Source organism: Quercus lobata, chromosome 4 (genome assembly GCF_001633185.2).
Source record: "Quercus lobata isolate SW786 chromosome 4, ValleyOak3.0 Primary Assembly, whole genome shotgun sequence".
In the NCBI taxonomy this organism is placed as follows: domain Eukaryota; kingdom Viridiplantae; phylum Streptophyta; class Magnoliopsida; order Fagales; family Fagaceae; genus Quercus; species Quercus lobata.
The window spans coordinates 81,130,798-81,181,978 of NC_044907.1; the positions used below are offsets into that span (position 1 = coordinate 81,130,798).

Consider the following 51,181-nt stretch of genomic DNA (forward strand, 5'->3'; position numbering starts at 1 on the left):
AATTTTATGGAAGCTAGTCATAATGTTGGAGATGATATTAAATGGGTTAACTTTATAAATTGGAGTTTATGCCTTGTGAATCAATTTGTTGAGAAACTATGGAAGTGGAAGATATTATTATTGATGAGGTTAAATACTAGGCTTGCCTAATTAAGTGATTAATTGGCAATTCCTAAATTGTGGCTAGATGCAATTTCAAGCTCTATACTTATTGTGATAAATTTACTTGATATTGTTTAGGTTCTAGCTAATCTCCTTGGAGTTTGGAGAATTAGGATTTTGTAGTTGCGAGGTAAGTAGTTTTTTAATGGAATTTTTGGAAAAATAAACATGTTGCATAAATGATGTTTTGGGTTAGACACACTTTTGGAAACTATCTATGGAAACTATATTTTCCTAAAAACTATTGTGTCGTAACCTTAATATATATATATATATATATATATATGGAAATGCATCATATTTGGTATTGTATTTGGGGAAATGCATACATTGTTGATATGGAAAAATGAGCATCTTTTATTTAATCTTTGATAAGGAAATCTTAGATTTTATAGTATATTAGAAAATTTAAAGATGCTTATCTTGTCTTGTTATGTGAGAAATTGTTAGAAAATCTTTTGACAAGAATGAAATTGAAAACCTTACAAACTTTGTGGAAGTTAGATTATTTAAGGTTTTTCTGAAACCACCTGGTTATGAAACTACCTGGTTATAAACAATGCATTTGAAAGGAAATGTATACCTGTGAGATTTATGTGGTTTTGACACCATGCCATGTGTAATTTCCCGGTGATCACCTGATTTGGTTTCTGTAGTCCTTGTGACAACATAATCAAATCTAGGTTAGTGTCCCTTCATTTTGGATGACGCATTCTTCCCTACTGTCCATGGGGAGAAGAAGTTCCTTGATTGTGTGTGGGTGAGGCTACTGCCCATAGGGCCAAGAGACCACATGCAAAAGAGGTCCTATTTGATGTGCTCTCTCTGCTGCCCATGGGGGGAGAGAAAAACCTTGAGGGTATGGGTAAGGCTGCTGTCCATGGGACCAAGAGTTTGCATACTAGAGAGGACAATGTCATGCCAGTTGTGAATGGGTGGATCCCCTAACCGGTCTATGTGGTAGTATGGTATATTTGTGATAAATTACCATATGTTAGATTTTATGACTTTGGAAATTATATTGTTAGTGCTCACAAATTATCGATCTAGTTGTTTTTTTAAGGGAGCTAGTAGTAGTTAATTTATTAGAAGTTGGGCTCTTGAGGTTTGTTAGCCCAAGAATTTTGTTAGGATTGCATATTTTAGAGAACATTGGGACTTTTTGTTTAAATCATTTGGAGTTTTTGTAATATATTTATGTATCATGTGGAGACACAAAATTTTTAGTTATTGTTTGTAAATATGTTATAGAGCTCTGACTTGTAATGTGGAGATTTTAGTATAGTTATATATTCTTATCCGATGTAAAAAGAAAGGAGCTTAAAGAGAGATCTCTTACAATTTTGAATTGTCAAAAATAAAAAGGAGAAATCTACTGGTACCTTTGAGATGATTTCTCATACTATGGACCCTTTTGGGTTTGGGGTGTGACAATAACTATTGCTATTCATAAGTTTGATTGTTACATATGAAAAGTTTGTAAAAGATGATGAATAAGGAAACTTTATATTTTTGGAAATATATTAATTTTAAAACCTATTATATATACTAAGGGCACGTTTGGTACACTGAATATGGATTACAACAGGAATGGTAATCTTTATTACCAAGAATAAAAGTTGTAATGGAATAACTAAACCTATTCATTAGTTTAGTTGTGAGTTGTAATATTAGAATAAAACTTATGATCTATTTTAGGAAATATCTCACTCATACAATTATATTTCCTAGAAAACAATATATTTTAAATTTTAGAGAGATGAGTTATTTTTTGATGATTTTTTATTTCCATAATTGTTAGGTGGATATGGAAAATTTATTTATTTGGAAATATATTAATGTTAGAAATTATTATATCTACTAAGGAATAGTTATTACAACCCTTTTAGAAAGGAATAGTTATTCTTCATTTTAAAGAATAGCTATTTATAATGAATGACTATTCTCTGTAATAAAAATATAACCAAACTATTGAATAACTAAATCATAAGAATAACTATTACATTACAGTATTTATTACAGTCTACCAAACGTGTCCTAAGGAATAGCTATTACATCTATATTAAAGAAGAATATCTATTCTTCAATTTAAAGAATAGTCATTCCAATATAATAACTAATTCATGTAATAAAGATACAACCAAATGACCGAATTACTATTACACATGAATAACTATTCCATTATAGGAGCTATTACTGCATACCAAACGTACTCTTAGACTCCTTCCCTTTTAATAAGCCTAGTCCAACTAGTAACTATCAAACTCAAAAACTTAATAAAAACAAAACTTTAAAATAAAAAATAAAAAATCCTAGTTAGCCTAATATTATAGTAATATCATCAGATGTTTTAAATAATAAAGATGTAGTATTTGGAATAACAAATACTAAAAACAAAACATTATTGTACAAGACATTTTAAATGCATATTAAACAAAAATTCTACTTCAGAAGGCTTGATTAGTACTTCAGAAGGCTCGCCTTTTAGGATTTTCAAGAACCTTTCTGTTTCCAAGTTTGTCAATAGAATTGTTGGGCAAAAATTCATATTGAGGGATCTATATTAATTTTACCCTTTTAGTGGTGGAAAGTGTTCTTGTTCTGACTATTGTTAATGAAGTTAATTATTTGCTTAAAATATTAGCTCTGAAACTAGTACACATAAGTGATTTGGGGATCATGGTTGAGTTTGTAAGGCATATATGGCCAATTCTTTGATGGCCATTTCTTTTTTGTACAATATATATGTTGTATTCTTAAATTCCAAAGTAATTATGGAATAGATTTTTTTTTTTTTTGGAGAAAGGAGCATTCATTCATTCATTCATATTAATAAGGTTTCTTGATACAAAGCTTCCATCGCTGGTGGGGGGAATCCTCCATCCAATACAAACCATCATCTAATGTATTCCTAGCATGTTGTGCAAGTGCATGTGCAACCTTATTTCCACCTTTCCTTATGCAGCAAATGTTAGCCCACTGTAAACCTTGGATTAAATGGTGAATATCATCAACCACATTACCTATGAGTGAGTGGTTTGCCAATGGAGACGAAATGGCTTGCATGACGTTGACATTATCTCCCTCAATGATCAACCTTGAGAAACCAGCGTCCACAGCAAATTCTAGAGCTCTTTTGCATGCAAGCATTTCAGCTTCATCACTTGTACTCACTTTCGGTCTACTAGCAGTCATCGCAGCCATGACCTCTCCCTTGTCATTGCGGATTATCGCTCCAAATCCAGATCTGTTCAATCCCAAAAAGACTGCCTCCTCAAAGTTAAATTTGTAGGCTGTTTGTGGAAGTGGTTGCCAAGCCTCAGTACTGGGTTGCAGCATCAGGCTCACTGTCAAGTGTGTTTGAGCTTGTTTGTACACTTCAACATACTCCACTGCTCTCTTATTTAGGCTGGTCGGGTCCTTTATTCTTCCTCCATGCACCACACAGTTGCGCTGACTCCATATAAACCAAGCCTGGGTCCAGAAAAGATCTATCTCAGCAGAGGTTAATCGCTCCAAAAGGTACTCCATGAGTTGCATCATATCTGACTGCACATGCCAACCTTTCTGCAATTTTCTAATACTCCCTGCCCAAATATCCTGAGCTGCAGCATACTCCCACAATACATGTATTGTTGATTCCGATTCTCTGGTGCATATAGGACATTTATTCTCATGAATAATCTTCCTTCTGCTCAGGTTCACACAAGTGGGCAATATATCATGACACGCCCTCCACCCGAATACTTTAATTTTATTTGGGAGTCAAAGCTTCCATATTGCAGCCCAAATATTTTCCCCAGCATAGCCCCTTGAAGCTTCTGCCCGATTACCACCAGTTTGAAGAGTTCTGGCAACGTGATAAGCCGATATTACTGTAAAAGTCCCTTTTGTATTATAAAGCCAGACTAGAATCAGTGACATTAGAATCCATTCTTCAAGCTAATGTCATGATTTGCGCTTTTTATTATAACACATTTTTGAACAGCTCAGTGATAAATTGTCCTCGAGCTTGACTGATTTAGGTAATATGTCTGCCAGAATTTGACTCCCACAGATCTTCTCAAGTGACATCGCTCTATCATCTAGAAGAGTATGAAAGAAGTGGTATCTCAATTGCAAATGCTTGATTTAGCATGTAACACTGAATTCTTTGCGAAGTGAATAACACCATAACTATCACTGTCATAGTTCATTTTAAGAAATTCATAGTTCCTTTTTTATTTTTCAATGGGAACAGTTGAGACAAAGAATCATTGGTTCAGTACTATTCAGATATGACCCATAACCCAAGTGGCTGACTTGAATGAATGTGAGGGTGTGAGAGTTTATTTTGTTCATTTTGGTTGGTGAATGTGAATTTACGTTGGATATTGTTTGTGCGTGCTTCTTGAGAGTAAAAGGTTTGGGTACGTGATTTGTTGGATTAAAGTTTGGGCCTTAGAGGGTTTTTTTTTCCCTTCTCATTAGAGGCCCATTGGGTTAAGGATGTCAATGGGCCTCTAATGAGAAGGGGAAGAAAAACCCTCTTAAGGGCAAAACTTTAATCCAACAAATCACATACCCAAACCTTTTACTCTCAATTAGCATAATGGCCTCTCATGGAAAGGAGAATTGATCAAGAAAAGACAAAACATAACAAAATGATTCCTAAAATCCTCTTTCTCACACATAACTATTTGAAAATAAAAGCAAAGTAGTTTGATTTGAACCGTGAGCCATTTATCATTTCTATACAGAACCTGTTTCATTTGTTTTCTTGCTGCCTACTTATTGGCTTGTATTTTTCCTTTCTTTCAATAAAAATTTTCTAATGTGCTCTCAAAAAAAAAATTTCAATATTTTCTGATAAAAAAAAAATTAATTTAACATATTGTTTCACACTAAATGATACAAAATAAAAATAAATATAGTCGGACTCATATGCTACTCATTGTGATATGAAATCTAATTAAAGTTTTATGTTTTTTCAATTCATTCCCAAAACTTCAATATACCATATCAAATATAGCCCTTTCATCTACTTATTTCAACCTGCCGTAGTTTATACAATGACATAATTATGATAATTTGTCAATTTCTAAAGTTGAAAAAAAAAATTGATAAAATTATATACTATATAATAAAAGTTAGGTTTAGGAGTTGTGATTGTGTCGAATGGTTTCACCAAATTGTTGTAAAGACTTAGAAGTCGTGGTTGCACTAAGTAGGTTCATCAAATTGTAGTAATTTTTTAGATAGAAACAACAACTCATTTGTTCTTATCAGTTTCTTCTTAGTGTTTTAACAAAACATGCATCCTATTTTGTTATATAAATTTTTTTTTCCTTCACTCTTTTTTTGTTGGATAAACAATTAATAATTAATTCACGTTGAAATTAGACAATTTTTTTTATATAAGGCTTCTTAAAATTGAAGATAAATTAGTCCGAAATTATATAAAAATAAATAATTTTTTTTTCCCTAACACAAGGCTTCTTCTTAAACTTGAAGATAAATTAGTCCAATTTTTTTTTTTTTTATTTATAAATTGTATTAAATTAAATTTGAAAATTTTCTCTAATGCTTTATCCATTTTTCTGGATAAAGTTGCAGTAACTTTTTAAGTAGAAATAGCAGTTCATTTGTTTTTACCAACTTCTCCTTAGTGTTTGAACAAAACATGCAACCTTTTTAGTTACATCAAACTATTTTTATCAACTCTTTGTTCTTAATAATTTTTTTTTATTCTATCGTATTTGACTAACTTTTTTGTTGATATGATTTTTTTATTCTTCATTTTTTATTATTAAAACTATAGACTTCTTGGTAAGCTAAGGTAGTATGTGATTGCAAGTTTATTTATCACAATTTTGCTTATTTCCTCTTCACATGGTACAATGTATTTTATATGTCAAAAGTTCTTTTTGAATAGTTTGAATAAAATGAAGAACACGTGAAAAAAGTTCTTTTTAAAACAGTCACAGACCAAATTTCGATTGGTCGAAATTGAGCTTCATTGATCGAAAAATAGATTTGATCGATTGAGTATCAATCGAACATCGATCAAGCTAGACAGATTAAAACCGAAATTTTTATCACATTTTCGATCGGTCGAGCAACAACTTCGATTGATCGAAAATCTAGAAAACTTGAATTTTTTTAAAAACAAAGCAATTTAATGCAGAATCTACTCAAAACGTAATATTTCATGAATGAAATGCATGAGTATGAGATTAAAAGTTTTTCAAAAACACTTGAATTCAACCTAGATTTTCCAAACCAAGATTTTCAACCAATTTGTCCCCAAAACTCAAACATCAAACATATTTTGCATCAAAATCAAGGGACATATAATCTTGGATAGCCAAAACAAATTCACACACAATATCATGTACTAAATTTAGCAAAGAATAACTTGTGTAGTGTTTGCAACTAGCAATAGCATGAGATACATGTGAGGTGATATGACTATAGTAATCAATCATAATTTCTACAAAATTCATCACATAAGTTTGAAAAAGAAAATCACGTAAAGAGTTAAATCATATAACTCTTACATCTCCTACGAAACAAGCTTGCAATCATGTAATTTTTTTACGTTGCCTCATAATATACACACCAATTTTATTTCATTGTGAAAGTATTTGATTAGCCAAATAATGTATACACCAACTTTATTTAATTGTGTCATCTTTATTATAGGCCAATAATGTACATATCAATTTTAGTATTAATCCGATGCTACACCTTATGTTCTTTTTGTGCATGTGTGCTACACTTTCTAGAGCACCAAATCTTATGATATGCACTAAGGTGTTCATTATTGGCTAGTAAACAGTGGTTAGATAGTTATTTATGCCTTTCTCATTTGGTTCTAGTCCTAACAATCAAAAGCATGTGATTTCAAAATTAAGATCATGTGATCAAAAATTATAAACAACTTCCACACAACATGCATTACATAGCAAAAACTAGCAAAGTGCAGAAAAATAAGCTCATTCAAGCTAAACAAGGTATACATGGCATGTTATGTAAAGATCAAATGGCCAACCTTGATTACAAATCCAAGCTATATGATACAAAACACATTTTTCCTTCCTTTTTTTTAAAATTTTTTATTTTCAAAAACAAAGGCAAAGACAACCTATCATATAATGCATAAATATTATGCAATGCAAATCCTAAAGGCAAAAAGAAAGTAAAACAAGACCTCTTCTTTGTTTTTCAATAGGCCTATCAATATATGAGCAGTCCTACTCAAAATCATCTTTAGGCTGCTAAACGCATTCTCAGATATCTTCAAGGCACTCTCCATTTTGGTATTGCCTTTACTCTAGGCCCAATTTCTTTATCTGCCTATAGTAATGCAGATTGGGCTGGAGATCCTGTGGACAGGCATTCAATCATTGGTATTGTTGTGTTTCTTGGTAAGTTTCCCATCACTTGGTCTGCCAAGAAGCAATGCACTGTTTCTCGTTCCCCCACAAAAGCTAAGTATTGTGCTTTAGCTTCCACTATAGCTGAATTGTATTGGATTAGGATGCTTCTTTGTGATTTTGATATTTTCCTTCCTCAACCTCCACTTCTTTGGTGTGATAATGTCAGTGCTTTGGCCATCACCTCCAACCTTGTGTTTCATGCTCGAACCAAACACATTGAGGTTGATTATCACTTTGTTCGTGAGAAAGTGCTTAGGCATGATTTGTTGGTTAAATTCATCTCCACTCATGATCAACTTGCTGATTTGTTTACTAAGGGCCTTCCTTCTCCCAGGTTTCATTGGCTTACTTCCAAACTCGTGGAAATTCGTCATTCATTTGAAGGGGGATGAAAGGCACAGTTCGGAATATTCAAATCATGAAGAAGAAGAAGGGGGCACTGTTCCAATGACTACTCCCAAAACTAAAATGGTATCGTTTGTTAAAGGGACAAAATGGGCTTTTGCCCTTTTCCACAAAACTAATTAGCATTTTGCCCTTCTTTCCAAACTAAATAGGGAAATGCCCTTCTTTTGAAACTCGACTTTCTCAAAATCGAGTTAAAAAAAAAAAAAAAATTCTAAAACCCTATAGTGACGTTTTTAAGGACCTATAGTGACGTTTTAAGGACCTATAGTGGCGTTTCGTAACTTGATATCCATAAAATCGAGTTATAGGCAATAAAAAATTGCCTATAACTCGATTTTATGGATATCAAGTTACGAAACGTCACTATAGGTCCTTAAAACGTCACTATAGGTCCTTAAAAACGTCACTATAGGGTTTAACTCGATTTTGAAAAAGTCGAGTTTCAAAAAAGGGACATTTCCCTATTTAATTTGGGAAGAAGGGCAAAAGGCTAATTAGTTTTGTGGAAAAGGGCAGAAGCCCATTTTGTCCTTTGTTAAAGTGGTTAAATATAAAATATGCCTAAAGCCAAATGTCATCATTTCTCATTAATCCCAACAGTGTGGTTTCTGTGTTGTTTGAATTATCAGTTACTGAAGTTAGTTACCTCACGTGTATTGTACTGTTTTTGCACGTGTAAAATTGTTGTAAGGCAGTTGTAACAGACTCCGTACTTTGCGGGCTTCTCTCTTCTTCAACTGTTTGATATATATATATTCTCCTGTATTCATTGATAGTATAATATTGTAGTCTTTCTTGTTAATAATACATGATGTAATTCAGTCTATTTCTCTCTCTATTTTTCTTCCTAAATTGATTAGTATTGTATCTGTGAGATTGAGAGTGTTTTTACACAGCACATGTCCAGTACGGCAGTACGTATGTACAAAGTATAAGTGAACCACTTATCAATTTAGCGAATCATACCTTGATAAAGTTTATCGATGTTATCTTTCATAAAAATAAACAATGAATAAGTATTCGTTTTTTCTTTTCTTTGTAATATCCCTTTTCACCTCTCTAAGAAAGGCAAGATCTGGGGGAGTTTGTAGAGTGGCCATGCCGACTGCCGAGCAAGTCGTGGAATTTAAAAAATAAAAATAAATTATAGAGCTTATTATATAATTAAATTTTGTTTTTATTACTTATAAACTCACTTTTGTGGCTTTTTTTTTTCTTCAATTATAATTTTTTTGTATTTACTTTTCCCCCTATCTTTGTTTTTCTTTTAAAACTTTGAGCCACATAAAGCATTGATTGTAATAAGGTGAACACTTTCCTTATGCCAATTGGCTTCCCTTTATTTAAAAATTAAGTTACATAATTTGTTTGTAATTTGAGTTGGTTTTAAATTAAACTCTAAATTATTAAAAAAAAAAAAAATTTAAAACCCCAAACTTTTTATGAATAGATACAATTTGCACCATAAATGTGTCATTGTTAACTGAAAATAATAGAAATTCACAAAGATTGCAACTAAAACCTTCTAATTATTTTTAAAAAAAAATCATTCCATGTGGAATTATATAATAACCAATCACCTATTTTTATAACTAAAACTTTCTCAATAAAATTAAATATTATATTAGTGCATTTCCACACATCATATCGTTCATAATAGTGTAACTAAATTTTATGTTGATTATCAACCTACTACAATTCTCCTCATTTTCAAGACTAGAGCTAACTTTTAACAAATTATGACTTTAAGCACTGACACAGACATAGTTAAATCGTGTGATGCCTTATGCGTACTTGTTACGTCCAATAATACTTACAAATGTAACCCACATTGCTCCAAGCTCCTTGAACTCTTCTAATAAGGAATTCTTACATGAACCACGCCCATTACTTTAAGGACTGCCTTGAACATTTTTTCTTTGCTGTAACAAACGGGGAAGGTATCGTTGCTTCATCCTTGATCACCAACTTGAACAACTAATCTTCAGACTCATTTGTTAAACACTCGATAGTGGAGAACAAAAAGGTCTAGGACAGAAATGGAGCCAGATTTTAGATTTAGAGGGGGTAAAACATACACTTAAAAAATTTCTTGACTTGTAACTAAATAAGACTATCTTATAAAAATTAATGTTTCCATTAGTTCTTTATGTTATTTATTTAATTAATTTTCAAATGTTTCATCAATTTCAAACCTTATAACTCAACTGATTGAGAATTAAAATGAATATGTAAACAAAGAAAAGATAAAGAAAAACCCATATATATATAAGGATTCCTTCCATATCGTATAACAACGATGGCAACTAATAACAAATTTTTTTTTGGGCATTTAGAACATGAATTGTTGTCGCTTATGTGTACTTATCAGCAACGACTTTTTCATCTTTACTGGTAAATTGATCATAGAAGACCAAAATTCATAGAGTGTTCTTGTTAAAACATTTTAAAACTTTGAACTAAATTGATGCAACTAAAAATCTAGGGTTGAAATTAAAATCTAACACAATTTATGATTCTTACTAAAAACAATTATATACTTCATGATTTGAAACCGTATTTTAATTCTTCTCATTTTGTTTGCAAAATGACAAAATTTATTTACAAAATTGATTATAGTCTTAGGTTACGACCTTATTCAATAAAATAAACATTACTACATATTTTGAAAACCTAATCGTTAAATTTCATGTCCTTTACATTCTTATATATGTTAAATTTTTTGTCAATCGGATATTATTTATTATATGATCTATAAGCTTATATTTTATGCATAATTTTAACTTGCAAAAATTTGCAATTCAAATAATTTATTGATGATATAATTATTGATTTTTAGTTTTCTAACAATTTTGTAAGCATAAATGACATAGGAAGAAGATGTAACTCAATTGTGGATTTGTCAAAATTCACCTACAATAAAAAGATATTAAGTAAGGATATAATTTTAGGCTACCAATTTTGCAAGCATAAATGACATAGGAAGAAGATGTAACTTAATAGTGAATTTGTCAAAATTCATCTCTAATAAAAAGATATTTAGTAAGGATATAATTTTAGACTACAACTAATTTTGTAGTTAAATTTTGACTATTGCAAAACACCACTGTCATTAATTACAATGTTTTAGACTCGTTGATAACATAGTTTATGACATAGATGATGAGCATTATATGAGGATGCAGAATGTGTTCTACAAAATTAAACCTCAAATCGAGTAGTATGATTTCGTTGCGGACAGCCCATAGTCGACAGCCGACATAATTTTATTTTATTCACCTTTTGCCGCTAATAGTCATATATATCTTCGCCTTTCTTGCGTGAAAATATGAACTTTGATAAGGCAAAGTATTTTTCTCAAAAGGGAAAAGTTTTCGTCGTAGATCAAGTTAAAGGCATTCCCAAGTCTTGAGTAGGGTAGAAAAGAAGGGAAATTTTGAATCTAATGACCTCACTTTATATTATATTGACTCTCCAATAGAGGCAACAAGTCGGCTACTCGGGGATTTGTAGTTCACCACGCAAACCAGCCATATAAAAGACTATTAAATAATAAGAATCCAAATCAAATTCAAAATTCCTTTTATATGAAAGTTTAATTTTGTGTCTAAGGGTTCATATTTACTTTTTTAATGGGTTGAAAGAAATTCCATTAATTATAATTTTATTTTTCAAAATTATTTCTATGTACCTGAGTTAACATTTCTTGGCTAATGGCTGTTCATTATGAGGTTATGGTCATAATTTGTAGTTGGTGTACCATATTTTTATGAACAAATTTTAGTTACAAAATTAATTCTAGTATTAGGCTACAAAAATTAGTTGTAACTTAATATCTTTTTATTGGAGGAGAATTTTGACAAATCCATTATTGAATGACATCTTCTTCTTATATTCTTCATACTTATAAAATTTCTAGAAAATTATAGATAAATAGTTATATCATTAATAAATTTAATTTTATAGTTTAAAATTATACATAAAATACAAACTTATAAATTATATAGTAAATAATATCCTATTGACACAAAATTGATATTTATGTTAAGAGTATAAAGAACATAAAATTAAATGGTTAGATTTTCAAAATATATAGTAATGTTTATTTTATTAAGTACAATTATAGTTTTAGGGTATCACTAATTTTGTAACTAAATTTTATCCTATTTTTATTAGTTTATGCCCCGATTTAGTTGGTAGAATCACTACAACAAAGTTCAGTTATTTCAACCATCTTTAATCAAGGGTTTACTAAAATCTGTCGATACATCCTATAAATACAAATGCGGTAGGATATATTACTTAACTTTATTTCAAAAGTTATTTAGACCTTCAAAATAAATTAAAACACCCTTGAAATAGATGTGGGAAAAAAAAACGCGTCAGTTTTTTCAGCCCACAGCCCTTGATAAAAAATTACAAATTTTTCAGCCCTTGAAAAAAGCCCACAACAAAATTGTCATCCCTTGAAAAAGCCCAACAAAATTTATAAATATAGCCCAAACGTAACCAAGAAACACAGATCTTTCGTTGAAAGCCTGAAACTGAGAAATCTCACAGAGTGCATGGAGATCTCATCAAGCTCGACGATCATGGAGATCTCATAGAGCTCGACGATCATCGATTGGGTACGTAATCGCACAGCTCCGATTAGGTACGATCTCAGTTTTGTGACTCTTCCTCTCTCTTGGAGTTGTGTTTCTCAGCTCCGGTTAGGTACGAATCACAAACCCTAATTTCGTCTTTGATTTTTTTGTTTTTTTGGTTTACCCACACTTTTTCATTGATTTCCCCATGATTTTCGTTTCACATTTCTCAGAAAACTGAGCTCATCATCGATTTCCCTATTTCGATTTCTAATTGTTCGACCTTTGTAATTTCATTATTCGATTTCAAATCATAATCTCTGTTTCCTTTACAGTTTTCATACAAATATTGATTGAGTTTTTTTAGATACTCTCTAAGACTTGATTTATTGTGTTTGTGTATTCAAATTTAGTTTTCTTTCTCTCCGTGTGTGTGTGTGTGTGTGTTTATTTCAATCTGCATCGTCCAACTTGTTGGCTTTGCTGGTGAGTGTTGACTTTGAACTGTACGAATCTACTGGGTATCATTGTTAGCTATTGGGAATTTGTGTTTAGTAGTAGAGGGAATATTAGTAGTGCTTAAAGCTTACTTGGGTTTATAGTGAAATAGTAGTATTTTAACAATTCCAGAGTGGAGTTACCCTAAAACTTTGGAGACTCAGAGGACCTTAATTTGTAATTTACTATTTTAAACATTGTGTTTGGGATGATGGGTTTATTGAAATGCTATCGGTTTTTCTTTTGATGGTAATTTGGAATGGACACAGGTTTTTGTTTAGATAACAGAATGGTTAAGGAAAATTTAGTTTTATTTCTTGTTTATTTATTTTTTTCCAGTGCTTTGGTTCATATTTTATGGTTGAAAAGGATGGGCTCCAATAGAATTATAAATATTTTTGTTTGACAGGCTATTCGGACGCTGATCTCAAAGGGTTCTAGATCTGGTTCCAATCCAGGTAGTTAATTAAATGAGTTTTGTCTTGCTAATCCTCATTTCTTTTTTACTTAGCAAAAATAAAAGATCTATATTTTTTCTTGTCATTTATTAGGCCCCAATAAGTTGTTTCTATTGGTTAAGGCTCCCTGTTCTTTCAACCTGCCTCTGCATTTTCTTCCCAAATGATTTTAAATATAGCAAAAAGGTAACAATTCTCCTTTATTTATTTATTTATTTTGGGTTAAGTAAAAAGTGCAACAGCAAAGCTATATAAATAGCATGCCTTTTTATCAATTTTATTTATTTATTTTTTGTTGTATGGTGAGTCTGCTTGCTTTTATGTGCATAAGATAGTTGTATACCTGACATGATAGTGGATAGTCTTGATAAACTATTGTTCTCACTTTTCATTAATTGTAAATTTACTAGAGATATTGCAGTAGAGTGTCCTATTTGAAGTGGAAATAGGACACTGTTATTGTCTCATATAAAATACTGTTTCTTTTACCTTCCTGGAATTATGATTGTGCTGTGGAATGGACTGAATAAGTCTACAGAGTGGGTTAGACAGCAGATCGTCTTTCCACTTAATATTATGGATGCTTATCACTCTTTTAATAATAGTTGGGTGAATTCATTCTGTGTTACCTTTACTTACTGAAAGCATCAGACTATTACCTTTTTGTTCGCTCTTTTGGCAGTTGACTAGATTTTATTATTTCTTCTTTTGCAGCTTACTTGGACTTGCTACAACTTCTATCAGCGCATTTTTTGGGCAGGTGAGTTATCCCAACAATTTAAAATGATCAATTTGACAATCTGAGTTCTTGCTGACATAAGGTTTTAATCATTGGAAAAATATTAGTTGATAAAGTTCTTGGTGATGATAGAGTAGAGATTGAATATTAGCTTGTGTTTGTTTATAAGATGTGTTGATGAAACATAACTTTTCTTCTATTGGGAATGTATTTCCAGTGCAAAATGAATGAAGTCAAAATCTAAATTTGGAAATCGTTTTAGGTGTATTGAGATTGATAAATAAAAGTTGCAGAGTGCTGAGAAATTATATTAAATAATGATTAATGCAACTAAGTTGGTGCCTCAGATATTAACCATCTTGTTTTTGTCTAGTTTTCAAATTTCTTAGAATTTTGGCCCTGTTTCTGAATCAATGCAAACATATACGTTGGATTAGTTTGTTGTATGAGCTTATTTGTCTAGTTGGATAGGATACATGCCAAGTTCCCAAGCCTCTGTTTCTTTTTTTTGTTTCTCATTTTGTTCATAAATACCTGTTTTAGGACATGACTGTGGGCTTCTACACAAGTAAATGAATGCACTTCGGATGTTTGTTGTTAGAATCCCCTTGATCTCCCATTATTTGATATTTACTTATACTATTTTTGGGCTGTTCTTGTTGTCTAGTTTCTGACAGTTCTTAGCAGTCACTTCTTGAAAAGTTTCTACTCAGCTTGCCAATGAGTTTCTGATTTGCTGCATTAACACGTATATGCACTAAATAGTAAATACACTTTCTAAATGACCAAATAAATTTTTCACCAAAAAAAAAAAAAAAACACTGTTTCTAGTCATAGAAACAGTGGGTTGGTAGATTGTTTCTGGTTCCTCTTGTATCATATCCTTAGAGCTTAAGATCATCAAGTACTTTGAAATATAATGTCCACTGGATTTATATAATGTCTCAAACTCTACATTGAAATATTCTTTTATGCAGGCTTTTCCACTGGATTTAGTACTCTTTTCCGGTTGAGGGCAACTTAAGGTGTGTCCCTCATTGAAGATTTAAAAAAAAATTTAATCCAACTTTAGATGGAATGGAATTGGGTAAAGCTCAGGAATAGAGCTCTTCTTGAGTATAGACAAGGAATTAAAGACTTCCTTGATTTTGCATTTGAGCATACAACAATGGGGTATAAAATTTATTGTCCGTGTAAGAAATGCAATAACTACTTTGCAAAGACCAGAGATGATGTTGAGGCTGATTTGCTTACTATTGGTATTCTCCCAAGTTATACTCATTGGTTTAGACATGGTGAGGAGAGACATTTTCAAACATGTGATAGTTTGGATAGTGATGATGAGTCAGACGGGGATGGCTTGAGTGAGATGGTAGAAGATTATTGTGCAGCCTTTAATGCAGCCAGTTGTGTAGCTGGAGATTCCAGTGGTGACAGTACTCCTGAAAAGCCTAATGATGATGCAGCTAACTTTTTTCTGAAACTAGGAGATAACGAGCAGAAACTTTTTCTAGATTACAAGTATACAAAACTGTCTTTCATTGTGAAGTTACTTCATATTAAATGCCTTAGTGGTTGAAAAATCATAAGATAGTACAAGATTATACATAATAGTAAGCTATGAGATTTAACATGCATGTTTGTCCTTCAGAAGAAAGTATGTTTCAGCTTGATTTACAAGTGTTCACCTTGGAATATATATATATGCTGTTATATCTAAATTGACTAATTTTTTTTAAATGTTCACGTTAATGTACACTTTTGTACACACAAGTGTCCATAATTTCACACGCGTTGTCCACATTTTTTAAGTATGTCCACACTTAACACATGAAAGGATGTGTATAGACGATGTACGATAACGAGTGTTTTGCTTATTTATTTATTGGGGGATTGATAAATGAAATGGGATTTTTGTTTGCTTTCTGTTATTCAAATGTGACAGATAAAGTTTTTAGTCCTACGTGCTCGGCTCAGAAGGTTTATGAAGAAGGTGCTAAGGATGTGGCTCTATCTGCACTTACTGGAATTAATGGTTAGCTGCAGCTTATTTTTAGCGTGCAACTTGTAATTTTAATTATGTTTCTCGAGTGATAACTGGTTCTTTTGGCCGATTCTAAGTACTTCCCCACCTTTTTTTGCAGCAACAATTTTCGCATATGGGTAGACTAGCAATGGCAAGAGTTATACCATGAGAGGAATCACAGAAAATGCTATTAAGGATATCTATGAACATATCAAAAATGTAAGTTCTTCTAGGACCCCCCTTTTCATTGAAAAATATCATAAATAATTACACACTTGTAAATCAAGCTGAAACATACTATCTTCTGAAGGACAAACATGCATGTTAAATCTCATAGCTTACTATTATGTATAATCTTGTACTATCTTATGATTTTTCAAGTTGAGTTTATATCTGTTCCCTCTTGTGTAAAATTATTTCAATCTCGCAGCACCAGGAGAGGGATTTTGTTGTGAGGGTTTCTGCTTTAGAGATCTACAATGAGACTGTTGTTGACCTTTTGAATCGCGAATCTGGTTCCCTTCAGCTTTTGGATGATCATGAGGTACCTGCCTATGAAGAAGTTTTTAGATAGATTCATTATGTGTTTACTGTAACCCTTAATTTCTGTCTTTTTTTTTTGTTTTTCTATTGAAAGTTCAATGTTGTGATATTCTGTTCCTTTAGTTTGATTGTGAAATTTCCATTTTTGTTTTTTTTTCAGGTGGCTTTGCTGTTAATTTGGGCTGCTAATATAAGGAAACATGTGAAGAATTTAGAATTTGGGAAGGGACACATATATAAAGCTGTGCATGTAACCGATTTTTATTTCCTTTCATTACCTTTGGCCTTATATATGATGTATTAGGATTTGTTCTATTCACCTACTATCATGTCAGATTGTGCAAAGAATCTTGTTTTTACAATTTAAAACTCTTGCCCCTGTTGACTATTGAATTAGATCATATAAATATTGATGGGTTAATCTGACTTTTGGTATCATAAATTCATACAATTATGAATTTTTGTGTGTATATATATATATATATATATATATTTGTGCATGATTGTGTTTTTTTTTTTAATAAAATAAAATCTTGTTTTTAGGGTCAAGAGACCTCTTGAATAACCTTATTTATCAAGGGTTGTAGATATAATTTTTTTAAACCTTGGTAAAAGGTTATTTAAGGGTCTTTTGACCCTCAAAATAAGATTAGAGTACTTATTTTAAGGGCCACGAAGGCCGTTAAAATTTCTTTTTCGACGGTATATATTTCGAAGGGTATCAAAAGTCAATTGAACTCTTAAAATAAATTTTTTCAAGGGTTTTTAATACTTTTTTTTAAGGGTTTTGACCCTTGAAAAAAGTCAAATTTGTTGTAGTGGATGTAAGGCTTTAGCTTAATTCATAATTGGTGGATGTTCAGTATAAATACTAAATTTAGGCTTTGTATTCGTTCTTCACGTTAGTTCCCTAACATCTGAACTAATTTTGTAGTTCATATACAATTGTAATATATATATATATATATTAATTTCCGGCTGTACGTGCTCCCTTATTCTATGCTTCATGCATGAAACATGCTCGACAACACGTACATCAAAATACATGTATTTTTCCTTAAGTAACCCATTTTTAGAAAACCTAGGTTCGCTTTGCGGTATTCCACTAAGCAAAGTTAGAAATCCTTAGTAACCAGACAAAAACTTCCCTTGCCTGTAAAACGTGAACTGAGATAAAGCAAAGTGAATTAATTAAATATTGCCACCGACTTTAAAAGACAAAGAAGGAAAGATTCGAATATTATGGCCGTAGCTTTCTTAAATCAAAACGAAGAGCGATGGATTGGAGGCACTCTGATGGGGACTAGCCACTAGGACATGTTACCACAGTTGCCAGAAACACCACAAAAGCCAAATACAACTCCGTATACCCTTAAGCATCCATTTTGCAACCAATATTTAATTTAATATACGGGTAAAAGTGTAATCTTCCAATATAATGACAAATCGGTCATTCCATTGGACAACGACCATAAGCTTAATTAAAAATCAAAATTAAGCTAATTTGTGAACAATTTGTTAAAATATCCTTTGTTTCTGTCTCTTTAAGGTGTAATTGTGTTGTTTTAACTCTTACTAGTGCTGCAAAAAAAATGAGAAGACCATTATTTGGTTAAAAAATGCTCATTTTTTCTCTTTCTCACTGTACAACATGATTTAGAACAAATAAAGTTAACTATCGTTCTTTCTCAAAATATAAAAATAAAAAATACACCTCAACTGCTTAAATCAGACCAAAGGATCACTAGATTGTGCCACATCAAGTTTTCAAAGGATAAGTTCATGCAACTAGCTAGGATTGATCACATGCTATTATTATGAGTGTTTTAATTATGATTGATTCCTCGAAGAACTAATTATAATTAAATGCTTCCAATGATCTTATTGGTTTGAGACAATGGTAACTAGTAAAAATGTGCTTGCACGTATTGGATACTTCTAATAAATTAATTAATTATCTTTGAAAAATAAGATTATTAATTTACATTCAAAAATCCTAACCATCCCTTAGCATGTACCTGTGGTATATATTATATTAATCCGATGGATTAATTTTTAATTGATGTTTTTAATAGTCAGATTTAATAATTGTCCGTGATTAAATAGGTAGGCTTTTTTTTTTTTTTTTACTCTTTCTTTTTTGTTGTTCTGATGAGGTAGGGGCCTTAGCTTAAATAGATTTTCAATCTTATTAAAATAAATTGTAAAAATTCATACGATTTGTTGAGTTTGTTAAATTATTGTGAATTATTGATTTATATTACCATATGATGGAGTATTGTGTTTGCACCAACAATATATTTTTAAACTGTAGATCCACAATTAATGTGTTATACCAATATTTTAACAACTAATCATTTTCCCATGCAATGCAAAAAAAAATAACATAATATGGATTCTTTTCCTCTTTAATTTTTATTTTTAAAATATGCAGTTTGATATTAATAATATATATTAATGTGTATCTATTGTTAATGTGGTTTATATATAGAATTATATATTCTATCACTACATAATTATTTTTTTTAAAAATTGTATAAGAAATTATATATTTTAAATTTTAAAGAAAATATGATATCTAATTATTTTAATGGAGTGTTAACTATATAATAAAATTTAAATTAAATTAAAAATATATATTAAAAAAATGATATGTAAAATTGTGATACATGAAAAGTGTATATGGTATAATATTATGAGATTAACCAAAAGTCAAATGTCTTCTTAAAATATATATATATATATATATATATATTCAAATGTTTTCAATTTTATATATATTATAGATAGAAGTGGCAAACTGCCAGGTTGGGTTAGGTTTAGGTCAAGTCAATCAGGTTGCGGGACATTTTGGATTAACACGTAATTTCACATAATTTTTTTTTTTTTTTTTTTTTTTTTAAAGAAGACAACATATATTTGCTATTTGGAAAGTCACACAGCAAATTTCTTGATGTAAAATGCATTACTTTAAATTTACCACTCATATATAAGAATCAGCTCAGCTAAACAAATCAATACTTGTTCAATTATTTTAAAATTATACAAATTCCAACATTACTAATCTAAACAAAATAGCACAAAAAATAAGTAAAACAAATATACAAAGTTTCCTTTCTTACTACAACAAAATGTAGTTTTGGTGACAAATATTAGTAACGAAAATTTTTTCATCACCAAAAAGTGCCCTATAGCAACAAAATTTATATTTCGTTGCCATATAGAAAAAAATTAATAACATTCAGTGATGAAAATTAAATTTGAGTAACGCTGCAGTCACAAACTATTTTACAACGTTTTTACAAAATGTTGATGTGTCAACCTCTTATTGGTTTTCATCTAGGCTCACTATTAATATCACTTTTTCATTTACTAATAATCACTCTTCAGTAATTTGTGAAAAAATTTATAAAATTATTCATTAAATTTTGTCGCTGATTATTGTACTGAATTAAGAGCGCCAAAGGGAAAAAGTGGGTGCGAAACTTAATTAATCTACCACAAAACTTAATTAATGTTCGCTTTGTCGTATTCCACTAAGCAAAGTTAGCACTTAGCAATGATAGCTACTTATAATAATGAGGAATATCTTACTGGGATTTCAGGAAAAACTTCCCTTGTCTGTAAAACGTGAACTGAGATAAAGAAAAGTGAATTAATTAAATAATGTCACCAACTTTAATTCACCTAGTAAAAGACAATTACTAGTCTCTTTTGATTGGAATATTATGGCTGTAGCTTTTTTAATAAAAAGAAGCGAATTATTGTTTCGCACTTCTAAATATACTTTTTTATTTTATTTTTTATCATCGTTTCGCACTTTTAAATATAGCATCTAAGTGAGGCCAGTCCTTCCACTAGGCCAATTAAGTAAATGCCTAAGGCCCCCAAGTTGAAGAGAGGCTCCAAAATTTTAGAAAAGGGGTAGTAGGGAAAAAAAATTTTGGTTTCAAATGAATCTAAAAAAATCCGGCACATCCTTTTGACCAAAAAACAAAACTTCTGTTATACCCGGTTAAACATTGGTAGCACAAAAAAAATTTTTGGTCTAAATAAAATCAATTGGTCCAAAAATAACATCATTATTCTCTGGACAAACCAAAATTCAACAAGATAAACTACAAATCCGGTCTAAGAAATTAATCACAAAACAATCACAAATCAAAACAAATAAAAAACTTCAAATCCCTAAAATTTTTACCGTTTCTCTTTCTCATTCTTGCTCTGCTTTTTTCACTCAACTCTTGCTCTCTGCCTCTCTCATTCTCTCTCTCCACTGTTGTTGGCTGCTTGGCTCAAGCTTCCTTCGATCTAAATCATCCGATCACATCTAATCTAAAAACTCTAAGGAGTGAGGACTGCCGACTGCCTTTTTTTTTTTTTTTTCACTGCTGCATTTTGATTCTGTAGATGGATGGGTTTTTTTTTTTTTTTTTTTTTTGTTTTTTTGTTTTTTGGTCATAGGTGTAATAGGATTTGTTTTATGTTTTTGTGGATGGGTCTTATTAATAAGACTTGTGTGGCCTTCTTAGCATCTTCTTGGCTGGGCTGGGCTTCTATTTTTGTTATGACTGTGCTTAAATTTTTTTTTTTTTTTTTATAATTTTAATCTTGTGTTTTTATATATATATATATATATATATATATTAGTTATTGGTAATATAATGAATAAATCTTTATTTATGCAAGTTGAGATTGCTTAAAACTTGTTATTATTCGATGAAATTACAATAATACTTTTAATATAAATCAGGTACTATTTCTCATTTACTCTACACTTGAAAGTTATTTTTTATTTTAGTCTTTATAAATATATTGTTTGATTAGAAATGTCTACTAGAAAATATGCATCTAGATATTAAAAACTTAAAAAAAGAAAAAAGAAGAAAAATTAATTGAGTCTCTAAAAGGATTAATAGATAAATTTGTTATTAGTAATAAACAAAATATAACACAAAATTTAGATGAAAATATCACAAATGAGCAAGAAATTCACCAAAAAAGTTAGAAGATAATGAAATGATACAATTGCAAGATAACAATGATGTTCAATTTTGCAATACAACAAATCTTGATAATGAACTTCAAAAGAATTTAGAAGAAAATGAAAATAATGATGAAAATGTCACAAATGAACAATTTCACCATAATGATGTTCAACTAGAAGAAAATGAAAATGATAATGACATGTTGAATTATATTCCTTCAAATATTTATGATCTAGGTACTTGGAAAAATATTGACACAAAATTAAGAGATTTATTAGTTGAAAGAGGTCCAATTAGGGACAATGATATAATTTTTCCTAAAGGCAATGACACTAAACATTTTTCTACTATTCATTACACTCGAATATTATCAAATGGGGAGAAGCATGATAGACAATGGCTAGTGTATTCAAAAGATACGGACCAAGTATTTTGTTTTTGTTGCAAGTTGTTTGAGTCTAAACGTACTGGCCAACTATGTAATGAAGGAACTTGAGATTGGAAAAATATTAGTTCTAAAATTAGAAACCATGAAACAACTAGAGAGCATTTTACCAACATGAACACTTGGCTAGATTTGAAAATGAGATTGTCAGAAAATAAAACAATAGATAAAAATATCCAAGAACAAATTAACAAAGAGAAAAATTATTGGAAAAAGGTTTTATTAAGAATTATTGTTGTAGTAAAGAATCTTGGTAAAAATAATTTGGCATTCCGAGGAAAAAATAAAAAGGTTTACGAAGAAAATAATGGAAACTTTTTAAGTCTAATTGAAATAATTGTAGAATTTGATCCAATTATGCAAGAACATATTAGACGTATTCAAAATGGTGGAATTCATAATAGTTATCTTAGACATAAAATACAAAATAAATTGATCCAATTGTTAGCAAATGAGATTAAATGTAAAATTATCAGAAAAAATCTTTTTGTCGAATTTGTAAAAGTTGATGACACTACTGGAAAAGGTCTTTTTGATGAAATTATAAATGTAATAAATATTCTTGAGCTTGGTATTAATGATATATGTGGACAAGGATATGATAATGGATCTGATATGAAAGGAAAACATCAAGGGATACAAAAAAGACTTCTTGATATAAATCCTAAAGCACTTTACACACCATGTGGTTGTCATAGTCTTAACCTTGTACTATGTGATATGGCCAATTCTTGTCCAAAAGCTATATCATTTTTTGGAGTTATACAATGCATATATACATTGTTTTCTTTTTCTACAAAAAGATGGAAAATTTTACAAGATAATGTGTCAGGTTTAGCTCTTAAGTCATTATCACAAACACGTTGGGAAAGTCACATTGAAAGTGTAAAAGCAATAAAATTCCAAGCTCCACAAATAAGAGATGCTTTGTTAGAATTAGCACAAACAAGTGAAGATCCTAAAATAAAAAGTGAAGTTGATTGTTTAGCAACATATGAAATTGAAAGCTTTGAGTTCTTATTGGGTATGACTATTTGGTATGTGAATTTTCAAATAGTGTGTAAAACATCTATGAACATTTAGACCCCCAATTTACAAATTACCAACACAAGTTTATAATCAAACAATGTATGTGCGGAATATTATAATAAACTAAAACAATCTAAACCAAAATTAATCACAGCCACAGTAGTAATTAAAATGCAAAAATTAAGGAAAGGGAAATGCAAACACAAAGACAATACAGCGATATATTATCGAAGAGAAAACCGAAGTCCTCGGCGTAGAACCTCTCCCCTGCCCTCTAAGCAATCAATAATCCACTAGAAAATAAAGTTTGGATACATGAATAGCAGAAGACCCTCCAAGCCTAATCTACCCAGTGCACCTAAGCCCTCAAATCTTCTTGCTCCAACAGAGTTACGCCAAACCTTATCTTCTCTAGCTTACTGAATCCCGCAATAGCCCATTGCATCAACCAAAATGAATTAGTCCCTTCTAAACTGCTTCCCAAGCACCAAAATACTTTCTCATAGATATGGGTATAGTGAGATAAGGATCTATCTAAATGTACCTTTCAAAGATGTATCAATGGAGAGGATGAGAGTAGAGGAATTTGGAGAATCAAAGGATGAAAATTGTGGATGAGTCAATCTTGTTTTTCTCTAGGATTTCTCTTCAAAATTCTCTCTGGAAGCTCTCTACATTTCATGGGTATAAGGGTATTTATAGTAGGGTGTGTATGGAATGCGAAGAATCAGTTACAACCAAACAGGGTGTTCTGGCGACTCAAGCTCGCGACTGGAACGAGTTGCGAGTTTGAGTCACAAGCTAACTGCCTTGCCAGATTGGAGGTTTTGTCTTATAGTGCAACAGTTGGTGTGACCCTTCAGCTCCCCCTGCATGCTTCACACGTGTGCCATTCTAGTAACTTACCAGTTGCGAGCCAGTCGCAAGATCCAGTCGCGAGACTCTTCTTGATTGCACACTCTTGAGCTGTTCTTCACACTTTCTCACACACTATCCTTACATGATTCCCACTTAAATACAGGGTTTCTAAATGCTGAATTAAAAGAAAATTTGGCACGGAATAAAGCCAACTAATGATTGAATAAATTCAACCTTACAATATGTCATATTATTTGTTGTCAACTCTATTAGTAAAAACTTACAATCAAAAGACATGCACATTGATGTTGCTATAGATCAATTAAAATGTCTCATTTCTTATTTTAAAGGATATAGAGAAAACAGATTCACATCTGCAATGAATTCATCTAAAAAAATTGTATTGGAAATTTAAATAGAACCTGTATTTCATGAGAAACATTTAATTCATAGAAAGAAAAATTTTGATGAAAATGTTCATAATGAGACAACACATTCTGCTGAAGAATCTTTTTGAATTAATTATTTCGTATATATAGTAGATAAAGCAATTAGTTCAATTGAGAATAGATGTGAACAATTTTAAATATATGAAGATATTTTTGGTTTTCTATTTAACTTCACAAAGTTGAAATCACTAGATGATAATAGTTTACAAAAATACTATCTTAAACTTGAATCTTTTCTCAAACATGATGTCTATTATGATATTAATAGTTTAGATTTATTTTCAGAGTTAAAGGTTTTAAAAGAAATTTTAGAAATAAAATATTATACTCCAATTGACATACTAAATTATACAAAAAAATTAGATTAATTTCCAAATACATGCATTGCTTATAAGATTTTTCTAACAATACCTGTTATAGTAGCTTCTACAGAAAGAAATTTTTCAAAATTAAAATTAATAAAATCATATCTAAGATCAACAATGTCCCAATAAAGATTAAGTGGATTAGCTATATTATCGATTGAAAAGGAGATGTTAGAAGAACTTGAATACAAAATTTTAATTAGTCAATTTACATCTCAAACAATAAGAAAAATAGATTTTAAATGAAATATATTATAATATAAAAGTATTAAATAAATATTAATTTAATTAATACATAAGTATAAAAAAAATACCCCATTTTAGTTCTCGCCTTAGGCATCAAAATGTCTAGAGCCGGCGCTTTTGTTTTTTTTTTTTTTTGAGAGAGAGTTTCAACCTATGGCATTCGTTCCTGATGATAGCTCTTTATCATCAGACCAAGACATCAATCAGTTTTTGGTGTAGGCGGGGATTGAACCCCAAATCTCTTATTCAATCATCAGAGACTTTACCAGTTGAGCTAACTGGAATTGACAAGTCGGGGTTGATCTAAGCACAATATCACACTTCATGGATGATAACACATGATATGTACGAAAAATAAAATATATAAAGAGAGTGCAAGAATTTTGGCTCAATACTTATTTATTTAAAGCATAATATAATAATGATTAAAATAAGATATTAATAAATATAAATGGAAAATAAAGTTGAAAATAGAAAAATATTAAATCAGGTTACAAAGTTTTAAGGAAGTGAAGAGAAGTTAATATACAGACCCATGAACTCCCCCCTCAAAATATATATATATATATATATATATGGACAAAGTTTAGCTATAAAATCAGTTATAACCTTAGGCTACAAACTCACTCAATATCTTTTTATTGGAGGTGAATTTTGACAAATCCACCATTGGATTACATCTTCTTCTAATATCCTCTATATTTGCAAAATTTCAAGAAAATTAAAGATCAATAACTATGCCATCAATAAATTTTTAAATTCCAATTTTTTGTAATTTAAAATTATGCATAAAATATAAATTTATAGATTATATAGTAAAAATATCTGATTGACACGAAATTGGATATGTGTATTAAAAGCGAAAAAAACATGCAATTCAACGGTTAGATTTTTAAAATATGCGGTAATATTTATTTTATTGAATGAGTTTGTAGCTTAAAACTACAACCATATTTGTAACTAAACTTTATCCTATATATATATACACACACACCTCGTCCCCCTCCAAAATTGAGTGTTGGTCTAAAAACCTTATTTTAACGTTGGCTCATTTCATGAAAATTTTCATGCAATTAATTGTTGGAAATAAGTTTTGAAAATTGCCCAAATTAATTAACAAAATACAAAATAGATTAGTGATATAAGATGAGATTGTAAAGAGATATAAACTTATCAATTTGAGCCAAGGCACGGAACTAAATCCGCTATCCTAAAGAAGTGATTTCGCCCCCACTGAATTGACTCCATCGGTGCAAATGGCTCAGGCAATTGCTCTCTAAGATACAATGACAAATTTGTTAGTATGCACTCACAAAATGAACTTTGAACTTGTCATTAGATGCCCAATATAAAGATTGAAGAAAGATAGAGGAAATAGTATATTAGATGAACTCTATTTTTTTCCTCTGTTTCACATATTTGATAGAGGAATAGCCTTTTGGTTATATAGGGGAGCCAATGGAATATTTTCAGTGAAAGAATTGACAAAATCCAATACAAAGTTTGAGAATCTGCCGTGATATAAGCACTCTGTAATTATCCCTTTGATTTCCTTCAACATCTACTGATATTGTAGGGATATTTGCTAGGGATTTGAACAGGTTAAGGCAAGCTAGGTGAAAGTAAGAAAGGAAAGTGATGATATTGTGAAGGGGCTGATTTCGTTTGTGAATAAAGTGAGAGAATTGTGGGTATGGGGTAATTTGATGGTGGGGCTAATGAGTTTAATTCTCACCAACCACATCCTCTAATTTTGGTCAATAGCAATCCAGGTGGCACTAGATACTATCCACCATTTAATAAAACTAGCTTGTAACCCCATGTATATGCATGGATATACTTAAAAAATACACATTAAGATACATAGTATAATTCTTATATATATAATTTAAATATTATTGAGAGTCATTTTTTTTAACTCTTTAAAATGTCTTGTAAGAATATTATTAGGTAGAAAATGTAAATTTTCCAATTTTTAAAAAATATTTTTATGTTCATTAATTCTAGACTCTTTAGTTTTTGTACACAATAACTCACTTGAATGGATATTTATGATATGGTCCTACATTGGATTCCAAAATTAAGAAATAATACTCTCTCTAAAAATAAATAATTTAGGACACATGGCGCAAAATTGGACTTCAATTGTAGAATCTAATTGGATTTTAGAAACAGAGGGAGAGAGAGAGAGAGAGAGAGGACTTATAAATTTGAATTGTTTTTAGTTATAAAAAAAGCTTATAAATATAAAATCATTCAAACTCTCACTTCCTATAATTTTATATATAGTGTTAGATAGATGATTATATTTTTTATGCTTTATTTATATTAGACTCCTCGTTTTCTACTTTAAATTAATTCATTTGGCACAAAAATTAAAAAACTTCGATTAGATGGGACACGTGCCGTAAAATTAAATTCTAATTGAAATTCAATTTTAACACTGAACTAACTAACTTGGTACAAAAATTTTAAAAATTTTGATTAGATGGGACACATGACATAAAATTAGACTCTAATTGAATTTTCTCTTAGCTTTACTTATTAATATATATATATATATATATATATATGGATGACTTATAAATTTGAATTGTTTTTAGTTCTACAAAAAAAAAAAAAAAAAAAAGCCTAATAAATATAAAATCATTCAAAAATTATGTTTTTTTTATGATTTACTTGTATTGGACTCCTCGTTTTTTTATACTAAATTAACTCATTTGGTGCAAAAATTAAAAAACTTAGATTAGATGGGACACATGTCGCAAAATTAAACTCTACTTGAAATCCAATTTTTACATTGAATTAATTCACTTGGCACAAAAATTTAAAAACTTAGATTAAATGGGATATGTGGCGCAAAATCAGACTCTAATTGAATTCCAATTTGAAATCTAATTTGATTTTCTCTCTGTTTTACCTATTATTATATATATAGATTAATTTCCTTTTAAATTTTAAAAAACATACCCAACATTAATTTCAATAATATTGGTTTGTTTTTGCACATTGTAAGAGAGGTTGATTATATACTCGAAGCAAACTGAAGAAGTCATTTTCATGCAAGCTCAATTGCCCCTTGATTGACCCTCCATCAATGAACAATTGATCCTTGATCAATCAAGATTCGTGTAGTTTGTTTTTACATTTTTATTTTTACTCAAATTCTGTTATTTTTTTTAAAGCTAAATAAATCATCCATAAAAAGCCTCACAAACATGATTTTTCATAGGTAGTAGAGGCAGAAACTCAATGCTATAATTGAGAGAAAAAATTAGCTTACATCTCATTAATGCAGATGATAGACTTCCCTTTGGCTAATTTTGCTTATTGTCTTGTAATTTTGATATTGTGGGTTTTTGGGTTTGAAGCCATGGGCAATGTAAGTCTTTAACCCTCTATCTTAAGAACAAAAATTTAACTAACTAAAGGTAATATATGATAAAATGTCCATTAAAGCCAACAAAAACCTTGTCACCTATTCTGTTCTTTGCTACATAGGCGTAGCCGCATCATTTGGTTTCAAAATAATAGACTTCTCTCAGATTTGGTAGAGATTCCAAAGCTTTAAGACTCCAAAACCTACTTGCAAGTTCTCTCTCTCTCTCTCTCTCTCTCTCTCTCTCTCTCTCTCTCTCTCTCTCTCTCTCTCTCTCTCTCTCTCTCTCGTAATAATTTTTGTCCCTTCACTGTATAAGGTACAATGATGAACAAAACATGAAAAAACTCTATTCCACCTGTTTATTCGTTTAGACCCCTTAAACCAGATTGTTTAATCTAATTAATTAATCAAGTTAATTATTAGATTTATTATTCAGATTTAGATTAAACAATAATAAATCATATCATGCAAAGCAGCAAAAAATAAATAACACCACAATATGATGACCTAGGAAAACTGATAAAACGAACCATTTCAAGTTAAAAACCTAGGGAGGATTTAATCTAGATATCCTTAAGGTAAAGTAAATCCACTATAAGAGAATTGAAGTTTTTATAATCAAATTTAACCTTAAATCTATTGCTACCTCCAAGGTTTAGCAACACAAACTCTTTAGTTTGTGACTCCAAGACCACCCTTGAAGGTTTAGATCATTAGCAGTTGTTGATCTTCCTGCAACTTTAGATCTATCAGATCTAATGATATGAGAATGATTTTTGGTAGTGACTTTGAAAGACAAAGGCACAATACCTTTTTGATCTCACAAGAGCACCTCCAAAGTCTCTAAGAGCTCTGAAAACGTAGTTAGGGATTTCCTTTATATACTAGAAGTGTTTCACTTGAAACCCAAGAGTTTTAAGCAAAGTTTGGGTTGAAATAAAATTTTGCAGAAATTTCACGTCTACGATTTTCAATCGGTCGGATCTATTTTGTGTCTGAGATGAGCTAGAGTAGAAACATAGCAAAGGCATCCAAAGACTTTAAGATGTGAAAAAGAGGGAAAATGACCCAAAAAAACTTCATAGAGAGTTTTATTAGAAAGCACAGAAGAGGGCAATCTATTGATAAGATAGATTGCTATAAGAACACAATGTCCCCAATATTCTAAAGGAATGTTTGATTGAAACTTAAGTTCTCTAGCCACATTTAAGATGTGCTATTGTTTCCTTTCTACAATAGAATTTTGTTGAGATGTTTCAACACAACTCAAATGATGTATTATACCCTTGGATTCAAAGAAATCTTTCATCGGGAATTCAGTTCCATTATGTGTTCTTATGCATTTTATTTTCTTGTTGAATTGTGTTTCAACTAAAGCATAGAATTGTGATAATAGCAACAGACTTTCTAATTTTTCCTTTAACCAATAAACCCTAGTACATCTAGAAAAATCATCAACTATTGTAAGAAAGTATTTATAACCATGCACAGTAGGAGTAGAGAAGGGGCCCCATAGATCACAATGAACAAGATCAAAAGGAAATTCAAAAATGTGATTGCTAGAAGTAAATGGAAACCTTTTTTGCTTAGCAATTGGACAAATGTCACAATGAGTAGTTTTATTACACTATACAAAAGGGACAACTTCATTCAAAATATCAAGCTCACCACTTGAGGGATGCTTTAATCAAAAATGTCATAGATCAGATTGAGTACAAACAGACTGATAGAAAGAATAAGTTGAAATAGAAGATGACAACTTGAACTTGTTATCCAACAAATAAAGTCCATTTTCCTCTCTACCCAGACCAATCGTGCTCCAAAGACCAAGATCCTAAATAAAGCAAAATGAACCAAGAAAAATGAGGCAACAAGTCAATGATTTGTTAAGATGACTAACCGAGATGAGATTGAATGTAAAAGATGGGGCACACAACACTTCAATGAGGATTAAACTTTTAGTAAGCTAAACAATTCCAATGTGAGTCACTAAATTTCTTTCTCCATTAGGTAAGTAGACAGAGGAATTAGACACACAAGTGATGGAGCTTAAAACAAAAACAGAATGGACCATATGATTAGTGGTTCTTGTATCAATGATCCATTTTGTGTTTTCAAAACCTAATCTATTTACCACTTCAATAGTGAAAACAGTAGAATTTGGAATCAAGAAAGACGATGAACAAAAGGACTTACCTGAAAAATTGTTCAGAAAATTGGATGAAGAGTCACTTAAGGCTAAGGGTTGAGAAGTACTTGCTCCAGTAGTAGTCATAGTGGTTGCTTGCTGAGAAGCTATGTATTGGGAAGGCTCACTCATAGACTGAGAATTCAAAAAAGCAAGGAGCTGCTCACACTGTGATTTGGAAATTAGGCATTGTGGAGTGAGGAAACTGTATCATCACTAGTTTAGATGGAAATTGGATTCCCCAAACCTGTCAACTATTTGCAAGAAACCTAATTTGCCATGGATTTGTTCTTGAAGTTAAATCTTGGTGGAAAACCATGAAACATATAGCATTTATCTGCAATATGCCTAATTTTTCCATAGTGAGTACAAATTGGTCCTCCCTTCTTGGAATTGCCTTTACCACCATGATTGTTCTTAGAACTAGATCCTATATTAGAGTAGAGTGTTGTGGCCTTAATAGGATGAGCCATGCCATATCCAATGAATTCACTATTCTTGAATCTTCTTTGCCTCTCTTCTTGTAAAATCAAAGAAAGAACCTTATTGATATCAGGTAAAGGCTTATATAACAGAATAACTGCAGAATAGGAATCATTTAATCCCATCAAAAATCTCATCACCAAGTCACAATCATTAAGATTTGAAGAAATTCTTTGAGATCCACAAGAACAAGGAAACTTGCAAATTGAAATAGGCTGATAATTTGCTAATTCAACGATCAAAGACTTAAACTTTGTACAGTATGCTTCCACAGAAAACTGACCTTGCACAAGATAGACAGCTTCCTTCTGAAGTTCAAAGATCCTTGGTCCACTTCTTTGTGAGAACCTACGGCTTAAATCAAGCCAAATTGCTCTAGCATTGTTTGTATACATGATGCTTGAACCAATATCAGGTGAAACTAAGTTGATAATCGAACTAAGAATAGTTATGTTGCAACAAGTCCAAAGTATAACTGTGGATGTTAGGACATATGTGTTTCACATGTTAAGAACATATATCACTATTTTATGTAATTGACTAATCCTTTGACAAAATGCACTTTACTTGTATTTGGGTAGATCTAGGATGTGTTTAATGCTTCAAGAAATTCAAGAAACAAGGTTTCAAATTTACTTATATTTGGGTAGAACTAGGATGTGTTTAATGCTTCGAGAAACAAGGTTTTAAGTTCAAATGTTAAAACCATGCAAGTCTGTCTAAGAAACGAGTGTGAAAGTGTTGCTCATTAAAGCTTGACAGCTAGCATCTATTGAGGCTTAGAGAGCTGTCTAAATCCCATGGCTCGACAGCTTCTTGACAGATAAGTATCTGTCGAGGTTTATGAAGTTCAGTTTTTCAGGACTTTTTTTCATCCAATCCGTGAATGTATGTTTGGGCTTTCTTTTCTCACAACTCTAAACATATATAAGGATTATTTTAAGAGCCGTCAAAGGTAATGCAAGTTGCATAAGTGTGGAGCAAAGTTTTGTTTATGCAAATTGTGATCAGAGACAAAATTTGCCCTAGTTTATCTTTCTCTTGAAGAAGTTGTTGTGTTTGTACATTGTAGGGTTTTGTAACCAAGGAGCTTCTTGATCTTCATTGTCTGGATGAACTGAAGAACTTTGCAGCCAACATCCTTCTCTAGATCTTCTTCGTAGGGTTTTATTTTTTTTATTTTATTTTTTTATTTTTTTTAAAAGGACCAAGATATTGTCAAGATGATTATATTCAAATTTATTTCAAATCCGCTTAAAAAAAAGAAAAAAGAAAAATCGGTTCAGAAGGTTCAAAATTTTATTTTAAGAGGGTCAAATAAAAAAAATTTAGAAAATTATATATAAATTTTTTTTGGCCCAGCTTAGGGATTCATTTGAACCCCTGAACTAACTAGAGCCGCCCATGCCCACAATCAATAGACTAGAGAAAGTATATGAAATTTTCTATGAAAATTCCGCACCTTATAGACATTCCGTTTATTTTGTCTCACCTTTAACTAAGTAAATTAGCAGAAAATAAACTTAGTCAAAGATGCCAAATACAAGTCTTTTGTTTGGCAGACCGCCTAATAAATCTGACCTTTAAAGCTACATTTTTCCATTTCATCCATTCCTAGCCATGCATGGCTATGTGTATATATATATATAGCCAACAAGTGAAAAATTCAAGTCTCAATCATGGCTACCAACAATCACCATCTCAAGTGTCTTTTCCTGCTCTTTTTGTCATGCTTGTGGATTCCATGCACCACTGGACGTGATAGTCTCAAACCTGGAGACACTCAATTCCTCAAGTTCCCCAGTTTCTCTGAAAAGCAGGTTCGCTTTGTTGTTCATCCCACAAAACAAAATTGCTAACGAGAGCTACTTATTAGGAGTGTCAGACCGTACTTCTAAGTTAACTGTTTGGTACTCCAATCCAGACTTTTCTATTGCCAAGGATTCGGACTTTCTCACCTTGGACAGGTCAGGAACATTGAAAATTATGCGCAAAGGTGGGGATCCTTTAGTGTTATATTCTTCTCTAAAACCTACCAGTAATGCTGTCGCTACTCTGTTGGACTCCGGAAATTTTGTCTTGAAAGAATTGCACTCCAATGGAACTACAAAGTGTGTGTTATGGCAAAGTTTTGATCATCCTATGAACAAAACTGCACAAAAACGGTCAAAAAGAGGTAATTTAGCTAGTTTATTTATTTATTGTTGCGTGTCTGTGTATGTTAAGAACAATGCTCAAGCTTTTTAATTTCACCTTGCATATCAAATAAAAGATAACGGTGTCTGAGATGCAATCTACAAATAACAATCATTTCCCAATAAAGCTGTATGCATTTGGATTTTCATAAGTTTGTTTTGTTTATTTGTTATATAGTAGTAAATTCACACACTTCAAACAAGAAAATACTTCGAAAGTTGTATATTCTCTTTTAAGGTGAAATAAGTGATGCTTTAAGATGAAAGAAAAATGAATCTAGGGTGACATTGTATTATGTCTAATTTTCTCTCTCACCAAGTTTTAAAATGAAAATATTATCTATCGAAAAAAAATGAAAAAAGCGTATGAGTAAATTCTCAAATTGTTTAGTGTGGGGCTTTATATATGTTTAAATTGGTTTCTTCTTCACACTTATTGATTCAGGTTTTCTAATTTAATGGCTCTGTTTTTTGTATGTCGTTGAACTCTGCGTAATTTGAATCTCTTGAGCTGACACTACAAAAAACGCGCTCTGAAGCCACGTTTTGTAGCCGCATTTTTGGAAAACGTGGCTACAGCTTTTCCTTTGAGCCACGTTTTTGATGAACGTGGCTCAAAGGAAAGGCTAGGAGCCACGTTTTTTCTAGGTCAGGCTGCGTTTAGCTGCCTAGGACTGAAGCCGCGTTTTTAAAAAACGCGGCTTCAGTCCCGTCTAGGATATTTATATTTATATATTTTTTAAGTATAGCTTGAGCTACGTTTAAAAAACGCAGCTTCAAACATGCTTCAAATACCCTTTACAAGTTTGGAGCTGCGTTTAAAACGCAGCTTAACATTTAGCTTGAGCTGCGTTTAAAAAACGCAGCTTCTACATGTTTGGAGCTGCGTTTCTTTAAATGCGGCTTCAAGTTTCAGTATAAATAACAAAAAAAAAAAAAAAAAATCCCTCATCCAAACACAAAAATACCCTAACTCCCCAAATTAACACTCGCTCTCAGATCGACCACTCTCACCGATCGCAGACAACTCTCACCGATCCAACACCCTCCTATCACCGATCGCAGACAACTCTCACCAATCCAACACAATCCCCTCACCGATCACAGACAACTCTCACCGATCCAACACACTCCCCTCACCGATCTCAGACAACTCTCACCGATCCAACACACTCCCCTCATCGATCTCAGATCACTCTCACCGATCTCAAGCTACCTCACTTCCACCCTATGTGAATCCCCTTCCTCCCTCCGCTCTTCCTCCTCTCCGTTCCCTTCTCATCGATCGGTGGCACACACACACTCTCGCAAGGCCGACTAAAAGTAAGTTTTTTAAAATTGTTTGTTTTGATTTCTGTTTTAGGGTTCCTATTTTTGGTTTAGGGTTTCGATTTTAGGTTTAGGGTTTCGGCCGTCGATCTAGGGTTTTGATTTTGGGTATAAATGTTCAATTTAAATATTTGAATTGTGCTTAAGTATAAATATTCAATTTTGGGTATAAATATTTGATTCTGGGCATATGAAAATTTTTTCATATATATTATTAAGGAGCTCTTAGTCCTTGACTTTTTTTATCTTTATTTGTAATATTTCAATCGTGCTTAAGTGTCCATTTGTAATCCATTTTGTTAATAATGTTGGATTTTGGCGGATTAGGATTTTATGCAATACCCTAGTGGCACATGCAATGTCTATGGTATTGTGTGGGGGTACTATTACCCTTATTTTTCTCACAAAATTTTTTTACTTCTTTACTTTTTTTTCTTTTTAATTTTTTTTTTTAAATTTAATGATTGAAATTAAAAGTTTTTGTTTTTTAAAAAAAAAGGTTGATTTTTTTTTTTTCCTTTGAATTTCGGTCATTAAGAGCAATTGTATATGGTGGAATATCTCAATCAATTGGAGTCGTCCAAAGATGTATTCAAGGAATTAATTGAACCACATCTAACATTGTTGTCTGACGCAAGCAGTACGTGTAGAGATGGTGGACATGGGTGCTTGACCATATCAGATCCTGATTTGGTTTATATCAAAGTACGTAGTTCACAATCTTTAGGGAGTATATGATTGAGTTGTTAGGCCAATCAAGTATTGTACCTTGTTTTTAGCTAGTATCTGATTTGTTATTGATGTTCCTATTCTCATGTTTTTGAACGTTGGTAAATTTCTATAAATCAAAGAAGTCTATTTCAATTTTGAAATAAATTAAGCATTGAGAATGATCTAGCTAGTGATTGAGACTTAGGAGTTTTGAGTTTTTTCCACATTTGTATGTACCATTGTCTTTTAGTAATGTTACTAATTTCTTGTTTGTGTGAATGCGTTTTCGCTGTAAAGTTATAATATTAGAACTTTCTTGATATAAAGCTTTATTAATTGAAATGGTGGCATGTGTTATTGAATCAGTGGCTCTTTTATACAGAGTATACAGACTGATCGTACTGATCCTCTAACTTAAACACCGGTAACTCGTGCTGTAAAACAATTTTACTGAATCAACACTAGGACTGAAGTATACTACAATGTATAACATGGTGGACTATATATTAAAGAAGTAACAAATGAAACTTTAATTTGTCAAAAAAAAAAAATCCATGGAGTTTTAAAAAGTAACATATCAATGTAATTTGAAACTATAAGATTCAATTTGATATGTCTCTTAAACTATAGAATTTAAAATGTGATTTAAGATTCAATTTCCTTTATAGTTGCTTTGTAGTTACTAGTATTTAGTAGACATAATTCTAGAACATTAGACAAACAAAATACTAAAAAGATTATAAATTTGAAATTCTGATATAACAAATTAAATACTTATAGAATCATATATGGTTAATGTGATGGAAATTGCTCAAATTGGGGGGTATATACGTGAATTTCTTGATGACTTGAATGCCCTCAAAACACCCCGGATTTAACTTATTAGATCTACCCCTTCATGGCTGTGCAGTGTTGATTGTCTAGCTTTTTCCACCGAAGGTTCCAATCCTCCTCGCGGTGGCATGTTGATATTGTTGGAGAACGTCGATCATACACTCCCAACCGGAGGTCTCTAATCACTGGTTCCATCGATCACAAGTCTACATTCTTCAGCCACATGTTTTTCACCATTCAAGGGTATGATTCACTCCAGGGTCGGCGCCATATATTTTGGAGCTTAAAGCCCTAAATTTAAGTTGAAATTTCTGTATTTAACTATCAATATAAATAAATAATTTAATAAATTAATATTAACCAAAATAATGTTAATTTTATATAAAGAATCAGAAATAATGTTAATTAACTAAAATAAATGAAATTTTTTATTTTTATTTTAGAAATTGAAGTTTACTTTCCTTTTTTTAAATAATCAAATTGAAGTTTACTTTATCGTGGATAAGAAAATGCCTCTTTAAGTAAATCTGTAATCTAGTTTTCAATTTTAATTTTAGTGTTAACAAAGTGATAGAGATTGTTTTGTATGTGGGTTTGTGTGGAAGATTAGGTATATAATGTTGAGGATATATTTTATAAGGTATTGGAAAGTCTCAAAAAAACTTTTTTTCCTTCGACAGTTTAGATTTTGTTAGATTGAGTTTCTATTGGTCTAATATGTTTTAAACCCTTTTGGAGGTGAAAAAAAAATAGTGCACAACCCCTTTTTATTGTCTAAATTATTTATTATCATACAATTTTTTTTTTTTTAAAAAAATGCTAAAGGTGGTACAAATTTTATTATATAAAACATACAAACTAATGTGACAATAATATTGTTGAGATTCAATTATGGAACTTCTTTATTTCCCTTGTGATGTTTATGGAACTTGTGATGTAGGAATGAGAACTTGTTTATTTTCCTTGTGATGTTTATGGACCTTGTGATGTAGGAATGGGAACTTGTTTAATTCCCTTGTGATGTTTATGGAACTTGTGATATTGGGATGTAATAAGTTGTGAAAGCAGGGAGTTGTTATAGAACTTGTGATTCTTGGGATGTGTTGTGAAAGAAGGGAGTTGTGTGAATAGCAGGGAGTTGTGTGTATAGCAGGAAGTTGAGAAAGCAGGGAAAAAAAATTAAAAAAAAAAAAAGACCTATAGCTGCGTTTTTAAAACGCGACTATAGGTTGTTCAATGTCGCTAGGAAATATCTATAGCGGCGTTCAAAACGCAGCTCAAACTGGGTCTATAGCCGTGTTTCTTAAAACGCAACTATAGGTTCAGACCTGTAGCCACATTTCTTAGAAACGTCGCTATAGGTTAGGCTTGAGCTATGTTCAAAACGCAGCTATAGACTCTTATTCAGCTGCTTGAAACAACCTATAGCTGCGTTTTAAAAACGCGGCTATAGGTCCGAAGCCTTAGCCGCGTTGATAATTTACCCTCTCTAGCAAGGAATCTTTCTCCTGTAATAATCTCCATCCCTGTTTGGCCAACATAGCAAGGTTGAAATTTCTTAAGTCACGAAACCCTATGCCGCCTTCATTCTTTGGTTTAGTTAACACCTTCCAACTTTTCCAATGGATCTTTCTTTCATTACCAATCTGCCCCCACCAAAACCTTGCACACATCGCGTTATGCTCATCACAAAGCTTCACTGGCAACTGGAATACCCCCATAGTATAAGTTGGAATGGATTGTGCCACTGCTTTGATAAAAATTTCCTTCCCTGCTCGAGACAATAATTGCCCCTTCCACCCTTGAATTTTCTTCCAAACTCTGTCCTTAAGAAAAGAAAAGGTTTGGTATTTGGCCTGGCCAATCAAAGTCGGTAATCCCAAATAGGAATCAAACCGCTCCACCTCTCTCACTCCCAAAATCTCCTTAATTCTCTCCCTAGATTCCGTTGCTGTGTTGCTACTAAAGAAAACTGAGGACTTCTCAAAATTAATACATTGGCCTGAAGCTGCTGCATATGTCTGCAAGGTATCTGAAATAACCTGCACCTCCTCTTGATTAGCCCTACAAAAAAAGAGCGAATCATCTGCAAATAATAAATGGGATATGCATGATGCACGTCTACATATAGAAACCCCATGGAGCCGCCCACCATCCTATGCTTTGGCTAACAAAGAAGAGAACCCTTCTGCGCATAAGAGAAACAGATAAGGTGATAGTGGGTCTCCTTGACAAAGCCCACGTGTAGGTTGAATATTACCAAATGCCTTACCATTAATACGGACAGAAAAAGAAGTGGAAGTCACACAACTCATAACTCGATCAATCCATATTCAGGCAAACCCAGCTTAGTCATAATCCCCTTCAGAAAATCCCATTCAACCCTATCATAAGCTTTACTCACATCCAACTTCAACGCTAAAGAACCCCTTCTACCCACTCTTTTACTATGCATAGCATGTAATGTTTCATAAGCAACCAACACATTATCCGTAATCAAACGGCCAGGAACAAAGGCACTCTGTGATGGGGATATCAACTTGGGAAGAATCAGTTTTAATCTGTTGGCCAACACCTTTGAAATAATTTTGTAAATTACATTGCAAAGACTAATAGGCCTATAATCTGTAATTCTCTCCGGTGACTTTATTTTTGGTATGAGGACAATATGTGTATAGTTTATTTCAGGCAACATCCTACCCGAATTTAAAAATTCTAACACAGCAGCAATCACATCATTCCCAACAATATGCCAAAAATTTTGATAAAAAAGAGCATTCATACCATCATGTCCAGGCGCCTTTGTTGGTCCCATTTGAAACAGGGCTACTTTAATCTCTTCTGCATCAAACTCCTTAGACAACATCTCCACCATATCCCCAGTCACTTTACAAGGCACTGCATCAATACATTCCTCCAACTGGTCACAGCCACCTGAGCTATAAATAGATTCAAAGTATGAAGTTGCCACCTTAGCAATGTCATTAATCTCCTCCACCCAATTCTGCTACCCATCTCTTAGGCCATGAATAAAGTTTCTCCTTCGTCTCTGTGAAGCCTTGGAATGAAAAAACTTGGTGTTTTTGTCACCATGTTTGAGCCAAGAAATCCTGGATCATTGATGCCAATAAACTTCCTGCTGAAGGAGTAGATCATCTAGCTTCTTGCTTGCCTCCAAAAATTCAGCCTTAGTCTCTTCCGTAGGCACACATATACTTAAATTCTCCACCAACTTTTGTAGTTTTTTAATTTCTTCTGTCTCCGGGTTTGTTCTGGAGGTGCCCCATGCAAGGAGTTCTCCCCCACAAGTCAATATCCTCTCCTTAACTCTAGCCATGGCCGAACCTGCTTCCTCCCCCTTAGCCTTCCATGCTTCATCAAGCATCTTCTCACAATCAGCATTCAATAGCCAAGCCTCCTCAAACTTAAACCCACGTACACCTCTAGCCCGCAACTCACTATCATTCTTGGTTTGTAAGACAATGGGGCGATGATCTGAAGCATGAGAAAACAAGTGAAATATTGTACTAGCAGGATATTTTTCTCTCCAACCCGAGTTCGCAACTGCCTAATCCAATCATTCCTTAGTGTTGGCCGTCCCTGGACGTTTGTTGTTCCAAGTGAATGGATAGTCGCCAAACCCCAAGTCAATCAGATTACATGACTCCAAAGCCAAGCCAAACTCTTCCATTTGTTTGTATGGTGGTGGGTACGTGCTCTGCTTCTCAGAAGATAGTAATATTGCATTAAAATCCCTTATACAACACCAAGGCCCATCCACTAAGCTTGATAAGTGAGACAATAGAGCCCATGATTTTGGTTTTTGGCTAGCCTCAGCCTACCCATAAAAGCCTGTAAGATACCACTAAAACCCATCTTCTTCAACAACCTTGGCCAAAATATGATGCTCTGTATATTTAATAATGTCTAAGTTCACTTTTGGCTTCCACAATAGCGCCAATCAACCTCCTGCATCTGGTTTCTTCACTATCAATTTATTCTTAAAAGGTAGCTTCTTACAATGTTTATCAAACTCTTTCCTGTCCAGCCTAGTTTCCATAAGGAAACACACCATGGGAGCTTGGTCCTTCACAAGCTTGCGAAGGCTTCAAACTGTCCAAGGGTTCCCAAGCCCTTGGTAATTCCAACTTAACATCCTCATTGTGCTCGGCAAGGGTGTTCATGCACCCCTGACGTTTTGCTTTCAAGACCATCAACTTGCATCTTCTCACGTTTGCTCGTTCTTTCTTCAGTCTCCTATCCTCTGTTTTCATCACGTTGCTGCACTCTACGTTTGCCCAGTAAAACATTAGACTCAGTTATGCATGAAGAGTCATGCCCATCAGTCATACGGGCTAGCCTAGTCCATTTGGGCCTTGTTTTAATGTCTTTAGGCCCATCATTTACCCCCTCCACGTGCTTAAGGCCCCCTTGCATCACGTGCCTCTTACCATGCAACGTTGAATCCTCCTTACTAACATTAAGAGACATGCCTCCCTCCCAATTGCTATTACGTTCACAACTCTGCTCCAACCCATCCACGCCCGTTTCAACTTGTGCGGAAATTCCGGTATCATTAACTCCATCATCATGACTGTTACCGAATTTACCGCCCTGTCCATTTCCGTTACCCTCTTGCACCTTAGGGTTTGCTTGGTTGTAACTATCCGTCGCCTCTGCCCCATCACCATCAAGTTTCTCCCCTCCATTCCCCCACCGTCGTAGCACGTCGAGAACTTCTCCCCTGTCCTTGTCCCAAACGACTCCCATTAGCTTTCAACCACTCACCATACTGGAGAGGAGCATCCTTGCCATTCTTCGTTAAGGCGAAGTAGCTCGCACAGTGCCTAAGATCGTGTCCCAGCAAGCCACAATGGTGACAAAACATCGGTAGTCTCTCATACTTAAAGTTAGTCCAAGCCTTTTCCCCATCTGAGCCAGCAAGAAATCCTCCCCGTCTCAATGGTTTGGATATTGGGATAGCCACCTTCACTTTCATAAAGAGGTTCTGTTGATCTTGCCTTCGCCTCCTCTCAACTTCTTCCACTACTCCTAACCTATTCCCAACCTCCTCGGCAACCTTGGGGCAGACCATATCAAACGGAGCTCCCCATATTTGCACCCATAGCGAGACCGCCTCGAATTGGACATTCTTTGCCGTCATCCCTGACTGCCATCTACACAGCATTAGGACTTGGTTGTCAAAAGTCCAAGGTCCTCCTTTCCACACCTACTCCAACTCAAACTCAGAGTTAAATTTAAATTGGAACAGGTTTGAGCCAACCTCGATAATTTGCATCCCATCACTCAGACCCCACGCTCTTCTCAACGTATTCTGCGCTGCTTTCTTGTTGAATGTTTTGCACGCCAAGAACTTACCAATCAGACTTAAGGAGCAGCTTTCAATCTCTTCCTTTCGCCCCTCATCTGATATAGCAATTACCTCTTCTTCTTTTGTTGTTAGCTTCATATTCTCAAGACTATTTTCCAGACTATTGATTACTTCCTCCGCCATAGTAATTGTGGACGTGGAATGTTAAACAAAAAACAAAGAACAAAAAGACAAGCCCCCAGGCGACCTGAGGGAGATAGAGAGCTCGTAGTCACACGAGAGAGAGGGCTCCATCTGAAGTAAATAAATCATCCATCTAAACGATTTTCTAATGGAGTGGATCATCTCACTCTTTTTTTCGTTGGCTTTCAATTCCAAATGTTGCTAAAAGGTAATCTTTTCTTTTGGTCAAATATGAATGGTTCTTAAATGGACTGAATCAAATCTTTCATTGTAGGCTTTCAATTCCAAATTAATGCTGGTATATAAATGGTAATCTTTACTTTCGGTCAATATATCAATTTGATTCTTGAATGGAGATTTGTTGACCAATTTGATTCTTAAATGAAGATTAAATTCTATAAGTATCAGGTGTAAAAGCTCTTAATTATCTACATTCTCAAATCAAATTATATTATATAAAAAAAGTTAAATAAAATAATAATAACATATATACAAGAAAATTTTCATTAAAATCTTCTTCACAATTTCACTAAAATCGTACTCAACAAAACAAAGAGCGGTGAACTGGAGAAGCCGCTGGAGACTGGGACAAGCCGAAGAGGGCATCCATTCATCGTCTTGTATCTCGTACAGATCAAAAAACGAATTTTTCTTACATTTATCTACTCTTGAGGCTGATAATTAGAAAATAAGATTTGGTAAAACACAAAAGAATTAACCCCATTACTGGCATATACCAAAAGAGGGTTCACTTATATACCAAATTGCTGCGATGGATTCTTTCAAAGCTCTTTGTAATCGTGTACTTTAAGCACTAATACAGAAAATTGACTTTATAGGTGACGAAGAGCGTGCACAAACACAGAGAGAGAGAGAGAGAGAGAATATCCATGCACCTGTAGAAATTCCATTTGGCAACCATTATTTATTTATTTATTTATTTTCTTTCTTGAGAAAGAACCATTGTTTAATCTAACAAAAGGGTAAAAAATTAATTTTACAACATAATAAAAAAACCATCATTTTGATCATAAGCTTAGTAAAAATCGGGGAAAAAAATTCAGCGTGAAATCAGCCTATCAAGTAGCACTAAGGTTGAAGCAACAATCTCATGTTGAGCATTCCACTGCTGCATTGGATAGGCCTATTTGGAACAAACTATGGTCCCTAAATCCTATCCAAAAAAAGAAAAAAAAAACTATGGTCCCTAAATCCTATCAAAAAAAAAAAAACTATGGTCCCTAAATGTCCCACCCAAAGTTAAAACTTTTATCTGGCGAGTTTGTTCAAACATTCTGCCAACCCGTGACAATCTACATAGGAGGAAGATGCAGGTGGAGCCAAGATGTGGATTCTGCTACCAGAGATCAGGAACTATCAAAAAGACTCCTCAACAGGGATGAACCCAAGGGGGTTCGAGCCCCCGGCCCAAACCAAAAAAAAAGGAAAAAATTTTTTGGCCTCCCCCCAGCTCAAAGAAAAAAAGAAAAATAATTTTTATTAGTTATATATTCTTTTTTTTATTTCTAGAGCTGCATTTCCCTCTTTCAAAAACTTAGACTCCTTCCCTTTTAATAAGCCTAGTCCAACTAGTAACTATCAAACTCAAAAACTTAATAAAAACAAAACTTTAAAATAAAAAATAAAAAATCCTAGTTAGCCTAATATTAGAGTACTATCATAAGGTGTTTTAAATAATAAAGATGTAGTATTTGAAATACCAAATACTAAAAACATTATTGTACAAAACATTTTAAATGCATATTAAAGTAACAAAAATTCTACTTCAGAAGGCATGATTAGTACTTCAGAAGGCTCGCCTTTCAGGATTTTCAAGAACCATTATGTTTCCAAGTTTGAAAGTTCAAATAGTGTATAAAGCACCCTTGAATGTTTAGACCCCCAATTACAAAACAACCAATTCAAGCTTTATGATAAACAACTAGTGTGCGGAAAATGAGCAAAAGCTATAAATAGAATTGGTAAACAATCTAAGCTAATTAAAATCACAACCACAGCAGATAATAAAATGCAAAGATAAAAGAGAAAGAAGATGTAAACACAAAGACAACACTCGATGTGTTATCGAAGAGGAAACCGAAGCCCTCGGCGTAAAACCTCTCCGCCGCCCTCCAAGTGGTAAGTAATCCACTAGAAAATGTAGTTGGGATACATGAACAGTAATAGACCCTCCAAGCCTAATCTACCCAGTGTACCTAAGCCCTTCAAGCTTCTTGCTCCAACGAAGTTGCACCGAACCTATTTCTTTTCTAGCTTCCTGGATTTCGCTACTTGACCATAGCATCAACCAATGTAGATTGGTTCCTTCCTAACTGCTTCCCAGAACACCAAACAACCCTCTCACAGTAATGGATATGGTGAGAAAAGGTTTTGGTAAAATGCCTCTCAAGGATTTAACAATGGAGAGGAAGAGAGTTGAGGAATTTGAAAAGACTCTTATGTAAAGATTGTAGATGAATCAATCTTGTTTTACTCTAGGGTTTCTCTCTTAAAATTCTCTCTGGAAGCTCTCATTCTTTTATGGGAATAAGGGGTATTTATACTAGGGTGAGAATGGAATGTGAAGAGTCAGATTTTTTCAAAATAGGGTTGGCTCGCGGCTTGGCCTCGCGGGTTGACTGAGTCACGAGTTCTAGCCGCGAGATAACTGAACGGCCAGTTGTCCTATTTTGTCCTGTAGTGCTCCAGCTAGCATGACGCTTCAACTTCTACCATGCTTGGCACGTGTACTGCTTCTAGCGACTTGAAGTCGCGAGTCACCCGTGAGATCAAGTCGCGAGTCTCTGTTTTCTTGCACACTCTTAAGCATTTCAATACTCTATCTCACTCACTACCCTTACAACAATCTCACCTAAATACAGGGTTACTAAATGCTGAAATATTAGCAAATTTGGCATGGAATAAAGCCAACAAGATGGTTAATTAAATTCAACCTTACAATCTCCCCCTTTGGCTATTCCGTGACAAAATCCTAAAACAGACTCTAGACTTAACATGTGAGTTGGGAACAGTTGAGCAAAACTCACTCACACCTAACTCTATAAACTATGAAGCTCTTGAGTTATATGAACATGAAACTCCTGAAACACAACAATACACCATGATCATTGTATGCAGAAAAGCATGAAATGCATATGAAGCAGGCTATATGTGATCAAGCAAAGATGGAGTTAAAAAACAAACCATGGCTTGATTAACAAAGCAATCACTACAAGGTAATGACCACAATGCTCATTCACACTTGGAATGAACACTTGAACAAACAAGCTAACAAGCTCAAAGCAAGTCACTTGCATGCCCAACACTCAACCAATGCACAATAAACTAAGTATATGCATCTAGGAACAATCCTACAAGGGCACAAAAGTGACAGTACTTAACAAGAAAATGCATGACATTTAGTTAAAAGTACTGATTTAACAAAGCATAAAGGCTGCATAAAGCATGGTACAAACCATAAAGTCTACAGATAAAGAACATAAATCCTAAAAGCTTACAAAAGCAACATGGGTACAAACACATTATAAACTGAATAACATCAACAATATATATATATATATATATATATAAAGTAAACCAATTTTCAAAAACATCCATGTGTTATGAGTTTTAACAAAAACATAAACCAAACCAAAGAAATATCACTTAACCAAAACATAAACAGAATTAACAAGATAGACACTGTTTTTGATTGCTCCCCCTCAAGAGCTGCTTCTCAAAAACTTCTCCCCCTTTTTGACCGGAATGGCTAAATGATCACTGTCCATGGTGTGTTGTGAAGTTGTCAAATTTTGCTGATAGAATATCAAGCTGGTCCTGCATGGCTGCTATCCTCTCAGAGTGCTCGGTCTGGACCTCTCTAATTTCATCAAGTCTTCCCAAAATGACCTGAAATGCATCTGGAGGTGTATTTGAAGAAGTTGATGCTCTAGTCCTCTTGCCACTCCTTCTGGGGGTTGAAGTTGATGCTTGACCGACTGCCCCTGCCTCAGTCTCCATTGGGACACCCTCTCCTTCATCACCTTCATCTTTTTCACCCGGAAGACGAACACTTATCCTCTTGAAGGTTAGCTTGTTAATTTCTGAAGGAGTGGACATGGGACTGATGTCTCGAGGGATTGCAACACCCTTCTTTCTAAAAATCCTCATAAGCAGACTAGGGAAGATCAGTTTAGGCCTAGAAGTGGTTCTAGTCTCATCCACAATAGTATCAAATATGTGGGAACTGATATCAATGAATGTCTTTTCTTTGAGCTCCATCAAAAAGATTGCTCTCGCATTGTTAATTGTAGCCAACTTCCTTATGGGATATAGGTTAAACATCATGATAATAGTGAGACACCTCATGTCCACTGGAAAAGTTATGGTATTTAGGCATTTCCCTTCTCTCTTTCCACCTATCCTTTGTTGTACAATTTCAATAGACAGCATCCTATCCTTGTAGTTGACAAACTCATGATCTTCTAACCCCTCAAGACCTAGCACATCATCAATGTCATGTGCATCTAAGGTGAATTCTATACCTCTAACCCAGCAGCTTAGTTCCTCTTCCCTTATCACAACATTGGAATAAAACTCTCTAATTAGGGGTTCACACACAGCTGGGAAATCACACAGAAGCCTTTCCCATCCTCTCCCTTCAAAATAACTAGGGATAAAGCTGTCTCTCAAATCCTCCAAATCCACAAACCTCTCTTGTATGATTCCTGCCTTTAAGAAGAAATCCTTGTATCTCTCAAAATGGGAAATAGACCTAAACAGATTAGGGTCCATTTTCATTCTCTTATCTGCTTTCTTGGCAGGAGTTTTCTTCTTTGGGGATGAATGAGCCATCTGTGAACAATCAGAAAAGGCCACAACACCATAGTACAATACATGTGTAGAACAAATCAGTACTCTGTTAGTGATAAAGACAATAATAAAGGAAAAAGTCTCATAACTTAAACCAACCACACAGATGAATGAACACAAAGGTAGATACTCAAGAACAACTAGCATTTTGCAAAAGAGTACTAATGCTGTAGAGACAGACATCACCCAAAGGACAAACATATGTCAATGAGACATATAGTTTGATGAGTATGAAATGACCCAGAGAACACAAGACAAATGCACACACTAGATAAACAAACACAGAATCAAACCAATAAAACCCAACAAACAAAACACGAACATTTTGAAACAACACATCAAAATGAGATCAGACAAGATGGGTATAAGACAGATAACAAACCCTAAGCTATGAGAAAGTCACATGATGAGACCAAATCCAGCAACCTAAACAAGTTCAGAAAAACCAGGAGCTTCTATAAGCTAAGCACGGATAGAGAACAACAGCCGAAACACAAACCCAACTTAAATCAGAAAATACAAAGCAAATAATCAAGAGGAAAAAGCTCAAAAACAAGAAATACAAAGTGTGAGAAAGAAAACCCATACCTTTTTCTTGAAGATTTTGAGTTGAAAAGAAGTAACAATGGAGTTCGAAGTGGGTTACACAAAGTGTTTGGGAAGTTACAGACAAAAGAGAAAATGAACAGTCACAAAAAGTTCGAGGGAAAAACTGAAAAAGATTTTAAAAATTGCCTTCACTGTGCAAAACACGCGTTTTTCGCAGCTGAGGTAAGTCACAAGATACACCCGCCAAAACACTTCAAGCCAAAAGTTTTGAAAAAATTTCTAAGTGTTTTTCGCGACTGGAAGTTTCACTCGCGAGAGAGTCGCGAGCTGAGCCACGAAAATCTTTGTGTACCCCTCGCGACTAGACCTTCCACTCACGAACAAGTCACCAAAACTGACCCGCGAGCTCGCAACTGTGGTATGCGACTTAACTTACCCGCGATTGAGTCGCCAAAACAGGGCAACACTGTTTTTTGAAATTATCAGTTTAATTTTGAAGAACAAAATACTTTCCAAAAACACCTAAAACACTCAAAAATCTTTTTGTACTTGAATCAACAAACATTGAGCATGTGAAAACACATTTCATCAAGTACAATCACACAAATGAATATGGCATTCTTTGAACATAAACTTGTGTGTAGTGTGTGGGTATCAACAATGAGATAGTCCTTAGTCTAATGTGAAGCTTCAATGATCAATTCAACTAAGGCATACACAATTAGCACTAGATCATATGACCCATCTCAATTATAAAAGAATGCATATATGACCCCCCACAAGACTTGATTACAAAATTTGGAGCTTTACATTTGACTCCACTTTCATTCATAACATTTGATCTTTTTGAGACAGTCATCTCTCATTGTGAGAATGATATTTGATATTTCACCTTGACGAGATAGCCTTTGGCTTTTTGAATAAACATTCATTTTAATTTTTGGTCGCTTTCCCTTTTTCCTAGTCGAATACTAGTATATGCGACAGACTTTTGCAACTCAATATCTCTTTTCATTTGAAGATTTACACTTAGTGAGCTTTTTTTAACAAAAACAAAAATAAAGAGTGGGTAGATATATAGGCAAAAGTCTATGCATGTCTCAAAATCAACATAACCATTCACTAATCATTCATGACAAGTTTGAAGATCTATTTACAACAGTCACATAGATTTCAAGATTTCTTCCACAGTGATAAGAGTGCAAAGAAACAAGCTATGCTCGTAAATACACAAAGCCATTAGCACAAAGGTACAAGGCAAAACAAGTTTTGAGACAAAACTCAACAATGTCGATCAAACTTTTTGATTTTCTACTTTTTATGTGGTTTTTAGATTTTTGACACATAAGAAGGAAAATATTGATCAAAAACAAAATAAATAAATAAACGATAGAATGCAAAAAAATAAACAAACACATTTCAACTAGCACAATTAAAAAGCAAAAAAACCAAACTAAGTCACAAAGCATAGGAAGTATTGATGCATGGACATGTTGTAATGTTTATGCATGAGTACCCTTTTTCACCCGCACGTTACTTGCGTTTGGGGTGATTTCCTTATAGGATTGAGTACGAGAGTTAGGGCTTTCAAACCTTCGTGTGAAGCTTTCCAAGCAGTTGGTGAAAGCACCAATCATCTTCATCACATCCATCATTCTGGTATCACCACTTTGATCTCTTGATGGTTCACCAGCCCAATTTCTCCTGTCATTTCTAGGTCCTCGTGACCTTGGAGTAGTTGCATTATTCATTACTCTCAGCTTTTGACAATTTGGCCGAGTATGCCCTTGAAGTCCGCAATGATGACACACATAGTTCGATCTAGGACCTTTTTGTGATCGTGGACGAGACTTGGCTTGAGATTCAGACCTGTCCACAAATTGACTACGAGGGTTGTTCAACATCCGTTGGTTCTCCACATTCCTCTTCTCCTCAATCTTGGGCTTCTCAGCAGTAGGGCCAACTTCAGCTAACTCTTTGGCCTTTATAAACTTCACTTCTTTAGTGATATTGCTAGATGAGCTACTCCCTCCGGTATATCCCAATCTGGATTTGTCTGAAAAACTCTTTTGTGATGAAATAACATCATCTAGCTTCTTGGTGGTGACCCTCTCTATTTTAGCATTTGCTTGCACAACCTTTTGCTCAAGAAATCTCACTTTTGTGTAGGCTTATGACAGCTCACCATTCAATGTTTCTATCTCACATTTAGCCTCCTTATAGCGAATTAGGAGACTTTTATAGCCCTCCTCTGCCTTCTTCATTTTTCTCATAGCTGCCTTGGCTACCCTTGTGTACTCATCCGACTTCTCTAGGAATGAGTTATAATTCTCTTGAAGATTGGTTGTGCTTTCATCTTCTTCAGCATCTGATTCTTCAACAACTCCTAATGATTCTTCATCACTATGTTCTCCAAGTTCTCGTACAAGCAAATTCAACTCGTTTGAAGACTCAACATGGGCAATAGTCATGAAAGCTGAATAATTCCCTTCTCCGTCACAGCTTTCCTCAGAATCTGAGTCGGATGAATCTGAGTCACTCAATGTCGTGGCATACACTTTGCCTTTCAACTTCAAATAATTCAGACATTCTTTCTTAAAGTGCCCATGCCCGTTGCATTCAAAACAAGTGACACCTTGTGTAGATTGGGATTCTTTTTCATATTTCTTTTTGAATTCCCTTTTCTCCTTTCCTGAGCTTTGGAATTTCCCTTTATCACCAAATTTGCCATTATTCTTAAATTTCAAGAATTTTCAGAAATTTTTTACAAGGTATGCAACATCTTTGTCAACCACATCTTCATCCGATGAGTCATGGACCTCCACCTTCTCATTAATGGTCTTGAGAGCAAGAGATTTGCTCTTCCATTGATTGGGCAGCGACATTTCATAAGTCTGAAGAGAACCAACCAGCTCTTGGACTTTGATGTCATCAAGGTCCTTGCTCTCTTCAATTGCTGTCACTTTGGCACAAAAACTTTCCAGCAATGATCGAAGAATCTTCCTTACAATTTTAGAATCCTCTGTTTTCTCTCCCAAATTGAACTTTCTTACAATCACCTCATTCAGCTTGCCATAGAAAGAGTCAAAGGACTCATCCTCACTCACTTTTAGCTCCTCAAAACGAGTGGTCAGCATCTACAGCTTGGTATCTTTCACTTTCTTCGTTCCTTTGTAGGTGGTCTCTAATATCTCCCATGCTTCTTTGGCAACGGTAATGTGAGAAATCCTATGAAACTCATCTGGAGACACACCACAGAAAATTGCATTAAGTGCTTTATTGTTAGCATTAGATACAGCGAGTGCTGCCTTATCCCATGTGGATTTGTCTTCCTCAGGCCTGGTCCAACCTATATCAACATCATCCCAAATTGATTCATCAATGGAACATAGAAATGCTCTCATGCGAACCTTCCAAAAAGCATAATTACTACCATCAAAATATGGAGGTGCATTTAGGGATTGAGACCGATCCATCTCAATAGGAAGTCAAGGATCACACTATGGTAATAAAACCACTATAAGTGTACCCGCTCTGATACCAATTAAAAGTTCAAATAGTGTATAAAACACCCTTGAACGTTTAGACCCCCAATTACAAAACAACCAATTCAAACTTTATGACAAACAACTAGTGTGCGGAAAATGAACAAAATCTATAAACAGAATTGGTAAACAATCTGAGCGAATTAAAATCACAACCACAATAGATAATAAGAGGCAAAGATAAAAGGGAAGGAAGATGTAAACACAAGGACAACACTCGATGTGTTATCGAAGAGGAAACCAAAGCTCTCGGCGTAAAACCTCTCCGCTGCCCTCCAAGTGGTAAGTAATCCACTAGAAAATGTAGTTAGGATACATGAACAGCAATAGACCTTCCAAGCCTAATCTACCCAGTGT

The 51,181-nt window shown here is 33.3% G+C and overlaps 1 protein-coding gene and 1 long non-coding RNA gene across 7 annotated transcripts; one reads left to right on the forward strand and one right to left on the reverse strand.

Moving 5' to 3' along the window:
- The first annotated feature begins 12,484 nt into the window (after positions 1-12,484).
- Positions 12,485-17,267, forward strand: LOC115987599. 6 transcript variants are annotated; one of them, XR_004091156.1, is made up of 9 exons: positions 12,486-12,707; positions 13,485-13,533; positions 13,627-13,719; positions 14,248-14,293; positions 15,250-15,793; positions 16,218-16,307; positions 16,417-16,517; positions 16,729-16,842; positions 17,002-17,267. It is a non-coding gene; the product is annotated as an uncharacterized LOC115987599 (long non-coding RNA). The 6 variants fall into 6 exon arrangements; XR_004091154.1 differs by having other exon boundaries at positions 15,250-15,297; XR_004091157.1 differs by having other exon boundaries at positions 15,250-15,297; positions 16,224-16,307.
- Positions 17,268-31,060: 13,793 nt separating this feature from the next.
- On the reverse strand, positions 31,061-31,669 carry LOC115985906. The gene has a single exon (XM_031108796.1). It carries the CDS (start codon positions 31,667-31,669, stop codon positions 31,061-31,063), a length of 609 nt encoding a protein of 202 aa, XP_030964656.1.
- Between the last annotated feature and the right edge of the window lie 19,512 nt (positions 31,670-51,181).

What these genes read in the sequence shown, in the direction of transcription:
- LOC115985906 (XM_031108796.1), bottom strand. Translation starts at nt 31,669, where the DNA reads ATGTATACAAACAATGCTAGAGCAATTTGGCTTGATTTAAGCCGTAGG.